Below are 72,089 nucleotides of genomic sequence, written 5' to 3'. Positions count from 1 at the left end.
CTTTATCACCGCTCTTATTCAACATCGTACTTGAAGTCCTAGCCAGGGCAATTAGGCTAGACAAAGAAATAAAGGGTATCCAGATTGGTAAGGAGGAAGTAAAGCTATCACTATTTGCAGATGACATGATCGTATACATGGAAAACCCTAAGAAATCCTCCAGAAAACTACTGAAACTAATAGAAGAGTTTGGCAGAGTCTCAGGATATAAAATAAACATACAAAAATCACTTGGATTCCTCTACATCAACAAAAAGAACACCGAAGAGGAAATAACCAAATCAATACCATTCACAGTAGCCCCCAAGAAGATAAAATACTTAGGAATAAATCTTACCAAGGATGTAAAAGACCTATACAAAGAAAACTATAAAACTCTGCTACAAGAAATTCAAAAGGACACACTTAAATGGAAAAACATACCCTGCTCATGGATAGGAAGACTTAACATAGTAAAAATGTCTATTCTACCAAAAGCCATTTATACGTACAATGCACTTCCAATCCAAATACCAATGTCATACTTTAAGGGAATAGAGAAACAAATCACTAATTTCATATGGAAAGGAAAGAACCCCCGGATAAGCAAAACATTACTGAAAAAGAAGAAGAAAGTGGGAGGCCTCACCCTACCTGATTTCAGAACCTATTATATAGCTACAGTAGTCAAAACAGCCTGGCACTGGTACAACAACAGGCACATAGACCAATGGAACAGAATTGAGAATCCAGATATAAATCCATCCACGTATGAGCAGCTGATATTTGACAAAGGACCAGTGTCAGTCAATTGGGGAAATAATAGTCTTTTTAACAAATGGTGCTGGCATACCTGGATATCCATTTGCAAAAGAATGAAACAGGACCCATACCTCACACCAGGCACAAAAACTAACTCCAAGTGGATCAAAGACCTAAACATAAAGACTAAAACGATAAAAATCATGGAAGAAAAAATAGGATCTACCCTAGGAGCCCTAATACAGGGCATAAACAGAATACAAAACTTTACCAAAAATGATGAAGAGAAACCAGATAACTGGGAGCTCCTAAAAATCAAACACCTATGCTCATCTAAAGACTTCACCAAAAGAGTAAAAAGACCACCTACAGACTGGGAAAGAATATTCAGCTATGACATCTCAGACCAGCGCCTGATCTCTAAAATCTACATGATTCTGTCAAAACTCAACCACAAAAAGACAAACAACCCAATCAAGAAGTGGGCAAAGGATATGAACACACATTTCACTAAGGAAGATATTCAGGCAGCCAACAGATACATGAGAAAATGCTCTCGATCATTAGTCATTAGAGAAATGCAAATTAAAACTACGATGAGATTCCATCTGACACCAACTAGACTGGCATTAATTCAAAAATCACAAAATAATAAATGTTGGAGAGGCTGCGGAGAGACTGGAACTCTCATACACTGCTGGTGGGATTGTAAAATGGTACAACCACTTTGGAAATCCATCTGGCGTTATCTTAAACAGTTAGAAATAGAACTACCATACAACCCAGAAATCCCACTCCTCGGAATATACCCTAAAAATACAAGACCCTTCACACAAACAGATATATGCACACCCATGTTTATTGCAGCTCTGTTTACAATAGCAAAAAGCTGGAAGCAACCAAGATGTCCATCAACGGACGAATGGGTAAATAAATTGTGGTATATTCACACAATGGAATACTACCCATCGATAAAGAACAGTGACGAATCTCTGAAACATTTCATAACATGGAGGAATCTGGAAGGCATTATGCTGAGCGAAATGAGTCAGTTGCAAAAGGACAAATATTGTATAAGACCACTATTATAAGATCTTGAGAAATAGAAAAAACGGAAAAGAACACATACTTTTGTGGTTACAAAGGGGGGAGGGAGGGAGGGAGAGGGCTTTTTATTGATCAATCTGTAGATGGGAACTGCTTTGGGTGAAGGGAAAGACAACACTCAAAACAAGGAAGGTCAGCCTAATTGGACAGGATTAAAAGTAAAGAGGTTTCCGAGATAAAATGAAAGCTTCAAAGGATAGCGAAGCAGAGGCTGGGGTCTGGGGAACTTGGTTTGAGAGGACTTCTAAATCAATGGGCAAAACAATTCTATTATGAAAACACTCTGCATCCCACTTTGAATTGTGGCACCTGGGGTCCTAAATGCCAACAAGCAGCCATCTAAAATACATTAATTGGTCTCAACCCACCTGGAGCAAAGGCAAAGGAAGAACACCAAGGTCACACGACAACTAAGAACCCAAGAGACAGAAAGGGCCACTTGAACCAGAGACCTACAATATCCTGAGACCAGAAGAACTAGTTGGTGCCCGGCCACAATCGATGTCTGCCCTGTCAGGGAACACAACAGACAACTCCTGAGGGAGCGGGAGACCAATGGGATGCAGACCCCAAATTCTCATTAAAAGACCACACCTAATGGTATGATTGCGACTAGAGGAATCCCAGAGACAATGCTCCCCAGAACTTCTGATGGCACAGGACAGGAACCATCCCCGAAGACAAATCATCAGGCATGAAAAGGACTGGTCAGTGGGGGGAAGAGAGATACTGATGAAGAGTGAGCTAATTAAATCAGGTGGACACAGGAGAGTGTGTTGGCAACTCTTGACTGGAGGGGGGATGGGAAGATAGAGAGAGAGGGAAGAAGGTAAAATTGGCACGAAACGAGAGACTGTAAGGGCTGACTCAATAGGGGGAGAGCAAGTGGGAGAAGGGAGTAAGATGTATGTAAACCTACATGTGACAGACTGGAATGGTAAATGTTCACTTGAAGCTTAATAAAAATTAAAAAAAAAAAAAAAAAAACTCAACAAGAAAACAAACAAGCCAATTGGGCACATATTTAAATATTCATAGATATATGTATATACATGGGTTAGTATACACACATATATCTCCTTGCTCTGTCAGCCAAGAGGTCCAAGAAGCAACGTCTCAGTAGAAGTTAGCATGCCTACTGCCCAAATCTTGGTTTCTAATACTACTCTCCTTAAAAAGGAGCCAGGCCTCCTTGGAGAAATGGCTGATTCTAGGACTGGGGCAGTAAATGTACAAGATAAGCCTTGTATTACCAGAAAATAGGAAGTATGCAAAAAAAAAGGGGGGGGCCCCCAAATAAAATAAAATATAAAAATTAAACTGCTTGCATTAATGGGAGTATTCTAAAGGAACACAGGAGCCAATTGAAATATCTCCCAATGTTCAAAGCTGGAATAATTGGAGCAAATAAATAAAGTAGTATCGGATTGTAACCCAAAATGTTAAACAAATACCTATTATCCCATACTGACATAAATAAATGATTGAATTAATAGAGGTATGAGAAGAATAGACAAATCTCCTGCTCAGGAGAATTCTAAATAATTTATGTAGATACTATTCTCTTAAAGAGGCAGGGCATAATTTTTCACTTCTGAAGTGGGTGCTGTGCATACTGACTTTCTTCCAAAGAGTACACATTATGGAAAATGAGAAAAAAAGAGGAACTTTACAGTGGAGAATTTTTACAAACACTCTCAAGATTAACATCAATTGTGATAAGTGATATGCCATATTAATATTATGAAGTGCTGAGAATGGCATTTTATCTCAGTGGTCCTCCTTCCAAAATAATACACATTACCCTATTTTAACCACGAGAAAAACGTCAGACAAATCTCCATTGAGGTACATTCCACAAAGTACCTGACAAGTACTCCTCTGTCAAGGTCTTTCTTCCAAAGCAAGAAAGTTTAAGAAACTGTCACAGCCAAGAGAACCTAAGAAAATGTGATGATTAAATGTAATGTGGTATCCAGGATTTTATTCTAGAACAGAAAAAGAACATCATGTAAAAACAAAGGAAATTTAAATAAACTATGGGCTTTAGTGGAAACCCTGGTGGCTTAGTGGTTAAGCGCTACGGCAGTTCGAATCCGCCAGGCTCTCCTTGGAAACTCTGTGGGGCAGTTCTACTCTGTCTTATAGGGTCACTATGAGTCGGAATCGACTCGACAGCACTAGGTTTGGTTTTTTTTGAATGGGCTTTAGTTAATAATAATGTATCAGTATTGGTTTACTAATTGTGATAAATGTTGTTGTTGTTGTTAGGTGCCATACAGTTGGTTCTGACTCATAGAGACCCTAACTACTATAGAACAAAACACTGCTGGGTTCTACACCATGCTCACAACCCTTGTTATGTTTGAGCCTATTGTTGCAGCCACTATGTCAATCCATCTCGTTAAAGGTCTTCCCCTTCTTCTCTCATCCTCTACTTCACCCAGCATGATGTCCTTCTCCAGGGATTGATCCCTTCTGATAACATGTCCAAACTACTTTACACGAAGTCTTGCCATCCTCACTTCCAAGGAGCACCCCGGCTATAGTTCTTCCAAGGCAGACTTGTTTGTTATTCTGGCAGTCCATGTTATATTCCGTATTCTTCACAGACACCATAATTGAAAGGCGTCAATCCTTCTCGGTCTTCCTTATTCATTGTCCAGCTTTTGCATACATATGTGGCAATTGAGAATATCATAGCTTGGGGGACGTGCACATTAGTCCTCCAAGTGACATCTTTGCTTTTCAGCACTTTAAAGGGGTCTTTTGCAGCAGATTTGCACCATGTGATACGTCTTTTGATTTGCTGACTGCTGCTTCCATGGGTATTGATTGTGGATCCAAATAAAAAGAAATCCTTGACAGCTTCGATATTTTCCCCATTTATCATGATGTTGCTTCTTGGTCCAGTTGTGTTTTCTTTACGATGTGGTGGAATCCATACTGAAGGCTGTAGTCTTTGATCTTCATCAGTAACTGCTTCAAGTCCTCTTAGCTTTCAGCAAGCAACGTTGTGTCGTCTGCATGTATCAGGTTGTTAACTAGTCTTCCACCGATCTATATGCCATGTTCTTCTTCATATAGTCTACCACATAGTCTAGCTTCTTGGATTATTATTTGCTTAGCATACAGACTGAATGACTACGGTGAAAATATACAACACTGACACACACTTTTCCTGATTTTTTAAACCACGCACTATCTCTTTGTTCTGTTTAAACAACTGCCTCTTGATCTATGTACAGGTTCTCCTGGGCACAATTTAGTGTTCTGGAATTCCTATACTTTGCAATGTTATCTATAATTTGTTATGATCCACACAGTTGAATGCCTTCGCATAGTCAATAAAACACAGATAAACATCTTTCTGATATTCCGTGCTTTCAGCAGAGAGCCAACTGACATCACCAATGATATCCCTCCTTTCACATCCTCTCCTGAATTGGCTTGAATTTCTGGCAGTTCCCTGTCAACGTACCGGTGAAACTGTTTTTTGAGTGACCTTCAGCAAAATTTTACTTGTGATATTAATGATGTTTTTCAATAATTTCTGCATTCTGTTGGATCACCTTTCTTTAGAATGGTTAAAAATATGCATCTCTTGCAGTCAGTTGACCAGGCAGCTGTCTTCCCAATTTCTTGGCATAGATGAGTGTTTCCAGCACTTCAACCATTTGATCCTTGAGCTCTAGGTCAGGAATTTCAACAGAGCTGCAGAGAAAACAAAGCAGAGACTATCATTTCCCCTGTCTCCCAGGGTTATACTTTGGTCATGAATTGATCTCACTATCAGATACAACACATTACCCAATAATTTTAGGACATTTTTTCTAGGGAGCATTTTATCGTTTTTGAGGTGGAAGAGGAGAAGAGTTCAGTGACTCTTATAAAAATCAACAAGAACACCAAAATCATCTCCTTCAAGTCCACTTAGAAAAAGAGTAGCCATTGCTGATTCAACTGACCCAAACTGTGAGCAACAAAAGATGAGGTCCTATTCTCTTATCGCTCTATGTCCTAAAACAAAACTGTTTTTTTATATACCCATATTGTGATTTTCTTTTTTTTTTCTTCACTGCTTCAAAGAAAAAATAATTTTTATTTTATCTTTCTTCTCATTTTTGTTATTCTTTTGTTTCATACACTATGTGGATATAGGTAATATCAGTTCTGTTCTGCTATACTATTTCTTTTTTTTTTTATTGTACTTTAGATGAAGGTTTACAGAGGAAACTAGCTTCTCATTAAATAACTAACACACAGGGAGGATAGAGAGAGAGGGAAGCTGGCAAAATTGTCACGAAAGGAGAGACTGAAAGGGCTGACTCATTAGGGGGAGAGCAAGTGGGAGTACGGAGTAAGATGTATGTAAACTTATATGTGACAGACTAATTGGATTTGTAAACGTTCACTTGAAGCTTAATAAAAGTTAATAAAAAATAAATAAATAACTAACGCACATATTGTTTTATGACATTGGTTGCCAACCCCATGACTTCAACAATCTCCACTTCTTGAGCTTGGGTTCCCCATTAACAGCTTTCCTGTCCTCTCCTGCAGTCTTGTCCTTGCCCCTGGATTGGCGTGCCCATTTAGTCTCCTTGTGTTTCATGGGCCTGTCTAATCTTTGGCTGAAGGATGAACCTTAGGAGTGGCTTGATTACTGAACTAAAAAGGTATATATAAAAAAAAAAAGGTATATAGGGGCTATAATCTCAGGTTTCACCAGTCTCCTTTGGATAAATAAGTCTGGTCTTTGTGTGTGTGTGTGTGAGTTAGAATTTTGGTCTGCATTTTTCTCCAGCTGTGTCTGGGACCCTCTGTTGTGATCCCTGTCAGAGCAGTAGGTGGTCATAGCTGGGCATCATCTAGATTTGCTGGAGTCAGATTGGTGGAGGCTGTGGTAGTTGTGGTCCCTTTGTCCTTTGGACTAATCTTTCCCTTGTGCCTTTTGCTTTCTTCATTCTCCCTTGCTCCAGATGGGGTGAGACCAGTAGAAAATCTCAGATGGCCACAAGAAGCTTATAAGACCCCAGACACTACTCACCAAAGTAGAATGCAGAACATTTTCTTTAAAAATTATGCTATGCCAGTTGAGCTAGAAGTTTCCCAAGACCATGGCCCCCACAGCCCTCAGCCTAGTAATCTGGTCCCTCAGAGAGTTTGGATGTGTCTATGGAGCTTCCATGACCTTGCCTTCGACCAGTTGTATTGGCTTCCCCAGTATTGTGTACCGTCTTATCCTTCAGCCAAACTTGTCCTTTTTTTTTCTCCCCACCATCCCCTCCCTTGTTACCATTAAAGATTTTTTTTCTTTTTGTGTGTAAATCTTTTCATAAGTTTTTACAGTAGTGGTCTCATGCAATATTTGTCCTCTTGTGATTGACTTATTTCACTCAGCATAACGCCCTCCAGATTCATTCATGTTGTGAGATGTTTGGAAGATTCATCATTGTTCTTTATTGTTGGGTAGTATTACCTTGTGTGTGTTTATTCATTTGTTTGTTGATGGGCACATAGGATAAGGAGGGGAGCCAACATGGTGCTATAGACAGAAGCACCATGCTGTCCCTCCAAAGCAAAGACCCAAAAAACGAAGTAAAACAGATACAAACGTCAATCTTGAAACCCTAAGGGTCAAATGACAGGATAAAGAACTTATTCAAGCTCCAAATGGAATAAGAAACTGACAGAGAAGAGAAAGTTAGGAGAGCTACAACATGGAGGCCCCTTATCAGGTAACACAGCACAGGTTTGCCATCTTGGGCCCCTTAGTTACCAAGAGCGGTGGACAGGGAGCATGGGAAGGCAGCTTCACAGAGCTTCCAGCAGGAAACACAGATCCCAGTAACCAGGGATGTGTGTTTTCCCACTCTCCACCATTTTTCACCCTGCTCAGCCACAGCCAGCTGCTTTCTGGTGTACCACGGTCACTCTACCAGGGAGTTGCCAGCTCCTTGCTACTTGGATTCTCCCCACCCCCACTGACTGGCTCCTTCAGTGCCATTTTTTGTTTCTGTTGTTGCTTTTTGGGGCTTCTTTTGGTTTCTTGTCTCTCTCACATTCTTCCTTTCCTGTCTCATGAACACCTGGTGCCATTTGCCATCTCTGCTTCTTCTTGATGGGCTGACCGCTTCCCCAGTCCACCCTGCCAAGCCAGTGGGCTCTCTGGGTACATTTTTTTTTCTTTTTTTGGTTTCTTATCTCTTTCTACCTTCCTTCATTTCTTTTCTCCTGAACACCTGGTGCTGTGTGCCATCTCCACTCCTTCTAGATGGGCTGTGCAGTACCACTTGTCTGGGGAGCCCCTTCCCTGGTCTGCACCACAATGCCAATAGGCTCCCTTGGATCATTTTTTCTTCTTCTTTCCTTTTCTCTCTCTATGATCCTTCTTTTCTTTTCTCCCAAACACTTGGTACTGCGTACCAACTATGCTCCTTCTTAATGAGCTGTGCAGCACTGTTGGGCTGGGGAGCCCCTTCCGGTGGGCTTCATTGGGGCATATATTCTTTTTCTTTCCTTTTTTTTTTTAATCTCAGTTGCTTTTGTCTCTCTACCTTCCTTCCTCCCAACCACTTGGCATTTTTTTTCTGTTTCTTATCTATCTCTGCCTTCCTCTCCTTTCTTCTGACCACCTAACATTATTTACTTTTCTCTCTCTCTCTTTTTTTTTTTCCAGTTTCATACCTGTCTCGCCCTTCCTTCCTCTCCTTTCTCCTTCCCACTTTGCCTGTGCCAACTCCACGCCTCTTTAATGGGCAAACCACCCCTCCTTGATGGGCAAACCACCCAGCTAGAAAGCCACTGGTACATGGCTTCCCTGGGTCTGTGCCACTAAAAGGGTAGGCTCCCACAGCATCTTTTGTTTTGTTTTGTTCTGTTCCCCCCACCCACTTTGGCTTTGATTTATTTTCTTTCTCTTCTTCCCCATACCCACTTTCCTCCACATATCACATCCTTCCATTCCCTCCTGCCTACCTGAACCATGTGCTGAGAACTGGACTTCCACAGACCACAGTCATACACCACCAGACTCTGCCAGGTACTGCCCCCTGGCCTCACTCAGTCAGCCACGCTATGTGCTGCAAATGACCCAACCCCACCCCACCCCTTCGCTGAACTTGCACCGCTGCTCCATAGCTGAGCGATTGTCCCTGGCCATTGGAGAAGGTCGTGAGAAGTATCATGTCCACAGATGAGCAAACAGCAAAGAACTCCCAGTCCGCCTGCCCAGACATAGCCAAATAAAACAAAAAAGCAGGATGAAGCAAACAAATCTGCAACCAATAAATGAAAAAAATAATTACTGAATGTCCCAAAGACAGCAGACAATGTCAAAACATATTTTAAAAAACAGTACAGAGTGGTTCCAATACGTGTCCAAAATAAAACACCAGATGACCTTCCAGTACAAGAAAAGGCACTGGAACTACCTGACCAGGAACTCAAAACTCTAATACTCAGGGCTACCCAGGAGAAGATGGGAAAAGCACACAAAAATAAAGAAAAAAATAGATAAAATCATGGAAAAGACAGACAAAAGAGTGGAAGAATTCAAGAAAATAATACAGGAGCAAAATATCAAAATAAACACACAACAAGAAGTCATACAAAAGCAAAAATTAGAAACCCAAATGATAAACAATTAGACTTCAGAAATGGACAATGTCATAGAAGGTTTAAGGAGCAACTTTGAAACAATGGAGGGCAAGATCAGCTAAGTTGAAGACAAATCCTTGGATGCTACTTTGTTTGAGGAAAAGTCAGAGAAAAGAATGAAGAAAAATGAAGAAACCCTGAGAACGATGTGAGATACAATCAAAAGCAAAAATTTACAAGTGACTGGAGTTCCAGAAAAGGGGGAGAAATGGAAAATGCAGAGAGGATCATTGAAGAATTGCTTATAGAAAACTTCGCTAATATCATGAGAGATGAAAAGCCAACTCTCAAAATGCTCCACAAACCCCATAAAAGAGAGACAGCAAAAGAATATCACTAAAACAAAAAAAAGACACTTGCTAAAATCAAAGACAAACAAAGAATCCTGAGAGCAGCTAAAAAAAAAAAAAAAAATGAAGTCACATACAGAGGGGAAACGATAAGACTAAGCTCCAATTACATGGCAAAAACCATGCAGGCAAGAAGGCAATAGGATGACAAATAAAGACTTGAAAGAAAAAAATTGCCAACCAAGTATAATATATCCTGGAAAACTCTCACTCAAATATGATGGTGAAATTAGGACATGTCCAGATAAACAAAAATTAAGGGGATATGTAAAACCAAACCAAAATTACAAGAACTATTAGTCCTTTGGTTAGAGAACCAACGATATCAGACAAGAGCCTGAATCTATGATGTAAGACCACATCAGCCAGATACCAAACTATGTAACAAAGTCTCAAGGATAAACAAAAACGAAAAGATTTACTACAAGGAAGTACAGAGCTCCTAACATCAAAAAAACCTTACCCATCTTATCTAAGCTGAGCCAACTCCTGATCCTCAAGAAGGCTACTCATTGGCCAAAACAAACACTGCTGGGTGTACTTATTTGTCAGCAACCCATCAGTTTTTGTCATCCCTAAACTTCCATCGGAGGTGGATTTTGCTGCATCAGCTGACACTCAACAGTGAGTATCCTTACAGTCTCTTCAAATCTCACCCTCTTTTAAGCAAAACAAGTGTGTTTTGTTTTCTTCTCCTCAATTTTCTATCTTTCCCCCTTTTCCTTTAAAACTTCAATGAAAGAATAAAAGGAAGATATAAGACATCCTCTGTTTCCATGCAACCACTTTTTCCTTTATTCATCAGGGAGATGCAAACAATATATGACTTGCCAAAGCTGAGATCCTACTTGAATCTAGCCCACTTTTTTCCCCTTGCTTCTGGGACACAACAGCTAGTAGAATTCCTTCTCTCTTGAGACTGTGAAAGACAGGCTAGTTGAGCGCCTTAACATATGAAGTAGCAAAAAACACAAGGGAATGATGTTCAGAATGTTTGTATGGGCTGGTTGACTCTGTTTCCCCTTTTCTTAATATTCTGAGTTTCCAGAATCTGGGCTGTTTTTTTGGATTATTTGTAGGTAGTATCGAGGGGTGTTAGGAGCTTGTGATAATGACTCACACTTTCATCCTTCTTTTTAACAAAACCTGTTTTTCCTCCTGTAATTCTTTGTCTTTCTATGTTACACCATGCAAATTCTCCCCTACCTCCTCCAAAGTCTGAGTCCTCCAAGGTGTTTTCTGGAAATTTGTGATGTTAATATAAAATGACTCTCCACCCCTACTGAAACCATTCTTTGTGATTTATCAGCTAGGATGTTCTATGCCCAAGTCTCAATAGTTCAGGTTGCCTGGACTTGAACTATAGCGAGTAGAGCAAAATTTTACTCCTGTAGCCACTTAGTAGGGCTGTGTGTCTCTTAATTGGACATCAAGTGACACCCTACAAAGGTTGAGATAAAACAGCTGTTGAAACCAAGAAAGTACTTTACATTATTTTGCTTCTCATTTTTAAGTGTGAATGATGATATTGTTGAAATGCAAATTCCCTGGTACCACATCCCAGCAATTTTTTTTTTATTGTGCATTTGGTGAAAGTTCACAGCTCAAGTCAGTCTCTCATACAAAAATTTATACTTTCATTGTTATGCGCCCCTAGTTCTATCCCTGTAATGTGACAGCACACTCCTCCCTTTCACCGCAGATTTCCCGTGTCCATTCAAACAACTCCTATCCCTTTCTGCCCTCTCATCTCGCCTCCTGACAGGAGCTGCCCATTTACTGTTGTGTATCTACTTGAACCAAGAAGCGCACTCCTCGTGAATATTATTGTACGTATTATAGCCCAGTCTAATGTTTGTATGAAGAGTTGGCTTCAGGAATGGTTCTAGTTCTAGATTAACAGAGAGTCCGGGAGCCACATCTTCTCGGCTTTCTCCAGTCTCAGTCAGACCATTAAGTCTGGTCTTTTTACATGAACTGAGTTCAGCACCCCACTTTTCTCTTACTCCGTCAGGGACTCTGTTGTGTTCCCTGATAGGGTGGTCTTTGGTGGTACCCAGACACCATCTAGTTTTTCTGATCTCAAGGTGGTGGAGTCTCTGGTTTATGTGGCCCTTTTTGTCTCTTGGGCTAGAATTTTCCCTGTGTCTTTGGTGTTCTTCCTTCTCCTTTGTTCTAGGAAGGTTGGGACCAATTGATGCATCTTAGATGGCCACTTGATAGCTTTTAAAACCCTAGATGCCACTTGTCAAAGTGGGATGCAGAACATTTTCTTAATAAACTTTGATATCAATTGACCTAGATGCCCCTGAAACCATGGTCCCCAGGCCCCTGCCCCTGCTACTCTGTCCCTTGAAGTGTTTGGTTGTGTTCAGGGAACTTTTTAGCTTATGGTTTAGTCCAGTTATGCTGACTTCCACAGTGTCATGTGTTTTCCTTCCCTTTACCTAAGATAAATCTTGTCTACTATCTAGTTAGTGAATTCCCCTTTCTCTCCTATCTCACCCCAATACCATCAAAGAACGTTTTCTCCTGTGTTCAAATATTTTCTTGAGTTCTTATAATAGTGATCTGTCTTAGTTATCTAGTGCTGCTGTAATGAAAACAACACAAGTGGATGGCTTTAAAAAAGAGAAGTTTGTTCTCTCAAAGTCCAGTAGGCTAGAAGTCCGAAATCAGGGAATCAGCTCCAGGGGAAGGCTTTCTCTCTGTCAACTCTGAGGAAGGTCCTTGTCATCAGTCTTCTTTCAGTCTGGGAGCACCTCAGAGCAGGAACCTCAGGTTCAAAGGATGTGCTCTGCTCCTAGTGCTGCTTTCTTGGTGGTATGAGGTCCCCAACTCTCTGCTTGCTTCCCTTTTATCTCTTGAGAGATAAAAGGTGGTGCAGGTCACACCCCAAGGAAATTCCCTTTACATTGCATCGGGGTGTGAACTGGTAAGGGTGTTAAAATCCCACTCTAATCCTTTTAACATAAAATTACAATCACAAAATTGAGGACCACCACAGAATACTGAGAATCATGGCCTAACCAAGTTGATACACACATCTTTTGGAAGATATAATTCAACCCATGGCATTCCACCTTCTGGCCCCCCAAAAACCACATCCTTGCAACATGCAAAACATATTCATCCCGGCATCTCATAGCAAAATTCTTAATTCAATTCCAAGTCTCCAAAATACAAAAATTCCTCTTCATCTGTGAAACTGGAGCACAAGTTATCTGCTTCCAGAGTGCAAGGACAGAACAGACACAAGCTAGACATTTCCCTTACAAATGGGAGAAACTGGAGGGAAAAAAGGCATAACAGGCACCAAGTTAAACAGCAGACCACATTACATTAGCCCTCAAGGCTTTGCAAATAATACTCTGTACTCTGAGACCATTTACACGATGGCCTGCCCTCTGGACTCTAGGTATTGGCCACACTCTCTGGATTCTGAGTGGAGGCCCTCCAGCTCTGGGCTTCAGCTCTGCTTTCCAGGTCCACTGGGATGGCACCTCTGCTCCCTCGGCTTTAGGCACACCATTCCCCCAGTCCATCTGAGTGACAACTCCACCCTTAGGAACACCTGAGGCCTTGGGTCCACCCTTTGAAACCTCAGAGGTCCTGGCCACACCTTTTGAAACCAAGACAGCTTGGCTTCTTGTGTTCCTTGTCTCTTGGCTTCTGCTTCCTGGTTTCTTGGCCTCTCGGCTCCTCAGGCCTCATGGCCGCATCTGCCCTGCTGGTGCAAGTGTTCCAAAGCTCTGTATTTCCACCGATAAGTGCCTGGAAACACATTACTCCACCAGTAAACTTTGCCTGGAAGGTACTCAGCTCTCTTGCTCCATAAGTCAGCAAGCCTAGCTTCACGGATAAGTGCCCAGAGGTACCCCACTCTGCCAGGAAGCCTCCTTCACACAGGCACTCACCTCTCTCGCTCTATAGGTTGGCTTCAGCACCATTTTGCACTAGTCTCCTTACTCTGCTGCTCCTGCTTCTCTGCAGCTGCCAATCCTTTGCTGCTGCTGGTCCTCTACCCAGTCACAGTTTAAAAACTGCTTCCACATTTTAGATATCTCTTAGAGCAGCACCCTACCCTTGGTACCAAATTCTGTCTTATCTATCTAGTACTGCTATAACAGAAATACCATAAGTGGATGGTTTTAAAAAAGAGACGTTTATTCTCTCAAAGTCCAGTAGGCTAAAAGTCCGAAATCAGGGAACCAGCTCCAGAGGAAGGTTTTCTCTCTCTGTCAGCTGTGAGGAAGTCCTTGTCATCACTTTTCTCTTGATCTGGGAACATCTCAGCACAGGAACCTCAGGTCCAAAGGATGTGCTCTGCTCCTAGTGCTGCTTTCTTGGTGTTATGAGGTCCCCAGCTGTCTGCTTGCTTCCCTTTCCTTTTATCTCCTTGAGAGATGAAAGGTGGTGCAGCCACACTCCAGGGAATCTCCCTTTACATTGGATCAGGGATGTGAGCTGGTAAGGGTGTTACGATCCCACTCTAACCCTTTTAACATAAAGTTACAACCACAGAATGGAGGACCACCACAGAATACTGGGAAACATGGCCTAACCAAGTTGATACACACATTTTTTGGAGGATAAAATTCAACTCATGACGTAGTACCATGCAATATTTGTCCTTTTGTGACTAATTTCACTCAGCATAATGCCTTCCAGATTTATCTATGTTATGAGATGTTTCACAGATTCATTGTTGTTCTTTATTGTTGTGTAGTATTCCATTGTGTGAATATGCCATAATTTGTTTATCAATTTGTCTGCTGATAGGCACCTAGGTTGTTTCCATTTCTTGCTTTTGTGAGTAATGCTGCAATGAACATGGATGTGTACATACCTATTCGTGTGATTGCTCTTATTTCTGTAGGATATAGTCTAAGGAGTGGAATTGCTGGATCACATGGTGCTTCTATTTCTAGCTTTTTAAAGAAGCACCAAATCAATTTCCAAAGTGGTTGTACCATTTTACATTCCCACTAACAGTGTATAAGTGTTCCGTTCTCTCCACAACCTGTCCAACATTTATTATTTTGTGTTTTTTGATTAATGCCAGCCTTGTTGGGGTGAGATGGTGTCTCATTGTAGTTTTGATTTGCATTTCTCTAATGGCCAGTGATCATGAGCATTTCCTCATGTATCTGTTAGCCACCTGAATGTCTTCTTTGGTGAAGTGCCTGTTCATATCCTTTGCCCATTTTTAATTGGGTTATTTTGTGGTTGAAGTTTTGTAGTATCTTGTAGATTTTAGAGCTTAGACCCTGACTGGATATCTCATAGCCAAGTCTTTTTTTCCAGTCTATGGGAGGTTGACTTTTTACTCTTTTGGTGAAGTCTTTGGATGAGCATAAGTGTTTGATTTTTAGGAGCTCTCAGTTATCTAGTTTCTCTTCTGGTGTTTGTGCATTGTTAGCAATGTTTCGTATATTGTTTATGCCATGTATTAGGGCTCCTAGCGTTGTCCTTATTTTTTCTTCCATGATCTTATCATTTTAGATTTTATATTTAGGTCTTTGATCCATTTTGAGTTCGTTTTTGTGCATGGTGTGAGGTATGGGTCTTGTTTCATTTTTTTGCAGATGGATATCCAGTTATGCTGGCACCATTTGTTGAAGAGACTGTCTTTTCCCCCATTTAACTGACTTTGGGCCTTTGTCAAATATCAGCTGCTCATATGTGGATGAATTTATGTCTGGATTCTCAATTCTGCTCCATTGGTCTATGTATCTGTTGTTGTACCATTACCAGGCTGTTTTGACTACCATGGTGGTATAGTAGGTTCTAAAATCAGGTAGTGTGAGGCCTCCCACTTTGTTTTTCTTCTTCAATAATGGTTTACTTATCTGGGCCCTCGCCTCTTCTGTATGAAGTTGATGACTTTTTTCTCTATCTCATTAAAAAGATTCATAGGAATTTGGATTGGGATTGCATTGTATCTGTAGATAGCCTTGGGTGGAGTTGACATTTTCACAATGTTGAGTCTTCCTAACCCTGAGCAAAGTATGATTTTCCACTTACGTAGGTCTCTTTTAGTTTCTTGCAGTGGCGTTTGTACTTTTCTTAGTATAGTATAAGTCTAAGTAAGACTCTAGTAAGATTTCCTTCTCAGTATTTTATCTTCTTGGGGACTATTGTAAATGGTATTGATTTGGTGATTTCCTCTTAGATGTTCTTTTTGTTGGTGTAGAGGAATCCCACTGATTTATGTATGTTTATCTTGTATCCTGATATTCTGCTGAACTCTTCTTTTAGTTTCAGTAGTTTTCCTGAGGATTCCTTAGAACTTTCTGTGTATAAGATCATGTCATCTGCAAATAGAGATACGTTTACTTGCCTTGCCAATCTGGATGCCATTTATTTCCTTATGTAGCCTAATTGCTCTGGCTAGGACCTCCAGCACAATGTTGAATAAGAGTGGAGATAAAGGTCGTCCTTTGCTGGTTCCCAATCTCAAGGGGAATGTTTTCAGACTCTCTCCATTTAGGATGATGTTTGCTGTTGGCTTTGTATAAATGCCCTTTATTATGCTGAGGAATTTTCCTTCTATTCCTATTTTGCTGAGAGTTTTTATCATGGATGGGTTTGGACTTTGTCAAATGCCTTTTCTGCATCAAGTGATAAGATCATGTGGTTCTTGTCTTCTGTTTTATTTATGTGATGGATTGCATTGATTGTTTTTCTAATGTTAAAACATCCCTGCATACCTGCTTTGAATCCGACTTGGCTATGGTGAATTTTTTTTTTTTGATATGTTGTTGAATTATATTGGCTAGAATTTTGTTTGGCTAGGATTTTTGCATTTAAGTTCATGAGGGATATTGGTGTGTAAATTTCTTTTTATGTGGTGTCTTTACCTGGTTTTAATATCAGAGTTATCTTCATCATCTAGTGCTGCCGTAACAGAAATACCACAAGTGGATGGCTTTAACCAAGAGAAATTTATTTTCTCACAGTCTCATAGGTTACAAGTCCAAATTCAGGGCTTCGGCTCCAGGGGAAGGCTTTTTCTCTCTGTTAGCTCTGGACGAAGGTCCTTGTCCTCAATCTTCCCCTGGTCGAGGAGGTTCTCAGGCACAGGGACACCATGTCCAAATGATGTGCTCTGCTCCTGGTACTGCTTTCTTGTTGTTATGAGGTCCCCAAGTCTGTGCTTGCTTCCCTTTCCTTTTACTTCTTAAGAGAGAAAAGGTGGTGCAGGCCACACCCCAGGGAAACTCCCTTTACCTTGGATCAGGGAGGTGACCTGAGTAAGGGTGGTGTTACAATCCTACCGTAATCGTCTTAACATAAAATTACAATCACAAAATGGAGGACATCGACGGAATACTGGGAATCATGGTCTAATCAAATTGAACCACACATTTTTTGGGGGACATAATTATATCCATAACAAGAGTTATGCTTGCTTCATAAAATGAGTTTGGGAGTATTCCTTCCTTTTCTATGCTCTGAAATACCTTTAGTAGAAGTGTTGTTAACTTTTCTCTGAAAGTTTGGTAGAAATCTCCAGTGAAGCTGTCAGGGCCAGGGATTTTTCTGTCTGGAGTTTTTAAATTACCATTTCACTCTTTTCTCTTGTTATGGTTTGTTTACTTGTTCTACCTCTGTTTGTGTTAGTTTATATAGACAGTGTGTTTCTAGAAATTTGTCCATTTCCTCTACGTTTTCAAATTTGTTGTTGTTGTTTTCGTTAGGTGCCGTTGAGTCGGTTCCGACCCATAGCGACCCTATGCACAACAGAACGAAACACTGCCCTGTCCTGTGCCATCCTTACAATCGTCGTTATGCTTGAGCTCATTGTTGTAGCCATTGTGTCAGTCCACCTCGTTGAGGGTCTTTCTCTTTTCCGCTGACCCTGTACTCTGCCAAGCATGATGTCCTTCTCCAGGGACTCATCCCTCCTGACAACATGTCCAAAGTATGTAAGACGCAGTCTCGCCATCTTGCTCCTAGGGAGCATTCTGGTTGTACTTCTAAGACAGATTTGTTCATTCTTTTGGCAGTCCATGGTATATTCAATATTCTTCTTCACACCACAATTCAAAGGTGTCAACTCTTCTTCAGTCTTCCTTATTCATTGTCTAGCTTTCACATGCATATGATGCAATTGAAAATACCATGGCTTGGGTCAGGCTCACCTTAGTCTTCAGGGTGACATCTTTGCTCTTCAACACTTTGAAGAGGTCCTTTGCAGCAGATTTGCTCCATGCAATGCATCTTTTGATTTCCTGACTGCTGCTTCCATGGCTGTTGATTGTGCATCCAAGTAAAATGAAATCTTGACAACTTCAATCTTTTCTCCATTTATCATGATGTTGCTCATTGGTCCAGTTTTTGAGGATTTTTGTTTTCTTTATGTTGAGGTGTAATCCATACTGAAGGCTGTGGTCTTTGATCATCATTAGTAAGTGCTTCAAGTCCTCTTCACTTTTAGCAAGCAAGGTTGTGTCATCTGCATAACGTAGGTTGTTAATGAGTCTTCCTCCAATTCTGATGCCCTGTTCTTCATATAGTCTAGCTTCTCGTATTATTTGTTCAGCATACAGATTAAATAGGTATGGTGAAAGAATACAACCTGAATTTAAACCAATCAGTATCCCCTTGTTCTGTCGGAACAACTGCCTCTTGATCTACGGAAAGGTTCCCCATGAGCACAATTAAGTGTTCTGGAATTCCCATTCTTCGCAGTGTTATCCATAGTTTGTTATGATCCACACAGTCAAATGCCTTTGCAAATCAATAAAACACAGGTAAACATCCTTCCAGTATTCTCTGTTTTCAGCCATGATCCATCTGAGATCATGAATGATATCCCTGGTTCCACACCCTCTTCTGAAACAGGCCTGAATTTCTGGCAGTTCCCTGTTAATATACTGCTGCAGTCGTTTTTGAATGATCTTCAGCAGAATTTTGCTTGCATGTGATATTAATGATATTGTTCTATAATTTCCAAATTTGGTTGCATCGCCTTTCTTGGGAGTAGGCATAAATATGGATCTCTTTCAATCAGTTGGCCAGGAAGCTGTCTTCCATATTTCTTGGCATAGAGAAGTGAGCACCTCCAGCGCTGCATCTGTTTGTTGATACATCTCAACTGATATTCCATGAATTCCTGGAGCCTTGTTTTTTGCCAATGCCTTCAAAGCAGCTTGGACTTCTTCCTTCAGTACCATCGGTTCCTGATCATGTGTCACTTCTTAAAATGGTTGAATATCGATTAATTCTTTTTGGTGTAATGACTCTGTGTATTCCTTCCATCTTCTTTTGATGCTTCCTGCATCATTTAATATTTTCCCCATGGAATCCTTCACTATTGCAACTCGAGGCTTGAATTTTTTCTTCAGTTCTTTCAGCTTGAGAAACGCAGAGTGTGTTCTTCCCTTTTAGTTTTCCATTTCCACCTCTTTGCACATGTCATTATAATACTTTATTTTGTCTTCTCAAGACGCCCTTTGAAATCTTCTGTTCAGTTCTTTTACTTCATCAATTCTTCCTTTTGCTTTAGCTGCTCAACGCTCAAAAGCAAGTTTCAGAGTCCCCTCTGACATCCACCTTGGTCTTTTCTTTCTTTCCTGTCTTTTCAGTGACCTCTTGCTTTCTTCATGTATGATGTCCTTGATGTCATTCCACAACTTGTCTGGTCTTTAGTCACTAGTTTTCAATGTGTCAAATATATTCTTCAGATGGTCTCTAAATTAAGGTGGGATATATTCAAGGTCATATTTTGGCTCTCATGGACTTGCTCTGATTTTCTTCAGTTTCAGCTTGAACTTGCATATAGTAATTGATGGTCCGTTCCACAGTCGGCCCCTGGCCTTGTTCTGACTGATGATATTGAGCTTTTCCATCGTCTCTTTCCACAGATGTAGTCAATTTGATTTCTGTGTGTTCCATCTGGTGAGGTCCATGTGTATAGTCACCGTTTATGTTGGTGAAAGAGATATTTCAAATGAAGAAGTCGTTGGTCTTGCAAAATTCTATCATTCGATCTCCGGCATTGTTTCTATCACCAAGACCATATTTTCCAACTACCGATCCTTCTTCTTTGTTTCCAACTTTTGCATTCCAATTGCCAGTAATTATCAATGCATCTTGATTGCATGTTCAATTTCAGACTGTAGCAGCTGATAAAAATCTTCTATTTCTTTATCTTTGGCCCTAGTGGTTGGTGAGCAAATTTGAATAATAGTCTTATTAACTGGTCTTCCTTGTAGTCGTATGGATATTATCCTATCACTGACAGCATTGTACTTCAGGATAGATCTTGAAACGTTCTTTTTGACAATGAATGCAACACCATTCCTCTTTGAGTTGTCATTCCCAGCATAGTAGCCTATATGATTGTCCAATTCAAAACGGCCAATACCCGTCCTTTTCAGCTCACTAATGCCTAGGATATCAATGTTTATGAGTTCCATTTCATTTTTGACGATTTCCAATTTTCCTAGATTCATACTTCGTATATTCCAGGTTCCGATTATTAATGGATGTTTGCAGCTGTTTCTTCTCATTTTGAGTCACGCCACATCAGCAAATGAAGGTCCCGAAAGCTTTACTCCATCCACATCATTAAGGTTGACTCTACTTTGAGGAGGCAGCTCTTCCTCAGTCGTCTTTTGAGTGCCTTCCAACCTGGTGGGCTCATCTTCCAGCACTATATCAGACAATGTTCCGCTGCTATTCGTAAGGTTTTCACAGTCTAATGCTTTTCAGAAGTAGGCTGCTGGGTCCTTCTTCTTAGTCTGTCTTAGTCTGGAAGCTCAGCCAAAACCTGTCCTCCATGAGTGACCCTGCTGGTATCTGAATACCAGTGGCATAGCTTCCAGCATCACAGCAACACACAAGGCCCCACAGTATGACAAACTGACAGACACGTTGGGGTCAAATTTGTTAGAGTGCAATTTTTCATAGTATTCTCTTATGAATCTTTTAATTTCATTTGAATCTGTTGTGATATTGTCCATGACATTTCTTATTCAGATTATTGCTTCCCTCCTTTTTGTCTTTTTTCTGTTTGGCCAATGGTTTAGCGATTTTGTTGATCTTTTTAAGGAACCAGCTTTTGGTCTTGTTAACTTTCAATTGTTTTTCTACTCTCTATTTCATTTCATTCTGCTGTAATTTTTATTATTTGCCTTCTTCTGGTTCCCGAGAGTATCTTTTGCTGTTCTCTCTCTATTTGTTTGGGTTGTAGTGTTAATGTTTTGATTTGGGCCCTTTATTCTTTTTGGATGTGTGCAATTATTGCTATAAATTTACCTCTGAGCACTACTTTTGCTGTGTCCCAAGGATTCTGGTAGGATGTGTTTTAATTCTCAATTGATTCTGTGAACTTCTCTATTTCGTACTTGATATCTTCTATAACCCAGTAGTTTTTGAGCAAGGTGTTGTTCAGTTTCCATGTTTTTGATTTTTTTTTTCTTGCTTTTTCTGTTATTGATTTCTGCTTTTATGCCATTATGGTCAGAAAAGATGCTTGAGTAATATTTCATTGTTTTCCTCAGGTTTTGCTTTGTGGCCTAATACATGGTCTATTCTGAAGAATGTTCCATGTGCATTGGAAAAGAAAGCATATTGTCTGCTGTTGGGTGGAGTGTTCTGTATATGTCTGTGAGGTCAAGTTGGTTGATTGTGGCATTTAGATCTTCCATGTCTCTATTGAGTTTCTTTCTGGATGTTCTGTCCATCACCGAAAGTGGTGTGTTGAAGTCTGCTATATTATTGTGGAGCTATTTCTCTTTTCAATGCTGTTAGAGTTTGTTTTATGTATTTTAGTGCCCTGTTGGTGGTTATGTAAATATTTATTATGGTTACGTCCTCCTGGCATATTGACCTTTTAATCATTATATAGTGTCCTTCCTTGTCATTTGTGGTGGATTTTGCTTTAGTCTATTTTGTCAGAGGTTAGTATTGCCACTCCTGCTTTTTTTTGATTCTTGTTTGCTAGATATTTTTTTTTCCATCTTTTAAGTTTTAGTTTGTTTGTTTCTTTAAGTCTAAGATGTGTCCCTTATAGGCAACCTGTAGATGGACTGTGTTTTTTTAATCCATTCTGCCACTCTCTGTCTTTTAATTGGTGCATTTAGTCCACTTACATTCAGTGTAATTATTGAAAGGCATAAGTTTAGTGCTGTCATTTTGATGTTGTTTTTTGTGTGTTGTTGACAGTTTCTCTGTTCCACTTAATTTTCTGGGCTGAGTCATTTTTCTTTATGTATTTTCTTTTCATCTTTTTCATCGTTGTTGATTTTTTGTTTTCGGAGTCTTTATACAACTTGTACTATCGGGTCGCTGTGAGTTGGAATCGACTCGACGGCACTGGGTTTTTCTGGTTACACAACCATGAATTTTTACTGAGAAACCCAGGCCAGTCTAATAAACGTGATTACGTTAACCCCCGACTTCCCTCTATTATTCACGTGGTTAGGTTGTTTGTAAAGGAGCTAAATGTTGTTTCTTGAGATACAATTTAGACAAAGCCATATTTGAAGCTTTTTAAAAATTTGGTTTCTCCGTGTGTATACAGATCTTTGAAAAATAAATAACAAGCCTAATTTATTTGCGGGTTCTAAACCTGTTGTTAAAACTTCTGAGATTCCTCATCTTTAATATTCCAGAATAGATTTCTCAGGCAAAGCATATTTGTTTTCCATTTTTATTTTGCCTTTCACATTTAGGTTTAATCAGATTTCTACCAGACTGCTTGCATCAAATCTTGGTTCTGCGTTCTGCTAGCAGAGCAACTTTGAGCAATTTGCTTAACCACTCTGGGCCTTAATTTCTTCTTCTGTATGCTTGAAATTATGATAATACCTCATTCAGTGGGTTTTAGAGAAAGCTGTTTAACCTCTTAGAATCTCAGTTTTCCTCATCTTTAAAATAGTGATAATAACAGTATCTACTTCATCAGCTTGCTGTGAAGATTAAGTAAATTAATATTTTTAAGATGTTGATAATGGTAAATGAGTTGATAAGACGTTTCAGTGGTGCCTAGCACATATTAAGCATTCAATAATTATTAGACATTATTATAAAATACTGAGAACTTGATAAGAATTTCATGTTTTCACTTGTAGGTGAATAATTATGGGTGACTCAGGCACATATTTATTGGAATTTAAAGGCTATTATTTTGGTCACCCTTTGGTTGATGTTGACCTACTAGAAAATCTAGATGATTTTGAAATTAGAGATGAAGATGTCTTCCTAATCACATATCTAAAATCTGCTAAGCGTGAGAACCAGGGATCCTGTTATCTGTCTTTACTCTACTTTGCTAATGCGTGTGTACACATGTGCCTTTTTCCCTGACATCGACAACAGCCCAGTCTATATATAGACATCATTGAGGAACAGAAGAAAAAACTTAAATGAAACTTAAGTCTCTATGATATAAGGCCATTTACAATGCATATATTGTTATTTCTGAAGGCAAACATAAAGCAACTGAAAATTAAGTCAAGATTGGATACTTGACAAATGATGACCTGTTGACTTGGGCTTAGAAGGGGAGAAAAAATATTTGAGAAACTACCAGGGTTTTTGTTAGCAATATATACCTGAAAAATTCAGAGCTAATTCCTAATATGTTTTTGATTCATGCTAGTTGCTTTACGTTTGTCTATAGTAATGAAGTAATTTTGAAGTCAAATGATTTACCCTCAAATATTCTATTTCAAAAGCTTAGTTCTTAAATTCTTAGAACACAGGCTATATGGTGCCACTGAAGCAGTGTTGTCCAGAGCGGTTAATGTTATTCAAACTTATACTGGAGTCTAAGTCAGTACAATAGAAACCATTCCTTGTGTTCATAGAAATTCTCCAGTCCTTCCCTTTTACCCTCTACTTTACAATTCATGACCTTATTTAGTTAGAAACGCATTGCTTTATCCCTGGATTCTTTCACTCTGTAAAACTTTTTCTTTTTTTTAATACTTTTTATTGTGCTTTAAGTGAAAGTTTACCCCAAGTCAGTCTGTCACATATAAGCTTATATACACCTTACTCCATACTCCCACTTACTCTCCCTCTAATGAGTCAGCCCGCTCCCTCCTTCCAGTCTCTCCTTTCGTGACAATTTTGCCAGTTTCTAACCCTCTCTACCCTCCTATCTCCCCTCCAGACAGGAGTTGCCAACACAGTCTCAACTGTCCACCTGATACAAGTAGCTCACTCTTCATCAGTATCTCTCTCCAACCCATTGTCCAGTCCCTTCCATGTCTGATGAGTTGTCTTCGGGAATGGTTCCTGTCCTCGGCCAACAGAAGGTTTGGGGACCATGACTGCCAGGATTCCTCTAGTCTCAGTCAGACCATTAAGTCTGGTCTTTTTATGAGAATTTGGGGTCTGCATCCCACTGATCTCCTGCTCCCTCAGGGGTTCTCTGTTGTGCTCCCTGTCAGGGCAGTCATCAGTTGTGGCTGGGCAGCATCTAGTTGTCTGGTCTCAGGATGATGTAAGTCTCTGGTTCATGTGGCCCTTTCTGTCTCTTGGGTTCATAGTTCTTGTGTGACCTTGGTGTTCTTCATTCTCCTTTGATCCAGTTGGGTTGAGGCCAGTTGATACATCTTAGATGGCCACTTGTTAGCATTTAAGACCCCAGATGCTACATTTCAAAGTGGAATGCAGAATGTTTTCATAATAGAATTATTTTGCCAATTGACTTAGAAGTCCCCTTAAGCCATAGTCCCCAAACCCCTGCCCTTGCTCCACTGACCTTTGAAGCATTCAGTTTATCCTGGAAACTTCTTTGATTTTGGTCCAGTCCAGTTGAGCTGACCTTCTGTGTATTGAGTATTGTCCTTCCCTTCACCTAAAGTAGTTCTTATCTACTAACTAATCAGTAAATAACCCTCTCCCACCCTCCCTCCCTCCCCTCCTCGTAACCACAAAAGTATGTGTTCTTCTCAGTTTATACTATTTCTCAAGATCTTATAATAGTGGTCTTATACAATATTTGTCCTTTTGCCTCTGACTAATTTCACTCAGCATAATGCCTTCCAGGTTCCTCCATGTTATGAAATGTTTCACAGATTCGTCACTGTTCTTTATCGATGCATACTATTCCATTGTGTGGATATAGCAGAATTTATTTAACCATTCATCCGTTGATGGACACCTTAGTTGCTTCCAGCTTTTTGCTATTGTAAACAGAGCTGCAATAAACATGGGTGTGCGTATATCTGTTTGTGTAAAGGCTCTTATTTCTCTAGGGTATATTCCCAGGAGTGGGATTTCCAGGTTGTATGGTAGTTCTATTTCTAACTTTTTAAGAAAACGCCAGATAGATTTCCAAATTGGTTTTACCTTTTCACATTCCCATCAGCAGTGTATAAGAGTACCAATCTCTCTGCAGCCACTCCAACATTTATTATTTTGTGTTTTTTGGATTAATTCCAGCCTTGTTGGAGTGAGATGCAATCTCCTAGTAGTTTTAATTTGCATTTTCTCTAATGGCTAATGATCGAGAGCATTTTCTCATGTATCTGTTAGCTGCCTGAATATCTTCTTTAGTGAAGTGCGTGTTCATATTCTTTGCCCACTTCTTGATTTGGTTGTGTGTCTTTTTGTGGTTGAGTTTTAACAGAATCATATAGATTTTAGAGATCAGGCACTGGTTGGAGATGTCATAGCTGAAAATTCTTTCCCAATCTGTAGGAGGTCTTTTTACTCTTTTGGTGAAGCCTTTAGATGAGCATAGGTGTTTGATTTTTGGGGGATCCCAGTTATCTGGTTTCTCTCTGTCATTTTTGGTACTGTTTTGTATTCTGTTTATGCCTTGTGTTAGGGCTCCTAACATTGTCCCTATTTTTTCTTCCATGATCTTTATCGTTTTAGTCTTTATGTTTAGGTCTTTGATACACTTGGAGTTAGTTTTTGTGCATGGTGTGAGGTATGGGTCCTGCTTCATTTTTTTGCAAATGGATATCCAGTTATGCCAGCACCATTTATTAAAAAAACTATCTTTTCCCCAATTAACTGACACTGGTCCTTTGTCAAATATCAGCTGTTCACATGTGGATGGATTTATATCTGGGTTCTCAGTTCTGTTCCATTGGTCTATGTGCCTGTTGTTGTACCAGAACCAGGCTGTTTTGACTACTGTGGCTGTATAATAGGTTCTAAAATCAGGTAGAGTGAGGCCTCCCACTTTCTTCTTCTTTTTCAGTAAAGCTTTACTTATCCGGGGCTTCTTTCCCTTGCACATGAACTTGGTGATTTGTTTCTCCATCACATTAAAAAATGTCATTGGAATTTGGATCGGAAGTGCATTGTGTGTGTAGATGGCTTTTGGTAGAATAGACATTTTTACTATGTTAAGTCTTCTTATCCATGAGCAAGGTCTGTTTTTCCACTTATGTAGGTCCTTTTTAGTTACTTGCACTAGTACTTTGTAGTTTTCTTTGTATAGGGTTGCTCTCAGTTGTAATCAACTACACAGTGGTGGGTTTGGTTTTGGGATATTATTTGAATTTAGAAGGATAGCTCATTTTCATTCATCCATGAAATCAACATTTTTGGCCTTCTATGTTTCAGAAACTGTGCTAGATGCTGGAGAACAATAAAATATTATCAGTGCCTGTTCACAGTTCACAGTTTCATGAAGAAATTAGTAGAGAAAGTAATTGCATTGGGAGAAAAAAAAAAACTACCAGAAATAAACACACTGTGCAATGATAGTTCATAGGAAAGAAAGATTAATTTTACCTTGGAGGAGTTACTACAATTTTCAAGAAGAAGAAACATTTCTCCCAATTTAAGAAGTAAGGCTAAGAAATGAGAATCCATTTCTGATTGTAAAAGTAAGTCCCGAATTATGGAAGCTTATAATGCCTTCATATACAATGAAAATTAAAGCTTAGTGTGCTTGGTTCTTGAGGGACTCAAGAGAAGTGAAACTGGAGAGGTTTGTTGAAGAGAGGAGAAAAAGGGCTTTGGTAAGCCGGCTGAGTATCTTGGTCTATATAATTGTAGGTAATAGCCAGTGGAGGTATGTTGAGTGTGGGGGTGAGTAAAATAATAGGACTCTAGTTATCAAATAGGATCTCTGTGTGATGTAAATGGTTAAGTGCTCAGGTAGGAGCTAAAAGGCTGGCAGTTCAAACCCAGCTAGAGGTGCCTCAGAAGACAGGCCTAGTGATCTCCTTCTAAAAGGTCACAAACTTGAAAACCCTATGGAATAGTTCTACTCTACACATATGGGGTCCTCATGAGTTGGAATTGACTGTGTTCTCTCTAGGAACAAGGACACCACTGTAATCCAAGGCACTATTGTTTTCCATTGAATTAATGCTCTGGTCTTTACCTGGTCTGCCTAAATGTACTATTATCACTGTCAACACACTAATGAAAATGTTATTCTAAAACTATCAGTTTTATCACATTTTAATCCTTGTTTATAACTCTTAAAGTTCTCCTTACCGTTTTAAGATTTAAAACAAACACTATTACTAATACAACCTATAGGCCTTGCACAATCTGGCTCCTACACACCTCTGTATCTTCATCTTTCACCATTTCCATCAAGTTCTCTTAAGTTCGTCCTTCAGTTCCTCAAAGGAGCTGTTTTAGTTATCTAGTGCTGCCATGACAGAAATACCACAAGTGGATGGCTTTAACAAAGAGAAATTTATTTTTTCACAGTTTAATAGGTTAAAATCCAAATTCAGGGTGTCAGCTCCAGGGGAAGTCTTTCTCTTTCTGTCAGCTCTGGAGGAAGGTCCTTGTCCTCAAACTTCCCCTGGCTGAGGAGCTTCTCAAGTGCAGAGACCCCATGTCCAAAGGGCACACTCTGCTCCTGGTGCTACTTTCTTGGTTGTATGAGATCCCCAACTCTCTGCTTGCTTCCCTTTCCTTTTATCTCTTGAGAGACAAAAGGTAGTGCAGGCCACACGACAGGGAAACTCCCTTTACCTTGGATCAGGGAGGTGACCTGAAACTGCCCCATAGAGTTTCCAAGGAGCGCCTGGCGGATTTGAACTGCCTACCCTCTTGGGAAATGCAAATTAAGGTCAACTTCACATAGCATTTGTTTTATAGCTATCACACTGACAAAAATTAAAAAGTGTGACAAGACAAACTTTTAGGGCATGAGGATCAGTATGAACTCATAGAATTGCCTCGTTAAGAAAAGATAGCACCATCTTGTAAAATTGAGTATTCCTATATTTGTGGCTTTACCATTCTATTCTTGGGTGGATATCTTTGGGAAACTCAGGCAAATGTGTGCCAGGGGACATGTTCATGAATGTTGATAGCAATGTGCACCATAATACAGAGTACTACAATAACCTAATTATTTAATGAAGGAAAGTATAGTGATATAATCACACAACTGGTGAAATAAAAAAAAAAAAAAACAGCAGTGAAAATCATATTGAAAATCAAGGACAAACAAAGGCATACAACCAAGCTTCAGGCCAAAAGAAGACAATTGACAATAGAAACATAAAGTTAAGAAAAATTTAAGACCAACTGATGACAATTTGTTGGCAATGACCAGTAATACAATAGAGAAATTTAAATGATACAAATTCTGTTAAGTTCTGAAGATTCATCACTGTTCTTTATTGCTGGGCAGTATTGAGTTTAGTATTCCATTGTGTGTATAAACCACAGACATTCATTCCATTCATCTGTTGATGGCACTTAGGATGAGGAGGCAAGCCAACATTGTGCTGTAGAGAGAAGCACCATACTGTCCGTCCATAGCAAAGATCCCAAAAACTAAGTAAAACAGATACAAATGTCAATCCTCAAACCCTAAGTGTCAAATGATTGACCCTTTCAAAGAACCAACTGTCTTAGTCATCTAGTGCTGCCGTAACAGAAATACCACAAGTGGATGGCTTTAACAAAGAGAAATTTATTTTCTCACAGTCTAGTAGGTTACAAGTCCAAATTCAAGGTGTTGGCTCCAGGAGAAGGCTTTCTCTCTCTCTGTCAGCTCTGGAGGAAGGCTTGCCTGGTCGAGGATCTTCTCAGGCACAAGGACCCCATGTCGAAAGGACTCACTCTGCTCCTGGTGCTGCTTTCTTGGTGGTATGAGGTCCCCAGCTCTCTTCTTGCTTACCTTTCTTTGTATCTCTTGAGAGATAAAAGGTGGTGCAGGCCACATCCTAGGAAAACTCCCTTTTGGATCAGGGAGGTGATTTGAGTAATCCTTTTGACCACAGGCAGAGATTATGATTTATAACACATAGGAAAATCACAAAATGGAGGACAACTACACATGGCCTAACCAAGTTGACACATATTTTGGGGGGACACAATTCAATCCATTACATAAACCTACTCATCAAAACAAAGATGTAAAACAGAAAGTCTCAGTAAAAGCAAAATCTACAAAAACAGAAGAAACAAAACAAAAAAATACACAAACAAAAGGAATTAAGCACAGAAGAGTAAGAGGAATAACGAAAACATTAACACCACACACACACAAAAAAAAGCACTACAAAATGGCAGCAATAAACTCACCTGTCAATAATCACACTGAACGTATATGACTTAATTGCACCCCTAAAGAGACAGAGAGTGACAGAATGGATTAAAAAACAGGACCCATCAATATGCTGTCCAGAAGAGACACACCTTAGAAACAAAGACATAAATTTATTAAAAATCAAAGAATGGAAAAAATATATCAAGCAAATAGCTACCAAAAAAGAGCAGGAGTGGCAATACTAATCTCAGATAAAATGGACTTTAAAACAAAATCCACCACAAAGGACAAAGAAGGGTATTATATAATGATTAAAGGGACAATCCTTCAGGAAGACATAACCATAATAAATATCCATGCACACAATGAGAGGACTTGAAAATAGATTAAAAAAAAACAACTCTAACAGCACTGGAAAGAGAAACTGACAGTTCCACAATAATAGTAGGAGGTAAAGGAAACTCAACAAATTGCTATTTCTTTTTAGACAGAAGTACTGAGTCATTCCTAGGCTTCCAAATTTCTGCTTTAAAATAAACCCTAACTATAGAACTAAATCCTAGTTGATTCAAAGCTTCCTTTGAAGTTCTGTGTTTCCTTGGTTCAAACATTCAAGAGTTGATTTTATGAAGCCCAAATAACTTGAAAATATTTACATATAATAAGCCTCCAAAACAAAAATAAAAATTTTTGTGCCTATTCTATGCCAGACAGTTCAATAAGAATTTATATACATTATTGCCTTTATTTCTTTTTTTGGTAACAGCTTTATTCAGATATAAATCACATACTATATAATTCAGAGTCCTGGTGGTGCAGTGGTTAAGAGCTCAGGCTGCTAACTACAAGGGGGGCTGTTCGAATCCACCAGCTGCTCCTTGGAAACTCTATGGGGCAGTTCTACTCTGTCCTATAGGGTCGCTATGAGTCGAAATCGACTCGACAGCAACGGGTTTGGCTTGGTTTTGGTTTATATAATTCACACTGCTCACCCATTTAACGTGTACAACTCCATGGTTTTTAGTATATTCAGAGTTGTACAACCATCTCTACAATCAATTTTAGAACATTTTCATGACTTTAAAAATAAACCCTTTAGCTATCACTCCACAGTCTCCTCCTGAAACCCAATAATCAATCAATTAATAGCAATCAATAATCTAGTTTTAGTCTTTATAGATTTGCCTAAACCAGAAACTTCATAAAATGAAACCATACAATATGTGGTATTTTGTGAATGACTTCTGTGACTCAGTATAATGTGTTTTTTAAATATTTTTAATATTTACTTACTTTGTTGTTGTTGAGAATGTACACATTGAAACATACACCAAGTCAAAGGTTTCTACATGTACAATTCAGTAACATTGATTACATTCTTCAAATTTTGCAGCTATTCTCTCCCTTGTTTCTGAGTTTTTCCTCCCTCATTGACATAAACTCACTTCCCTATCTAATCTTTTGAGTTGCAGTTGTCAATTTGATCCCATATAGATAGTTCTTAAAAGAACATAATGTTCAAGGCAGGTGTTCTTTACTAGTTAAACTAAACTATTGTTTGGTTTAAAGGACTTCAGGGATATTTTTGTTTATAGTATAAAGATTATCTCAGGGCAATAGTTTCAGGGGTTCATTCATCCTTCATGGCTCCAGAAAGTCTGGAGTCCAGAACGTTCTGTACTGCACTTTCCCCCTTTTGACCAGGATTCTTCTGTAGAATCCTTCATCAAAATATTCAGTAATGGTAGCCAGGCACTATCCATTACTTCTGGTCTCATGGCAAAGGAGGCAATTGTTCATGGAGGCAATTAGCCATACACAATCCACTTCCTCCTTGTATTCCTGACTCTTCTTCTTCCTCTGATGCTCCAGTTAAACAGTGGAAAAAAGTTTTGTTTTTTTTTTAATTATTGTGCCTTGGATGGCCACTTGCAAGCTTTTAAGACCCCAGGCAGTATGCAACAAACTAGGAGATATAGCAGAACACTGATCAGGTTATTAGGCCATTTAACTGGGATGTCCCGTGAAACCATGACCCTAAACCTCTAAACCAAGGAACCAAATCCCATGAGGTGTTTTACTACTCTTTTTTTTTTTCTGTCGTTGCTGTAGATATACCTACAATACCACTTTTGCCAATTCAGCTTTTTACAGGTATACAATTTATTGGCTGGAATTACAAATGCAGCTGTACAACCCTACCCCTTAATCAATGCAATTTTTTCCATCACTGTTAACTCCCCCTGGCCCCCTCCCTGTTGCCTCTGGTAACCACTAATATACTTTGGTCTCTATACTTTCACCTTTTCTTCTCTTTTTACATGAATCCAAACCAAACCCATTGCCATTGGGTCATTTCTGACTCGTAGAGACCCTATAGGACAGAGTAGAACTGCCACATAGAGTTTCCAAGCAGCGCCTGGTGGATTCGAACTGACAACTCTTTGGTTAGCAGCCATAGCACTTAGCCACTACGCCACTAGGGTTTATATAAGTGAAGTCATACAATATTTATCGTTTTGTGATTGCCTTATTTTACACAGCATAATGGCTTCCAGCTCCACCCGTATTGTAGCTTGTATCAAGAATTCATTTCTCGTACTGGCTGAGGAATATCCCATTGTGTGTATGTACCACATTTTGTTTGTCTATTTATCTGTTGATGGGCTTTTAAGCTATTTCCACTTTTTGGCTATTGCGAATAGTGCTGTAATGAACATTGGTGTACAAGTCTCTGTTTGAGTCTCTCCTTTCAACTATTTTGGATATGTGTACCTAGGAGTAGAATTGCAGGATCATACGGTTTTTTTTTTTTTTTTTTACGGTAGTTCTAGTTTTAGTTTTTTGAGGAACCACCATGCTGTTTTCCACAACGGCTGTACCATTTTGCATTCCCACCAGCAATGGATAAGGGTTCCAATTTCCCCATATCCTCAGTGCATTTGTTATTTTCTCTTTTTATCTTAGCCATCCTAATGGGAGTGAACTGGTGTCTCATTGTGGTTCTGATTTGCCTCTCTCTGATGGCTAATGACATTGAGCACCTGGAATCCACCAACTGCTCTGCAGGAGTAAGATGTGGCAGTCTGCTTACATAAAGATTTACAGCCTTGGAAGCCCCATGGAGCAGTTCTACTCGATCTATAGGATTGCTATGAGTTGGAATCGACTCCTCGGCAGCAAGTTTACTTATTACATGTACTATTACACCTACTGCCACTGTTTTCTGCTCTTCCAGCTATACCACCCTAAGAATAGATTATTTTCTTAGTTTACAAATGCTGTGAGAAACAAGAGACAGGCTGAGCATTTACAAGCTTAAATCACCCTCAGATTAAACCTATTTTCTTACCAATGAGGATCCTTTGTTGTTCAATGTTTAACCACTTGGTTGCTAACTGAAAGTTGATGGCTTGAAACCAACAGTCACTTTGCAGGAGAGAGATGTGGCAGTTAGCTTCTGCAAAGCTTACAGCCTGGGAAACCCTATGGGGCAGTTCTATTCAGTCCTATAGGGCCTCTATGAGTCAGAATTGACTTGACAGCAACAGGTCTGTTTTTTGGTTTCCCTTACCAGTGAAGATTTGTACATTGCAAGGGTTAAAAAAAATCTCTCCTTAGACCAAATTCTGTGTTTAGTGTAAAGCTGACTATCATCAGCAAAGAGCAGTTTTGGCAGGGACCAAAAACCAAACCAAACTCACTGCCATCGAGTCAATTTCGACTCATAGCAACCCGATAGGACAGAGTAGAACTGCCCCATAGAGTTTCCAAGGAGCGCCTGGCAGATTTGAACTACCAACCTCTTGGTTAGCAGCTGTAGCACTTAACCACTAGGCCACCAGCATTTCCATCTGCAGGGACAGATGACTGAAAAATGACTAAGGAGTTTGGGGGAGGTGTGAAACAAATGCTAGTTAGTGTAGCACAAAAAAACGCATGCGGAATTTTCTGCGAAGTCTGCCTTTCAAGAAAGCAATAGCACGGGCAAAGCATCACTTAGAAAAGAAAACTAGGGCACTGGAAAATTAATTTAAATGCTCAGTAAGTTTGTAAGGTTCCTGGAACCTTCATTACCCATAGCCAGTTTTACAATGGAAGCAAGTGAGAGTGATGGTAGAATAGGAAAATAAGATGATGCAAATAAAGACCTAGAGAATGAACACCAGCCCTTTGAGACAGGTCTACAAGATTTTGCTAACCATCTTTCATGCCCAAGGAAGGACCACCCTCTAAATTGTAACTATACCTTGAAATGCATCTTGTTGGTTTTATAATTGCCCAAGTTAAGTAAATATGACTGTTGTTCAGCCACAGTTCTCTTTAATATCTCTAACAAATTTGACTCCTCGGTACATTTGGAGTAAGATGATATCTTTTTCCTAATATGAACAAAACCTTATCCATCTTATCTAAGCTGAGCCAACTGCTGATTCTCAAAAAGGTTACTCATTGGCCAAAACAAACCCTGCTGGGTATATTTATTTCTCAGCAACCCATCAGTTTTTGTCATCCCTAAACTTTCATCAGAGGTGGATTTTGCTGCATCAGCTGACACTCAACAGTGAGTACCCTTATAAAAAAAAAATTATAGCCTCTTCAAATCTCACCCTCTTTTAAGCATAACAAGTGTGTTTTGCTTTCTTCTCCCCAATTTTCTATCTTTCCCCCTTTTTCTTTAGAACTTCAATGAAAGAATAAAAGGAAAATATAAGACATCCTTTCACTTTTTCCTTTATTCATCAGGGAGATGCAAACAATATATGACTTGCCAAAGCTGAGATCCTACTTGAATCTAGCCCACTTTTTTCCCCTTGCTTCTGGGACACAACAGCTAGTAGAATTCCTTCTCTCTTGAGACTGTGAAAGACAGGCTAGTTGAGCGCCTTAATATATGAAGTAGCAAAAAAAAAAAAGGAACAATGTTCAGAATATTTGTACGGGCTGGCTGACTCTCTTTTCCCTTCTCTTAATATTCTGAGTTTCCAGAATCTGGGCTGTTTTTTTGGATTATGTGTAGGTGATATCGAGGGGTGTTAGGAGTTTATGATAGTGACTCACACTTTCATCTTTGCTTTTCCCCTCAACTCTTTTTCCTTACGGAGTTCTCTGTTTTTCTGTGTTACACAGTGCAAATTCTCCCCTACCTCTTCCAAAGCCTAAGTTCTCCAAGGTCTCAGAGGTGTCTTCTGGAAAATTTGGGATGTTAATTTAAAATGACTCTCCATATACCCCTATTGAAACAATTTTTGTGATTTATCAGTCAGGGTGTTCTATGCCCATGTCTCAATAGTTCCGGCTGCCTGGACTTGAACTTGTAGTGAGTAGAGCAAAATTCTACTCCTGTAGCAGGTTAGTAAGGCCATGTGTCTCTTAACTGGGCATCAAGTGACACCCTACAAAGGTTGAGATAAATCGTTTGTTGAAACCAAGACAGTTCTTTACGTTATTTTGCTTCTCATTTTTAAGTCCAATTGGTGGTGGTGTTAAAATGCAGATTTCTTGCTACCACACCCCAGCAATTCTGTTTCTGCCAGTGTGGAAAAGGGCCTGGAACCATGAATTTTTAATCAGAAATCCAGGCTATTCTAATAAAAGTGATAACACTAACCCTTGACTTTCCTCTATCGTTCAGGTGAGTTAGGTTGTTTGTAAAGGAGTTAAGTGTTGTTTCTTGGGATGCAATTTAGACAAAGCCATATTTGCAGATTTTCTTAAAAACTGGTTTTTCTCTGTGTGTGGAAACCCTGGTGGCATAGTGGTTAAGTGCTACGGCTGCTAACCTAAAGGCTGGCATTTCAAATCCTCCAGGCACTCCTTGGAAACTCTACAGGGCAGTTCTACTCTGTCCTATAGGGTCGCTATGAGTCGGAATTGACTCGACGACAATGGGTTTGGTTTTTTGGTCTGTGAGTACAGAGATTTTCGAAAAATAAATAACTAGTCTAATTTATTTGCTGGTTCTAAACCCGATGTTATTAAAACTTCTGGGATGCCTCATCTTTACCATTCTACGATAGATTTCTGAGGCAAAGCTAGTAATAAAATGCTTGGCTGGTAAGGTTTTGGACAGGTATGTCTTTAGCATGTTTGTTTCCTATTTTTATTTTACCTTTCACATTTAGATTTAATCAGATTTCTGATTAAAAAAAGTCTATTGGAAATTATTATAATAATTAGGATACAATATCTCAAAACCATCTGAGGGCAACATTTACAAAGTAAAACCAATTGCCATTACCCATGTAGAGCATTTCCACAAAGCATTTGACACGATGTAACAAATTCCAAAGCCTAGAAGCTTCTTTCAGGGACTGCAGATTATTCATGCTCTTCAGAAAACAACAAATGAAAAGTACATTCACAAAGAACTTCCTACGGCTACAACAATGAAACAATGCAAAATATAAAATACTAAAAAGCTCTTTACTGGTGTGGTTAAAGGCATGGACTCTATAACCAACTGCTTGCATCAAATCTTGGTTCTGTGTTCTGCTAGCTGGGCAACTTCCAACAATTTGCTTTACCACTCTGGGCCTTAATTTCTTCATCTGTGTGTTTGAAATTATGATAATACCTCATTCAGTGGGTTTTAGGGAAGGCTGTTTAACCTCGTAGAATACCTACTTTATTGGGTTGCTACGCAGATTAAATGATTTAATATTTTTAAGATGCTTACAATGGTAAATTAGTTGATAAGACATTTAAATAGTGCCCGGCACATATTAAGCATTCAATAAGTATTAGTCATTATTATAAAACTGAGAACTTGATAAGAATTTCATGTTTTTACTTGTAGGTGAATAATTATGGATAACTCAGACACATATTTATTGAATTTTAAAGGCTATTATTTTGGACGTTCTTTCGTTGATACTGACCTACTAGAAAATCTAGAAGATTTTGAAGTTAGAGATGAAGATGTGTTCCTAATTACATACCCAAAATCTGGTAAGTTTGGGGTCTAGACCTCCTGTTATCTGTCTTTACTCTGGTTTGTCAATACAAGTGTACAAATGTGCCATTTCCCTGACATTGACAGCAGCCCAGTCTATATATAGACATCCATGAGGACTGAAGAAAAAACTTAAATGAAGCTCAGATCTCTATGATGTAAGTCCATTTACAGTGCATATATTGTCATTTCTGAAGGCAAATGTAAAGCAATAACATATTGAGTCAAGATTAAATACTTGGTAAATGATGACCTGTTGACTTGGGCTTAGAAGGGGAGAAAAAATATTTGAGAAACTAGCAGGGTTTTTGTAAGTAATATATATCTGAGTCAGAACTAATTCCTAGAATATTTCTGATTTATGCTAGTTGCTTGACATTTATCTATAGTAATGAAATAATTTTGAAGTCAAATGAATTGCCCTCGAATATTCTATTCCAAAAGATCTGTTTTTAAATTGTGCTTCTTAGAGCACAGGTTATGTGGTGCCACTGAAGCAATGCTCTATGAAATGGCTGATGTTACTCAATACGTGTTATTCAATACATAGTGTTACGTAGCACAATAGAAGCTATTCCTCTACTTTACAGTTCATGACCTTGTTTACTCAGAAACACATTGCTTTATCCCTGGATCCTTTCACGCTGTAAAACTTTTTGGGTTGATAATTTAATCCCATAAAACTAAAATTGATTGTTTCTTTCTTTTTTTTTTTTTTCCTGCTTTAGGTGTTTGTGGCACCTCAGGTTGCTTAGTTTCAGGTCAAGCACTGCAGTACATAGAAGAGTCTGTCCCTTTCCCTAAACCAGGCTGAAGCCTCTGGGACACCACACATCAGTCCTCAGCCCATTGCACAGGGTTCTTCCCCATCGTGGAGGGGATATCAGTGACTCTCCCAGGATTCACCATAAATTCTGTCAAATCTATCATGTAAATAAGTCAGTTGAGTAGTGACATTAGCAAGATTTTGGTACCTCAAATCCTTTTAGAACACTGATGGTATATTTATGAACATAGATGCAAAAATGCTAAACCTAATATAAAGCAAACCAAATCTAGCAATAAAATATTTATCTATATATATCACTTTAAAGGATACATATCATTTTAGAACATATATATATATCATTTTAGAAAGCCGATGATATATTCATGAACATAGATGCAAAAGTCTGCAACCTACTACAAAGCAAACCAAACTTAGCAATTATCTTATTATCTCTCTCTCTCTATCATCTATCTATCTATCTATCTATCTATCTATCTATCTATCTATCTATCTATCTATCTATCTATCTATCTATCATCTATCTATCTATTATCTATCATCTATCTATCTATCTAATCTGTCTGTCTACCTGTCTACCTACCTACCTACCTATCATCTACCCATCTACCTACCTATCTACCTACCTGTCTACCTACCTGTCTACCTACCTATCTACCTACCTATCTATCTATCATCTATCTATCTACCTACCTATCTATCTATCATCTATCTATCTACCTACCTATCTATCTATCATCTATCTATCTGTCATCTATCTATCCATCATCTATCTATCAATCTATCATCTATCTATCTATCTATCATCTATCTATCTATCATCTCTCTCTATCTGTAAATATAATGACCAAGTTGGATTTATTTCTGGAGTCAAGACTGGTTAAAAACTTTTTAATCTATTAATATAGTTCACCTGCTTTACTAGCCTGTGGAAGAAAACCCACATTATCATCTCAATAGATACAGAACAAGCATTCAATAACATTCAGCATCCATTCATAATGGAAACTAGTAGCAATCAAGAGAGAAAAGGGAACATCCTTAACCTGATAAAGGGAATCTACCAAAAGACTACAGCAAGTATCAAATTCAACAGAGAAACATATAAAATATTACATTTAAAATCAGGAACAACACAGAAAAAAAAAGTGATAAAAGCAAAGCCAACATAAAGGTAAACAAATAATTAAAATAAGGTCGTTACAACACGACGTTTCACTTTAAAGAAGACGAGGTATGGTTAGAGAGCCCTTGGAGCACATGTCATTGGTGTCTCATCTGAACTGACCCATCCCGCCTGTTGCCAGCAGCTCTTTGTCCAGGGCAGCTGCAAAAGCTCCATGTGCTCTTTCTGTCACTTTTCTTTGAGGCTGAATCAGAGCTTCCTGTGGCAGCAGGGGTGGGACTCTGTACAGAATACAGGGTCATCATCCTGGTAACTATTTCTTACTTTAGTGCGTCTCACAGTATATGGGATACTGGATGATTCCTTAGCATGGGTGTATGGACTCTGCACGTGCATCACATCAAGCCCTTGCTTAAACTATTGATGTTGTCGGGTAGAGATGTTAGGTAGAGGAATGTATTATGGCCTTAGAGCGATCAACGCATCCTAAAGTATACCTTATGGCTGGAAGTATCTTCAGGAAGAAGAATATTGTATCGACCACAGGACAAAATAATGAGTTGCCCTAGTTAACCTGTCTGTAGTTCCTTGGTAAGTATAGAGATTATTATGTGTACTGACAAGGAAGGATCTCCCTGTTACGTGGTTGGTTTTTAAAAAAACAAGTTATACAATAGTAGGAATAACAGGAGCCTATTTTGTTATAAAAAATACTATTTACATATTATTTACGTATGCATTTAAAAGTCTGGAAGGCTACACTTTAGCCTATTAATAACAGTTATGCATGGGAGTAGAGTAGCTCTAAAGTGAGTAGGAGAAATTTCCTTTTTTAAAAAATTTATATATTTAACTGGTTCTTGAAATTTGTTTAGCAAGAAAATACGTTGTTTGTAATTTCAAATAAAAACAACAACAAGGTATTTTTAAGTGTGTGAAAGAGAAGCAATAGGCAGAGAATCTGTGCTTCCTAAACAGTGAATCTATACTTGCTGAACATTGCTGTTAGGTGCCATCAAGTAGGTTCTGACTCATAGTGACCCTATGTACCACAGAATGAAACACTTCCTGGCCCTGTGCCATGCTCACAATCATTGTTATGCTTGAGCCCATTTTTGCAGCCACTGTGTCAATTCATCTCATTGAGGGTCTTCATCTTTTTCGTTGACTTTACCAAGCATGATGTACTCAATGTACTTTACCAAGCACGATGTCCTTCTCCAGGGATTGATCCCTTCTGACAACATGTCCAAAGTATGTAAGACTCAGTCTTGCCATCCTTGCTGCTAAGGAGCATTCTGTTTGTACTTCTTCTAAGACAGATTTTTTTCATTCTTTTGGCAGTCCATGGTATATTCAGTATTCTTCGCCAACACCACAATTCAAGGCATCAATTCTTCTTCAGTCTTCCTTATTCATTGTCCAGCTTTCACATGCACGTGATAGGATTGAAAATACCATGGATGGGCCAGGCATACCTTAATCTTCAAGGTGACATCTTTGCTTTTCAACACTCTAAAGAGGTACTTTGCAGCAGATTTGCCCAATGCAATATGCCTTTTGATTTCTTAACTGCTGCTTCCATGGGTGTTGACTGTAGATCCAAGTAAAAGGAAATCCTTGACAATTTTTTAATGCTAAACATTAACAGGAGTTATATTGGTACATCATATTTGGCAATTTGGGATCATATTCACCTGGATAGGCAGAACCTGGACAAGAAACCTACCTCCAGTAATGGGGGATAACCTGCATCCTGAGATAATGGGACAAGAATGCTGTGACTGTAGAGGTATTATGCAAAAAGAGTTATATAAATAGTCAGGGAGATTAAATACTTCTTAGTAATGGTACCCTTGGTGTTAGAGTTACATTATGGCTTAGGAATGTGCCAGGTCTGTAATAAAATCTATGAACATAATCCAGTAAACTCAATCATTTGATATGTAAGCATGATATTTTGGATTTACCAGGTTGGTCTTTTGTTCCAGCTCAGAAAAACATATTGTTTTTCTCATGAGAGGTCCAAATGGAGACGCCTACTTCAGCATAGTGTGAAACTTGGAAAGCTTAGTTGGTGTAGGCTAAAAAATAAAGCTGAAATTGTTAAACTCTCGCATACAATTTTACATTTGTTTATGGTGTGGGTGTCCAAGAATACCATGAACAAGTTGGTCATATGTGGTTCAGTCATGAGAGTAAATAAATATTTTTCAAATATATCATTTTGCTGACTTTACCTCCTGCTTTGCCCTTTCATCTTTGGAATGCATAAACATAGAATTTAAGAGCAACTTAAGGAAGTCATTTTGTCTTATTGTAGATTTGGAACCCAGGGTTCTGATTGTCAAGTTCTGTGAAGGGTCTTAGATTTGTCCTGCATGCAAGTTAACAGGAAACTGTCACAGTTTCATAGATGCTGGCAGATATGAGATGAGACTTTTGGGTCAGTGACAAAGGACTTTACAACTCAGGCACAACCATGAGCATTAAGTTCATATTTGTATTGATTCCCTTTGAAGAATTGTCTGCCAATACTGATTATCATCTTCCTGAATCCCTAACACATTGAAAGCTCCTCTTGTATTATTTTGATGAGTCAAAATGGTTTGTCTGAAATAAATTGTAGTAGACCTAAAGTGTGATCACAGGTCACTGCAACAATACCTGAGGTCATTGTTTATTTCATTGAGATGAAGAATCAATTGAGAATCTTAATATATTTCCATTGACTTTCCAACTCCAGTTCTGATAGCCCAGCTGTGGTGAGATTAATTACTTTTGTGTGTGGCCTTTCTAGACATAGTCTTGTAACTCCCACCTGGGTGATTGGGTAGTACTGCGTGATAGGTTAATTGTGGCCTACCAAAGGAATTGCTCAGTTTTACCTTAAAAGAGAGCCAATTCCAGAGCAGAGAGGAGGATCCTGTACCACCAAGGAAGAACAGCCAGGAGGAGAGAGTGCATCATTTGCACCTAGGATCCCTGAGCTGGGAAGATTCTGGAAGGAGGAGACGGGGATGGGGGGTGGGGAGCAGCCTGGTGGGCTTCCCAGCTACAGAGCCAGAAAGCTGAGTGCCTTTGGGGAGAGGGTTAGGGCCAGGGAGAGCCATGCTTGCGAGCATGGTTGGGAAGCTGTCCTGATGAAAGAATTGTATTCTGAGTGTTCCTGAGCCTGAACTATAACCGTTACTTCCCTTATAATAAACCCCATCATCGTGAGTACGGTCTTTGAGCTCTGTGTGGCCATTGCAATGAATTATCGAACCCAGCAGAGTAGACAGTGCTGTGTGAGGGACAGTTGGTGTCAGAATTAGTAACGATGGTAGAGATAGGAGGCTTGTGTGGCCTCCACCTAATGGCAGTCAGCCTTGTGCTGTTAATCTTGGTTCCTCTTCACCCTTGTGGGGTTGGAGGAGGTCACTCACCTCCCATGCTATTTTCACACTGGCCAAAATCCATTCTCCCAAGCAAGATTAAGACTTGGCAATGAGAGAAAAGTGCAAAGCAAGTATCTTTACGTGGTCACCCGCCTGGTATGGCTACCAAAGGGCTCAATAGTCACCATTAAAATTAGGTGCTCTTGGAGGTCCTGATGCAAGATCTGAGTGGGTGATGGGTATTTACAGAGGAGCAGAAAAGATACCAGGAACTTTCATTGTTAACAGCCCTGGAGGCTGTGATTAAATAGCCTAACCAGTTCTTTCAAAGTGCCAGGTTCAATGCCAGCCTCAGCTTCATAAAAGCACTACTGGCTGTTTCCTGGAATAGTTGAAATAGTGTCTTCAACTCCTCATATTATCACTAATAAACAATTCCCAATTATCACTACTAAATATGACCAAACATTAGTACCGTTACATTTTATCACACCTGTGTCCATTCTAAATGGAAATGGAATTATTCAAAACATTTCCATGATTCCCCAAAGCCCTTGACCAAAGCTAATGACCACGGTTGATTCATCCAGGAACCAAGAATCTATAAGTACACTGAATTTTTTTTCGCTCCTTCCCCCATAAAGTGTGTATGGAAAGTCAAGGACTATCCTTGAACATTTGGTATTAAAAAAAAAAAAATCCATGATGTGAAGCCAAAAATGATGGGAAACAAAAGGAGGGTGAGAAATAGGACGAACTTTTGAGGATGCATTTGGTCCTTGAGCTCTGAATTTGTCTAGACTTCTAAGGATAAGCATGGAGACTTTTGAGAGTGAGACTAAGGAAGTAAAAACAGATATAGCCAAAGAAGATAGTAAAAAGGCACCTTACATTAAGTAGAGGAAACAGAGAGAAGGAGCTGAAGCATTAATCTGAATCAGCACTACCATGAAATTTGAAAAAGTGACTCTTCGAAGTGAAAAAGGAACTAACAGTCCTTGATTTTAGCTTAAATATTTTAATGTAAAATAGAAAACTAACAAAAACAAAACAACTGGACAAATTCATGGACATACTTAAAGAGGTTGTTGTTGTTAGGTGCCGTACAGTACATCCAGAATTATAGTGACCCTATGTACAACAGCACTAAACACTGCTCGGTCTTTTGCCACCCTCACAATCATTGTTATGCTTGAGCCCATTGTTGCAGCCACTGTGTAAGTTCATCACTGTTGAGTGTCTTCCTCTTTTCCGCTGTCCCTTAGAGAGGTTAAAAGGGGGGATGGAAAGATGGATGGCATGACTCTCTACATTTACTATTGGAAATCAATTCAGAATTGAAAACAAAGTTATTTATTTTTACAGGTACAATCTGGACTCAGCAGATATTAAGCTTGATTTATTTCGAGGAACATCGTAACAGAACTACGCATGTGGAAACTATCAACAGGATGCCTTTCCTTGAGTATAATGTACACAAAGCGGACTTTCTGAACCGACCATCTCCTCGTCTCTTCTCTTCCCACCTTCCATATTATTTAGCACCAAAGGGCCTCAAGAACAAAAAAGCCAAAGTATGTTATAGAGATATCTTATGGACTTTTTCCCCAGACATGTGTTGTTCTTTGGCTCTACTCATCCACATTCTTTCAAGTGTTTTGATTATTACATCACGATGAGATTGTCTTACAGATTAAAAAATATATATGGAATTATAAGTAAATAAATACACGTTTTCTCAGTGTAATTATATAGAAAAATATCTTTCATGTCAGCAGATAAAACTTCATTCTTCTAATGATTTGATTGCATTTCAATGTAAGCTATATATAATCCTGAAGAACAGTTAGGTTGTAGCAAAGGTATATGCTATATTGAAATAAGCAAACAAGCATTCTTATAGACCTTAGGACATTTCTATTCTGGTGAAATATTTCCCTAAAAGTGGAGTTTTCAGGTTAAAGTATCCAAATACTTTAAATGTTGATAGTATTACCTACTTGCTTTCTATAATGTATCAACTTATATTTCTTCAGATAGCATATAAGAATTCTTCTTTCCTCACATGCTTCCCAGTGATTGGAATGATCAATTTTGCTAATATGCTAGGCTAAAGAAAAACCTCATTCTTGAATGATTTGCATTCCTTTTAATTTTCAATAAAATTGAGTATCTCTTTTATATGTTCCTAGGCATTTATAGGGTCAATATGAGTCAGAATCGACTCGATGGCACTCTTTTTTTTTTTTTAAGCTTTTATATACCCTTTGTAGTCTTTGCCCATTTTTCTTTAGTTTGTCTTTTATTTGCTACTTTCTAGAAGCACTTGTGGTCCTTGGGTGACACAAATAGTTTGTGCTCAACTACTGACCTAAAGGTTGGCTACTAACCTGAAGGTTGTGATTCTAACCCGCCCATCTGCACCAAGGAAGAAAGGCCTGGTAATTTGCTTCTGTAAAGATTACAGCCAAGAAAACCCTCTGGAGCAGTTCTGTTATCTAACACATGGAGTCATCATGAGTCTGAATCAACTCTATGGCAATAAGTAGAAGCATTTATATGAAGCAAATATTTTCCCAACTAATACTTTACCTTTAAAGGTGGTTGAAAGCTTTTAATTTTATAAAAACAGTCTGTTAATCTGTCCTTCATGGCTTCTGCCTCTGGTGTGTTGCTAAGAAAACACTGCCCCACCACAAAAATTATGCAAATATTCTCCAGTTTTTTTTCTAATTAGCTTTTATTTTTTACATTTAGGTATAGATTATATCTGACATTGCACATGATATGAGGCATGAATAGTGCATCATATTTGCCCAGCGGGTTAGCCCATTGCCCCAACATGATTTATTAAAGCATCTACTCTTTCCCCAGTGTTTCAGGTCTACATTTTGATATGCTGAATTTCCATAGTTCCCTCTCTTCTGATTCTGCACACTTTATCCCAAATATTGACCTATTTAATCTGTGCCAATTCTTTACCATTTTAAATATTGTAAATATGTAAAGCTTTTCCAGTATGATAAGGCCAATCCTCCCTCATCTTTAGTTTTTAATATTTTAATCTCTTAATGATTTTGTAGATGCTAAATGGAATTTATTAAATATATGAATTAATTCTGGGACAGTTGTCAGCATTGCAGTATTCTAACATTCCATCTAGTGTCATTCTATGGCTCTTTATTATCAGGTCTACTTTTATGTCCTACAAATGTTTTTTATATTGTTCTTTATATATATCTTACATACTTTTTTACTGAACTAATTCCCAGCTTTTTTTGTTTGTTTGTTTAGTCTTTTTATTTCTATTATGAATTTTATTTTATTATGAATTTCTATTGATTTTCTATTTAATTGTTTCTTTTATGAGGAAAAAAATCACTAGATGATTATATCTGTCCTCTTTGATCTCTTTTATTGTCTTCAATAATTTTTCCTTTATTCTCTCAAATATATTTATTGCATCATCTTGAATAATAATAAATCTTTTTTTTTTACTTTCCAATGTTTAATTTTTTTCTGTTTCATTATCTAAAATCTGCAGGAAAAAAAAGAATAATAAAGGTAAAGGCAGATATTCTCTAGTCATTGATCATCTAAATTTCTACTTAAATTTTTTGTTTTGTTTTTCTATGGATTTCTGAGGAACATAACCTTGACAAGTGTTTTTATTCTTAAATTACTTCACATTTTTCTTTTATTTTTATTTTATTCACAGAAGGGCTGATATCAAATGCCTTTTTTGGGCTACTGTGAAGATGCCTTTTTTTCCCTTTAATCTACTGTGCAATGAAATCCATTATTTAATAACCTCCCATTTCTGTAGTAAAGCCTACTTGCTTATTGTATAATATTTCTTTTAATATCCTGATGGACGGCTTTTGTTAATGTTTACTCAGGTTTTCTTTGTTAATAGTTATTTAAAACATTGATTTTCTATAGCTCTTTATTTGGTTTCAGTAAAACAAATTTCAAAGTTTTTTGTATTTTTACAAAGTTCTAGAGTAGTTAAGATAAACTAAAGAATTTTTTTGTGAAAATTTTATCGAAATATATCTGATTTTTTATATATCTGATCCTGCTAGGGTTTTCGTGAACATTTTTAGCATTTTTACTTTTCCTTATCAGTTTTTTAATTTCCTTTCCTTAAAACAATATTATAATTTATTTTCAAAATAAATCATCCACATTTCATCTAGATTTCAAAATTTATTTAAATAAATTACAAGATATTCTCTCATGATCTAATTAATTTTCTCTAATTATATGATTTTATCCTTTTCATTCATTTGTAATGATGAAAAATTTTTTATCTCTTTGTCACTTTTTTGAGAATTACAAAGAATCTTTATTGTATTGATGTTTTCCAAAATTTAATGTTTTCTATTTTATTAATTTCTGCTTTCATTTTAATTAATTACTTGCTCATAACTTGTTTATATTACTTTTTATCATTTTTAGCCAGATAGCTGAGCTTCCAAACTAAGAGGGGCTAGGAAGAAGGACCTGGCAGTCTACTTCTGAAAAGAATTAGCCAGTGAAAATCTTAAGAATAGCAGTGGAGCATTGTCTGATATAGTGCTGGATAATGAGACTCAGGTTGAAAGACACTCCAAATATGAATGGGATGGAGCTGCCTCCTCAAAGTAGAGTCAACCTCAACGACTTGGATGGAGTCAAGCTTCCAGGACCTTCTTTGCTGATGTGGCATGATTCAAAATAAGAAGAAACTGCTGCAAATATCCGTTAACAATCAGAATGTGGAATGTACAAAGTATGAATCTAGAAAAATTGGAAATCACCAAAACTGAAATGGAATGCACACACATTGATACCCTAGACATTGGTGAGCTGAAATGGACTGAAACTAGTCATTTCAAATGGGACAATCATATGGTCTGCTATGCCAAGAAAGACAATTTGAGAAGAACTGCTTGCTTTCATCATTCAAAGACCATTTCAAGATCTATCCTGAAGTACAATGCTGTCAGTGATAGGACAATAATCATATACCTACAAGGAAGGCCAGTTAATATTATTCAAATTTTTTACTATTATTCAAATTTATGCACCAACCACTAAGACCAAAGATGAAGAAATTGAAGATTTTTATCAAATTCTGTAGTTTGAAATTGATCAAATGTACCATCAGGATGCATTGATAATTAGTGATGATTGCAATGCAAAAGTTGGAAACAAAGAAGAAGAACTGGTATTTGGAAATCATGGCCTTGGGGATAATAGAAACAATGTAAACCAATGAAGTATTTATTGCCAATACTTTTCTTCACCAACATAAACAGCGACTGTACATATGGACCTAACCAACTGGAATACAAGGAAATCAAATTGACTACATCTGTGGAAAGAGACGATGGAAAATCTCAATATCATCAGTCAGAACAAGGTCAGGGGCCAACTGTGAAACACCCATCAAATCCTCTTATGCAAGTTCAACTTGAAACTGAAAAAAAATTAGAACAGGTCGTGAAAGCAAAAGTATGACTTTGAGTATATCCCACCTGAATTTAGAGACCATTGGAAGACTGGATTTCACGTGTTGAACACCAATGACTGAAGACCAGACGAGTTGTGGAATGACATCAAGGACATCATACATGAAGAAAGGAAGAGGTCATTAAAAGACAGAAAAGAAAGAAAAGACCAAATTGGATGTCAGAAGACATTCTGAAACTTACTCTTGAATGTCAAATAGCTAAATTGGAAGGAAAAAATGATGACATAAAAGGGATGAACAGAAGATTTTAAAGGGTGGCTCAAGAAGACAAAGTAAAATATTACAATGACATGTGCAAAGACTTGGAGACAGAAAACCAAAAGGGAAGAACCCGCTCGGCATTTCTCAAGCTGAAAGAACTGAAGAAAAAATTCAAGCCTCAAGTTGCAATAGTGAAGGATTCTATGGGGAAAATATTAAATGACCAGGAAACATCAAAAGAAGATGGAAGGAATACACAGAATCACTATACCAAAAAGGATTGGTCTATGTTCAACCATTGTAGGAGGTAGCATATGATCAGGAACTGATAGTGCTGAAAGAAGAGTTCCAAGCTGTGCTGAAGGCACTGGCAAAAACAAGCCTCCAGGAATTGACGGAATACCAATTGAGATGTTTCAACAAACTGATGTAGCGCTGAAAGTGCTCAATCATCTATGCCAAGGAATTTGGAAGACAGCTACCTGGCCAGCGGACTGGGAGAGATTCATATTTATGCCTCTTTCCAAAAAAGATGATCCAACTGAATGCAGAAATTATTGAACAATATCATTAATACCACACACAAGTAAAATTTTCCTGGAGATCATTCAAAAGTGACTGCAGCAGTATATTGACCGAGAACTGCCAGAAATTCAAGCTGAATTCAAAAGAGGGTGTGGAACCAGGGATATCATTGCTGATGTGCAATGAATCCTGACTGAAAGCAAGGAATACCAGAAAGATGGTGGGGATGTTTCCTTAGGAAGGAAAGATGTTTGCCTGTGCTTTATTGACTATTCAAAAGTATTTGACTGTGTAGATCATAACAAATTATGGATAACGTTGCCAAGAATGAGAATTCCAAAAACACTTATTTGGCTCATGAGGTAACTGTATGTAAATCAAGAGACAGTCATTCGAACAGACAAAAGGGGCACTTCGTGGTTTAAAGTCAGGAAAGGTGTGTGTCAGGGTTCTATTCTTTCACCATACCTATTCAATCTGTATGCTGAGAAAATAATCCAAGATTCTGCACTATATGAACCAGAACAGGTCATCAGGATTGGAGGAAGACTCATTAACAACCTGCATTATGCAGATGATACAACCTTGCTTCCTGAAAATGAAGAGGACTTGAAGCACTTACTGATGAAGATCAAAGACCATAGCCTTCAGTATGGATTACACCTCAACATAAAGAAAACAAAAACCCTCACAACTCGACCAATAAGCAACATTATGGTAAACAGAGAAAAGATTGAAGTTGTCAAGGATTTCATTTTACTTGGATCCACAATCAACATGCAAGCAGCACTCAAGAAATCAAAAGACACAATGCTTTGGGTAAACCTGCTGCAAAAGACCTCTTAAGGTGTTAAAAAGCAAAAAAATCACCTTGAAGACTGAGGTGTGCCTGACCCAAGCCATGGTATTTTCAATCACTTCATATGCATGTGAAAGCTGGATGATGAATAAGGAAGACAAAAGAAGAATTGATGCCATTGAATTGTGTTGGTGAAGAATATTGAATATACCATGGACTGCCAAAAGAATGAACAAATCTGCTTGGGAAGAAGCACGACCAGAATACTCCTGAGAAGCAAGGATGGTGAGACTACGTCTCACATACTTTGGACATGTTATCAGGAGGGATCAGTCCCTGCAGAAGGACATCATGCTTGGTAAAGTAGAGGGTCGGCGAAACAGGGAAGAACCCTCAATGAGATGGATCGATACGTTGGTGCAACAATGGGCTCAAGCATAGCAACAACTATGGGGATGGCGCAGGACCGGGTAGTGTTTTGTTCCATTGTACATGGGTTGCTATGAGTTGGAACCAACTCGACGTTATCTAACAACAACAGTGTATTTATTTCCAAATTTATCATCTTAAGCCTATGAACCTGCAACAATGCTATCAACATAGCAATGATTGTGAGGATGGCACAGAGCTGGTCATTGTTTTGTTCTGTTGTACATAGGGTCACTACGAGTTGGTTCCAACTGGACTGGCACCTAACGTAACAAGGCTATGAATATTTTTTTCAGTATAGTGTTTGACATAATTTTGTTAATATCTGAATAATCTATAATTTCAGTTTTAATTGGTCCAAGTTATTTTTATAATTTTCTATTTCCAACCTTTTGTGCTATTTTTGGTATCATCTTCTTTGCTGCTAACTAGTACTATGGCACTCTCATCAGGTAATGATGCTGTAAGAATTCTCATCCTTGAAATTGATGAAGAATTTTTATGGCCAATTATATGATCAATTTTTCTGCATAAGTATGTATATTCTCTTCGTGAGACATTAATATACATGTTAATTCTGCTAATTGAGTTATTCACATCTTCTTTTCCTTATGTCTGAAGAAAGTATGTGTAAATTTGTCTATATGGACTATTGCTAAATCAAAATCTTTATACACTTACCAGAATTTGTGCCATTTAAATTTCTCTATTGTGTTATTCAGTATACAAAGATTCCTGTTCTATGGACCATTGCAAAAAATTATCATTTGGTCTTAAATGTTTTCTTAATGTTATGTCTATATTGTCAATTGTCTTCCTTTTGCTTGAAGTTTGGTCGTATGCCTTTGTTGGTTCTTGATTTTCACAGCTGTATTTTACCAGCTGTATGATTATATCATTGTCTGTCTATGCTTTCCTTCACTAAATAACTAGATTGTTCTAGTATTCAGTATTATGGCACACATTGCTATCAACATTCACGAACGTTTCCCTGGGCACACATCTGCATGAGTTTCTCTTGGATATCCACCTAAGAATAGAATGGTAAAGCCACAAATACAGGAATACGCAACTTTACAAGATGGTGCTATCTTTTCTTAACAAGGCAATTCCATGAGTTCATACTGATCCTTATGCCCTAGCGCTTTGTCCTGTCAGGCTTCTTAATTTTTGTCAGTCTGATAGCTATAAAACAAATGGTATCTCAAACTGATCTTAATTTGTGTTTCCCTAGTCAGTAATACAATTAAGAGCTTTTTCTTTGTTTATTTGCCTTAATCATTTTTTCTTCTGTGAAATGACTATTTTGACTTTTGCCCAATTTTCTATTAAGTTTTCTTATTGCTTTGTTTTATATATATTCTGGGTACTAATCTATTCTACGTTATATGTATTGCTTCCATCACATTTTGGTGTTTTTTGTAACTTTATTTATGGTACATTTTAATGAACAAGATTCTTAATTTCAATGTAGTCAAATTGGTCAATTTTTATTTAAAATAAATTTTTTTGTGTTTAAGAAATTTGGTTCTGTTCCAAGACCAGAAATATATCCTTTATTATATATTTTCAATAACAAAGTTTTGTCTTCATATTTAAATCCTTAACCTGTTTGTTATTCACTTTGTAGTAAGGTATGAGATATTCATTTTCATTTATTTCCCTATATAAGTAATCATTTGCTCTAACGTCATCCATTGGATAGTTTTCTCTTTTCTTGTTTATCTCCAATGCTATCTTGGCTGTGTATCAAATATCACATATTGCTGGTGGAGGTTAAATTGTAACAGCTTCTATGAAACCAGTTTTCAGAATTTGCCAACCTTACAAGTAATCAATTAAAATCTAGGAATTTATTTCATATGCCTGTATAGATGTGAAATGTCCTGTGAATAAAGCCATTTATTGCAACACATTTTGTAATAGAAAAAAAATGAGGACAACCTGAATATTCATAAATAGTAGACAGGGTAAATAAATTATTGTACATTCATGTAATAAAATATTAAGCAGATGTAAAAAAACAATCTGGAAAGCTAACCGAGGAATTGTTAAAATTATTTCTTTATTCTCTCTGCAGATTGTTTACATGTACAGAAACCCTAAGGATGTTTTGGTTTCATATTTCCATTTTTCGAAGTTTGTGGCTACATTCGAAACTGCAGATACTATAGAACAATTCATGAAAAAGTTTCTAGATGGAAAAGGTAACTATGAATTTATTAATCAAACAGTGTGCTTGTGAGGTAATGTTGATATTTAGCAAGATTCTCAAAGTTAGGTAATATATTTGGGGGATAGAGAAGGGAGATGATTGAAGGTGGAACGCACGTGAGTAGTTACTATTGTATATGATTTTATTCTGTCACTCACTGGCCTTTCAATCTTTGCAAGGACCACTTTGAAGGATGCCAAGGTTTCAAAGGCATATATTTAGGAAATATTTTGACCAAACTATGAAAGAATCACAAACATTCTAGCAATTTATATTAATTTATATTAACTAGACTCATAGTAGACTTCCTAGCTGGTGCAAATGGTTAACACACTCAGCTGCTAACGTAAATGTTGGAAGTTCAAGTCCACCCAGAGGCACACAGGAATAAAGGCTTGGCATCTACTTCTGAAAAACTAGACATCGAAAACCCTATGGAGTAGAATTCTACTCCTCTGCTGTGCATGGAGCTGCCATGAGTCAGAATCAACTCCACAACAACTGGTTAAACCCATAGCTCTACACGCTCCAAGATAGCTACTGTTCAGGGTGAGTAGTTTGTGTGCCTTGTCATGGATCCATGGTAGGTCTTATATGACAGCTGTGAAATTTCATTACACCACTGAAGAATGTAGATTGGGGCAATAAGCTTGTGGAATGTAGAATCAGGACTCTCACTCATTTAGAAGATTATATGCAGGTCTGCCCCGTTGTAGATAGCTAAAATTACTGTCTAGGGATCTTATAATAGAGAACAGGAGCATAAATAGAAATGTGCTTTCATGTACAAGAAGTAGGAAAATGAAGGATCTTATCTTTAAAAACAATCTTCAAAATTAGATATTTGGCCATCTTACCTCTGCATTGCCACTTCCCTACATGCATAGAGTACTTTTCAAAAAGGAAAATTCCTGTTAAAATCATGTGGTTGCTTCCCAAGGCACTGACCATTTTAAAAGAAGGTAATCTGGATATCTAGCAGTGGGAGGTTAATTTTTTCCCTAAGGACTACAAAACAGAAAAAAAAAAGTACAGTTTATTGTTCATAAAAAGTGCAACATCTTTACCTTGTCACTTATTAATTTTTCCACAGTGTTAGGAAGTCTTTGGTTTAATCACATCAGAGGCTGGTATGAGCACAAACATGATTTCAATATACTGTTCCTGATGTATGAAGAGATGAAGAAGGTAAGATGCAGTGGTTATTTTATTATTATTATTATTACTCTTTCCTTAAAATCTTTTTATCTCCTGGTTTCAATGCACAACATTCTCCTAGTTTTCTTTGGATCTAACTATGTACCCCTCAGGCTTCTTCTGGGGCTTAAATTTTCCACTCGTCCCTTTATTAGTAGTCTTCCTCAGCACTCACTCCCAGGTCTCTTCTCACTGTACTCAGTCTTTTATAGTGATGCCTTGTCATGTAACCACTTGTCACAATAAATGCAAACCAAAATGTCTGGAGCAGCAGGACATAAATAAAGAGGGAGGACAGTGTGGAGCACTGGGATGAGAAGCCACTCCTAAGACATGGCTAATTATTGCCACAGGTGAACATGTACCCTATAATGCACATACTTCCTGTTTTATAAGAGAAACTTGAAATGTAGATTTCATGTGAAATCACACAAGATTTATATGTTATCAACCAATGCAAAGATATTTTAAGCATTGTGTAAACCAGACAAAACACATTGGAAATTCACTATTTTATGATCTCTGATTCATATGTTACCTCATTTATACACTATTTATTAAAAAATTATTGCAAGGGTACTACAGGGAAGTACTTACTCATGGGAAAAAAGGATTGTACTCTTTATTCATGGAGCTCATAAATCTAACAGAGAAGACACGTATCCATCAAGAAAGTATACGTAATTAAAAACTTTGATAACTGTTATTAAAGGGAAGTACAGGTATGCTGTCAGTTTATGTAACAAGGGGAACTCATATAGTCAAGGGTGATAGGAGGTGTTTTCTGGAAGAAGTAACACGGGAACTGCAAGCTAGACGAATATAAATTAGCAAAGGGAGGAGTGGTGGAGTGAGTATTCCAAGCCAAGGAAACAGAATGTGCAAATTTTCTGAAGCTGTAAAGTGTGTGGCTCCTTTGAGGAACTGAAAACCAAAAACCAAACCCGTTGCCATCAAGTCAATTCTAACTCATAGCGACCCTAAGGACAGAGTAGAACTACCCCACAGGGTTTCCAAGGAGTGGTTGGTGAATTTGATCTGCTAAACTTTTGGTTATCAACCATAGCTCTTAACCACTGCATCGCCAGGGTCCCTTGAGGAGCTAAGAAGGAACTTCAGAGAACTTCGTGGAAGCAGTGAAAGATGAAGATACAGAGGTGTGTAGGAGCCAGATTGTGCCCATAGGTTGTGTTAGTAAAAGTGTTTGTTTTAAACCTTAAAACAGTAAGGAGACCTTTAAGGGTTATAAACAAGGACTAAAATGTGAAAAAATTAATAGCTTTAGAATAGCATTTCCATTAGTGCATTGAAAAGTAATAATAGTAAACTTAGGCAGAACATATAAAGACCAGTGCATTACTTCAATGAAAAACAGTGGTGCCTTATATTACAGTCGTGTCCTTGGGACTAGAGAGAACGCAGTTTTAAGACATATTTAAAAGGTAAAAGGGCAGGGGATTACATATAGGAATAATGAGAAAAAGAGAGCTGTCACGGTTTCTGGTTGATACATCTATGTAGACAGTGGTGCCATTCATGAAAATGAACCCTGAAGCAGAATCGGGTTAGAGAGAAAAGATTGTGAGGTTATTCTGACCTGTGCAGTTTAAGGTGGTTTAGAAGCATCCAAATGGACATATTACTGAGAAATAAGTAGAAAATACAAGCCTAAAGCACAAAGAAGAGGCCTGAGCTGAATATATTAATTTGATCCCTGTCACTTTATAGAATATAACTGAAACCATGAACGTGAATGAAATGATGAAATCAAAACAGAGAGAGAGAAAGCAAGCAGGCAGAGAATGAGAAGTATAGAGGAACTAGAAAAAATTACTGACAGACTTAACATGTAAAGTCTGGGTACAGAAGGATGAGCCCTGGAAGGGAGCAGAAAAGGAGCAATTACAGAGGTAGAATGAAAGCAAGGAGTGTGTGGTGACACAAAAACCAAGAGTATGTCAAGGAAAAGGTAATGGAAACAGTCATTAAGGCTCCAGAGAAATAAAGTAAAAATGAGAGTTAAAAATGTCCATTGAATTTAGTGACTTGAAGTGTAGTGTGAGGCACAGTAGTCAGACTGGAGTGGCTGGGAAATAACTGGGTGAATCCCAAATCTGTATCACCAGCCTATATCCTTGACCAGAGATTCAGAAACGATTCTTTTACCAGTTCCACCACTGATGAGAAGAAAGAATGTTTCAAGTTTTGGCCCATTATGAACAATCTGACAATTTTTGTACATATCCCCTGCCTAGCTCCTGATGTACACATGTATATCTTTCTACGTATATTTGATATGAATTGCTGCATCTTGGAATATGTGTATCTTTAAATTGAGTGAATAATAGCATTAGTTTCTGACTCTCATCCAAAGTCATTGGAATTAAATATCAGCTTCCAGCTACACAGTCAACTCACTTCAGAAACACCCAAAGCCCATAAAACTTAGAAGATTTTGCATGTTTCCCACTGACTGGAAGTGATATCCCCAGGACCATGGTGACCACACTGAATCAATCTCTACGTCTGTATCTCAAGTGTTCAGCAATATATAGTTTAGTAGAGGTAAACTGATGATTCTCCTTTATGTGAGTTTACCCTATAATGTGAAACATGGCTCAGAATTATGGGCAGTGATTGAGGAATGACTCTTATGCTGAATAACCATTCTAGATGAAGAAATTTAGAGAGACATGAAAAAAGAGTCTTACAAGCTATCTTATAAACAGGAATGTTTTTTAGAGGAAGCTGATCTCTGTTTTATCTCTCCATGATGTTTCATTATGGATTTTTCCTTCTGTGCCTGGCTCCCAGTTCACTGTTTCTCTGTTCTAACCTGCTATTAAAATAACTCACCAAGATCTTAATTTCTGTTCATGAAATGAGACTTTACTTTAAATCTGCTGTCTTTTTTTATAATTGTCAGTTTTTTGCCAATTTTTTGTCTTTTATTACCTTTAATATAATAAACATAGTTATTAAAAATTATTTCTGATAAATACAGTAACTGTAGCATGTATGGTTCTGTTTCTACTATTTTTCACTTCTGATTCTTGGCTATATTGTTTTGTCTTTTTATGTTTGTGGTTCTCTGATCCTGTGTTAGTCACTGTATATAAATAATTTGATGACCTGTTGTTGTTGTTAGTAGCCATAGAGTCAATTCCAACTCATGAAGACCCCATATGTGTAGAGCAGAACTGCTCCATAGGGTTTTCAAGACTGTGACCTTTGGGAAGGAGATCACTAGGCCTTCTGAGGCACCTCTAGCTGGGTTTGAACTGCCAGCCTTTTAGCTCCTGCTAGAGCACTTAACTATTTACATCACACAGAGACTACTATTTGATAACTAGAGTCCCATTATTTTACTCACCTCCTCACTCAACATACCTCCACTGGCTATTACCTGAAAGTATTTAGACCAAGATACTCAACCAGCTTACCAAAGCCCTTTTTCTCCTCTCTTCAACAAAGTTCTTCAGTTTCATTCCTCTTGAGTCCATCAAGAACCAATCACACTAAGCTTCAACTTTCATTCATTATAAGCTTCTGTAATTTGGGACTTACTCTTAGAATCAGAAATGGATTCTCATTTCTTATCCTTCCTTTTTAAATTGGAAGAAATGTTTCTTCCTCTTAAAAATTGTAGTAACTCCCTCAAGGTAAAATTAACGTTTCTTTTCTATGAACTGTCATTGCACAGTGTGTTTCTGTTTCCGGTTTTTTTCCCCCCAATGTAATTACTTTCTCTACTAATTTCTTCATGAAACTGTGAACTCTTAACAAGCACTGATAATATTTTGTAGTTCTCTTTAATCATCCAGCATCCAGCACAGTTTCTGAAACATAAAATTCCAAAAATGTTCATTTAATGAATTAATGAAAATAAGCTATCCTTCTAAATTCAAACAATATCCAAAAACCAAACCCACCACTGTGTAGTTGATTGCAACTGATAGCAACCCTGTACAATCCCGTAGGGTTTCCAAGACTGTAAATCTTCACAGAAGCAGACTAGCACATCTTTCACCAGCGAGGCAGGTGGTGGGTACGAACCATAGACCTTTCAGTTGGCAGGCGAGCACTTTAATCACTGCCCCACCTTTTGGTAGCAGCCAAATGCTTAACCACTGTACCACCAGGGTGCCAATTCAAACAACAGGAAGCTCTAAAAAAGCTGATAACCAAAGCACCCATTTTCAAAGAAGGGGTAAGGAAGTGATATATCGTTGTCGAATTTGTGACTTAAAATGAGACCAAGCACCATCACTTTCTCAAAATGTGGTAAAATTATTATTCTGTAACTCATCTGTCAGCTGACTAATTTCTCATATTCACAATTCCTTTAGGATCTCAGAAGTTCTGTGCTTAAAATCTGCAGTTTTCTTGAGAAGGAGCTGAGTGACGAGGCCGTGGATGCTGTTGTGAGGCAGGCTACTTTTCAGAATATGAAGTCCGATCCGCGAGCAAACTATGATCGAATTCTAAAATGTGATGTTGGAATAAGGACAGATGAGGGACATTTCCTACGCAAAGGTGATTCCCAGGGTTTATAGCTGCAAAAGCGTTGAGAGTTTTTTTGAGTCCGTGGCCCATAGGGGAAGTACAGGATATTTCCAACATGCCTCTCCAAGCGATACTGGCATTTGGGCTCCGGAGACATTCTAAAGTCCTAAGTAAAAATGCCCTTGAAGAGTGTCTCAGAAACCCTGCTGCTTTAGTACAGAGTCTAACGCTTGAGCCTGTCTAATAAATATTGGGTCCCTTCCTTCTAGGCCATATGATTGCCACTCTTTTAAATTCAATAGCAGAGTTTTGTCTGAAGGTAATGGGTATACATGCCCATGACAACTCCAATTTTTGTTTTCTTATATGTCCCCTAGAACATTCCAAAAGATAAAGGTAATATTTATTTTGTCTCTCAGTGAGGGGGTGTCGATTACTGTTATTTCTCATGTGTTAGATTTCTTCATCAAAAAAAGTAGAGCGATACCCCATTAACCCAAATCCTGTGAATTCAATTATTTAATAGCATGCAATCAATTTTTATTGTGCATCTATTATGTATTGGGAGGTGTTGTTAAGGATGAATGTATTTTCCTACTAACTGATGCCCCTTAAGTTCCAACACTTTATTTTAATCATTTTAATGTATGTCACTTGAAAACATAATTTTATTTCTTTGTTTCATTCTTATTTTATTCACTAGTAGTTTTTTTTATAGCTTAGAATAATGAAAATGGACGTTAATTTATACTTAATTATATAAGTTTCTTAATTGAAATTGTTCCAGATATCGATATTTTAAAATGTTTTTTGATTCTTCATCCTCCCCATGTATCTTCAAGTCACTTCTCATCACCCAACTTAATCTGATATAACTTTCATACCCACAAGAGTTTTCTATTTACTGTAAATGCCAATAAGAATGTGTACAAAGGAAAATCTGATAGCTGAAGATGCTAACTCACTACTCGTTGTTTATACAAATTGGGTTAAAGGTGGCTTCAAACTTCTACTGAGTAAAGCTGCAACAATAACAGCTCTGGGTACCCTCTGACTGTGACGTTAACTTCATTATTTGAAAATCCTTAAGTTTCATTTTTTTTTAATTTTAAGGATAAAGAAATATCTACATTGTATTGTCTTAAGAATTATATGATCTACGTAGTCTGGCTAGTATGGTGCTTGATACATAGTAAAATTTTTAAAAATCCATTCATATGTTTTAGAGTTTTTTTTTTCTTCCTTTTCTAAAGAAAGATATGATTCAATGGTAATCATCGGTAGAAGTCTAACAGACAGGGCAGTGCACTATTAACTATATTTACTGTGTTATTGCATTCCCAAGTTAGCTCTTTAACTAATTCCTGCATAAGGAAAGATGAGGTGTCAAACCCCACGGGGAACTAACACAGATATTTAGCTTGGCTTAGAGAAGAGATTCAAGTGGGTTGGGAGTGCCTTTGCCTTTATAAGGCTACTTCCTCGTGTAGTTGATGTTCATGTGTGTATCCTACTAGGTACAGTTGGAGACTGGAAGCATCACTTGACCGTGGAGCAGAGTGAAATGTTTGACAAGGTCTTCCAAAGAAAGATGAAAGATTTCCCCTTGAAGTTCATCTGGGATATAAATGAGGAGGAGAATTCTAATCACAGTCCAAAATAATCATATACTAACCAGAAACATATTTTAATACACATATTAATTTGTGCTTCTCATAATTGTTAATTATAAAACTTCTTTAATTTATTAACTTAATAACTTTATTAATGACTAGTATGAGAAAATTTAGATTAATTGGGTGGCTTTGATTCAGTCTTTAAATTTCAAAGCATTAAAATGTTTTGGGAGATAGCTGCGTTGGCAGCCTGCATGATAATGGGAAAAACCGAAAATATGCAGCATGAATTGTAAGTGTTTTGAGAAATTTTTCTGTAGTGTGCATTTACTTCTTTACCTGCAATTAAACTTAGGATCAGTTAGACATTAAAAATTACTTTGTTCTTTAGTTAAGCTTTAATTCTTTGGTTTCAAAATTTATGTGAATGTAGAAATATGATAGTGAGTAAAACAAAAAACAACCTAAATATAAATACCTGCATCTTTTTTTTGTCTATAACAAAGAGAAATGTATTTTCTCACAGTCTAGTAGGTTACAAGTCCAAATTCAGGGCATCGGCTCTAGGGGAAGCCTTTGTCTCTCTATTGGCCCTGGAGAAAGATCCTTGTCCTCAGTCTTCCCCTGGACGAGAAGATTCTCAGGCGCAAGGACCCCAGATACGAAGAACAAGCTCTGCTCCTAGTGCTGCTTTCTTGCTAGTATGAGGTCCCCCAATACAGGCGTCTTTATGATAATACCAGTTCACGAAGTTTTCACTAAAGGTCAGTGGTTGAAGAAAGGGTTAATAGCTTAATGGTTCAGTCATTTGAATATTTGGATATAAAACAGATCATTCGCAAAAAAAAAAAAATTTGTATATATATATATATCATTTACCAAAAGCATCCTATATTTATTAAATATTTATGATAGAATGATAGAATAGTAAGTATAAAAGAATATATGTGAGTCTGTTTATAATTCTCAAATGAAGAAAAACTTTTAAATCATAGGAACAGTAGGAGAAACTAAAAAGGCAAAGTTTAATAAATTAACATTCATAATATTTCAGGGCAACACCATTCATGTGTCAACAAACAGAAACAACACGATGTCTATCAGTATCAAAATGAATAAGTGAATTGTGGAATTTCTTGTAAGGGAACACTATACATCAGTAAGAATGAATAAACTCCAACTGTGTGAAAACATGTATAAATCTCAGAAACAATATTAAGTAGAAAAATCCAGAAATATGTAGGCACTTATTGTATGAGTCATTGTTTAAGATTTGAAACCAGGCAAAACTCATCTATGATTGTAGAAGTCAAGAGAGTGGTTTCCTTTGAGGGATGGGGTAGTAACTGGACATGCAAATGAGACAGTTACTGAAGTGTTGGTAATTTTTTGTTTCTTGGTCTCAGTGTTTACTTCATAGGTGGGGTCACTTTGTGAATATTCACTGAGCTGTACATGTAAGATTTGTCCATTTTCTGTATTTTTTCATACTTCAATAACATTTACAAAAAAATTCATAAACATGAAAACTTTCTTAAAAATAGTCAAACAAAAGCCTGCAGATTGTTAGACAACAGATTAATTCACAGTGAGCCATATTCGAAAAACTGGGGAATGCCTAATGTTACAAAGAGTAAGGTGAAATCAAAATTCTTTTATATTGTGGTGGAAATATAAATCAGTTCAAAACTTCTTTATAGAAATTTTGGAACAAAACAAAAATCTTACAAATATTCATACCTTTTGATTTTGTAATTTTATTTCTCGGAAACTTTTAAACTGCTATTGAATTAACTCAGTGTTCTGCAATATTCCCTTTACCTTCACTACTGTTATGTATTATGTTTGCTTTCTGTACCCTCTCAAATCAAATTTCATCCTGTAATGTTCTTAAAACACATATGTGCAAGTCACTATTATACATACTTCTGTAGTGGTTTTTACACTGTTATGATGTTTTTATAATGCTTTTTAACACCTATGAATGTCAATTATAATGTAAAGTTCTAAGTAGAGAATTTCTGACCCTAGTATTACAAACATGTGTATTTCTATAATGCCTTCTAACCATTAACTGTAATTGTTAGAAAATTGTTCTAACCCTGAAAATACCTAACAGAAGTATGTGATGTAGGTCGTAAATAACTTTCTGAAAATTGTGCTGTGTACCTGCAGCCTGTGATAACAGAAGCTAACATTAATCAAATCTCTATAAATTAAAAAAAAAGTCACTGAACAACCCCCATAATTTTTGCTTAATTAACTTGACTGTGAAGCATGTAGTGAATAAGTGCATAAGTATGTCGTACAATAATGCCCTTAGCTGGCAATAAAACATATCAATTATAGTTGAACATGACAGCTCACAGAGTATATAAACCGATGGATTTCTGCTCGTTTTTGGAGAAGACAGAAACAAAAGTCTCTCTGTCTGAAGATTGAGAAGCCTATTGGGATATCTCTTGCCACAACTATCCTGGGACCCTAGATACAGGGGACCTCCTCTGAGTTTGACTGGTGGTCAAGTCTCTTCCCCAAGACCACTAGTTTAAGGTAACAGCCTGAAGTCTAATAATTTGGACTCTAACATTTAAAATAACGTTGTAATGTTAATTCTGATTCTCCAGTGCTAAATGAATGTCTTGAGGTCTCACTCATGCACCTTGCCATGACTACCTTGCAATAAACTAAATGAGTTCATGCATGACAAACCTGAGATTGTCTTTATTTATTGTTAAGATGAAATCTGCTGGGACAATTACATTTCTAATTCAAATAGCATACTTCTCCATGGCCATGCAATTGGATTGTTTTTATTACATAGATATGTTTTGTTGTTGTTAGGTGCTGTCCAGTCGGTTCTAACTCATAGCAACCCTATGTACCACAGAATGAAACACTGCCTAGTCCTGTGCCATGCTCACGATCATTGTTATGCTTGAGCCCATTGTTGCAGCCACTGTGTCAATCCATCTCATTGAGGTTCTTCCTCTCTTTCGCTGACCCTCTACCAAGCATGATATCCTTTTCCAGAGATTCATCCTTCCTGACAACGTGTCCAAAGTATGTAAGATGCAGCCTCCCCATCCTTGCTTCTAAGGAGCATTCTGGTTGTACTTCTACCAAGACTGATTTGTTAGTCCTTATGGCAGTCCATGTTATATTCAATATTCTTCACCAACACCACAACTCAAAGGCGACCATTTGCATTCATATGATGCGACTGAAAATACCAAGGCTTGGATCAGGTGCATCTTAGTACTTCAAGGTGACATCTTTGCTTTTTGACACTTTAAAGGGGTCTTTTGTAGCAGATTTACCCAATGCAATGTGTCTTTTCATTTCTTGACCCCTGCTTCCATGGGTGTTGATTGTGGGTCGAAGTAAAATGAAATCCTTGATAACTTCAAACTTTTCCTCATTTATCATGATGTTGCTTCTTGGTCCAATTGTGAAGATTTTTGTTTTCCTCATGCTGAGGTGTCATCAACACTGAAGGCTGTGGTCTTTGATCTTCATCAGTAAGTGTTTCAAGTCCTTTCCACTTTCAGCAAGCAAGGTTGTGTCATCTGCATAACGCAGATTGTTAATAAGTCTTCCTCCAATCCTGATGCCCTGTTCTTCTTTATATAGTTCAGCTTCTCAGGATTATTTGCTCAGCACACAGATTGAATAGGTATGGTGGAAGGATATGGCCCTGACACACCTTCCCTGACTAAACCACGCAGTATCTCCTTGTTGTATCTGAACAACTGCCTCTTGATCTGTGTAAAGGTTCCTCAAGAGCACAATTAAGTGTTCTGGAATTTCCATTCTTCACAATGTTATCCATAATTTGTTATGATCGCCACAGTCGAATGCCTTTGCATAGTCAGTAAAAGACAGGTAAACATCCTTCTGGTATTCTCTGCTTTCAGTCAGGATCCATCTGACATCAGCAATGATATCCCTGGTTCCACATCCTCTTCTGAATCCGGCCTGAATTTCTTGCAGTTCCCTGTCTATATACTGCTGTAGACACTTTTGAATGATCCTCTGGAAAATTTTACTTGTGTGTGATGTTAATAATATTGTTCAATAATTTCCACATTCTGTTGGATCACCTTTCTTGGGAATAGGCATAAATACGAACTCTTTCAGTTGGTTGGCCAGGTATCTGTCTTCCAAATTTCTTGGCATAGAAAAGTGAGCACTTCCAGCACAGGATCCATTTGTTGAAACATCTCAGTTGGTATCCCATCAATTCCTGGATCCTTGTTTTTCACCAATGCCTTCAGTGCAGCTTGGACTTCTTCCTTCAGTGCCTTCGGTTCCTGATCATATGCTACCTCTTGGAATGGTTGAACATAGACCAATTCTTTTCGGTGTAACAACTCTGTGTATTCCTTCCACCTTCTTTTGATGCTTCCTGCATCGTTTAATATTTTCCCCATAGAATCCAACACTGTTGCAACTCGAAGCTTGAATTTTTTCTTCAGCTCTTTCAGCTTGAGAAAGGCCAAATATATTCTTCTCTTTTGGTTTTCTATCTCCAGTTCTTTGCATGTGTCGTTATAATACTTAATTTTGTCTGCTCGAGCTGCCCTTTGAAATCTTCTGTTTAGCTCTTTTACTTCATCGTTTCTTCCTTTTGCTTTAGCTGCTCAACCTTCAAGAGCAAGTTTCAGAGTGTCTTCTGACATCCATTTTGGTCTTTTCTTTCTTTCTTGTCATTTTAATGACCTCTTCCTTTCTTCATGTATGATGACCTTGATGTCATTCCACAACTCGTCTGGTCTTTGGTCATTAGTATTCAACGGGTTGAATCTATTCTTGTTATGGTCTCTAAATTCAGGCAGGATATACTAAAGGTTGCACTTTGGCTCTCGTGGACTTGTTCTAATTTTCTTCAGTTTCAACTTGAACTTGCATACGGGTAATTAATGGTCTGTTCCGCAGTCAGCCCCAGCCTTGTTCTGACTGATAATATTGAGCTTTTCCATCATCTCTTTCCACAGATATTCGATTTGATTCCTGTGTATTCTGTCTGGCGAGGTCCATACGTATACAAAACCCATACTTATAGTCGCCATTGATGTTGGTGAAAGAAGGTATTTGCAATGAAGAAGCTGTTGGTCTTCCAAAATTCTATCACTCAATCTCTGGCATTGTTTCTATCACCAAAGCCATATTTTCCAACTACCGATCCTTCTTCTTTGTTTCCAACTTTCACATTCCAATCACCAGTAATTATCAATGCATCCTGATTGCATGTTCGATCAATTTCAGGCTGTGGCAGCTGATAAAAATCTTCTATTTCTTCATCTTTGGCCTTAGCATTTGGTTTGTAAATTTGAATAATAGTCATATTAACTGCTTCCTTGTAAGCATATGGATATTATCCTATCATTGACAGTGTTGTTCTTCAGGATATATCTTGAAACGTTCCTTTTGATGATGAATGCAATGCCATTCCTCTTCAAGCTGTCATTCCTGACATAGTAGACCTTATGATTTTCTGATTCAAAATGGCCAATACCAGTCCATTTCAGCTCACTAATGCCTAGGATGTCAATCTTTATGCATTCCATTTCATTTTTGAAGATTTCCAATTTTCCTAGATTCATACTTTGTATGTTCCACATTCTGATTTCTAATGGATGTGTGCAGCTGTTTCTTCTCATTTTCAGTTATGCCACATTAGCAAATGAAGGTCCCGAAAGTTTGACTCCATGCCCATCATTAAGGTCGACTCTACTTTGAGGAAGCAGCTCTTCCCCAGTTGTCTTTTGAGTGCCTTCCAACCTGGAGGGTTCATCTTCAGGCACTCTATCAGACAGTGTTCCACTGCTATTCATAAGGTTTTCACTGGCTAATGCTTTTCAGAAGTAGGCTACTGGGTCCTTCTTCCTACTCTGTCTTAGTCTGGAAGCTCAGCTGAAACTTGTCCACCATGGGTGACCCTGCTGTTATTTGAATACTGGTGGCACAGCTTCCAGCATCACAGCAACAGGCAAGCCCTCACAGTATGACAAACTGACAGACACATGAGAGTTTCATATATAACATCTACTTATTCTTTGTGAAGAACCAAAATCTAAGGTTTTATCCCATTTAAAAAACTCTTTGTCCTGGCATATTTATCAAGTACTTTATTGTAAATTAAAATGTCTATCTCTAAGTAGTTTAAAAACCCAATGCCGTCGAGTCGATTCTGACTCATAGCGATCCTATAGGACAGAGTAGAACTGCCTCATAGAGTTTCCAAGTAGTTTAGGACAATGAATAAAGAAGATTGAAGAATTGATGCCTTCGAATTATGGTGTTGGAGAAGAATATTGACTATACCACGGACTGCCAGAAGAATGAAAAAATCTGACTTGGAAGCTTGGAAGAAGTACAGCCAGAATGCTCCTTAGAAGCTATGATGAAGAAGCTTCTTCTCAAATACTTTGGACATGTTATCAAGAGGGACCAGTCCGTGGAGAAGGACATCACGCTTTATAAGGTACAGCGTTAGTGAAAAAGAGGAAGATCCTCAATGAGATGGATTGACACAGTGGCTGCAACAATGTGTTCAACCCTAGCAACAATTGTGAGGATAGCACAGGACTGGGCAGTGTTTCATTCTGTTGTATGTAGGGTCACTATCAATGGCACCTATCAACAACAAGCAGCTTATGCAAAAACTACAGTTCATTAAAATGACTCATGTAACAAGAGAAAGTGAATTGTCTTGGGCTTTATGAAGAACTGGAACAGAGAACTACAAAGCAGTCATAGACCCATATATCTTCTCAAATTTTATTTTTCTCTCACTTTTCATAGGACTTCATGGCCTCTCTGTGTTCTCCATGTGAAGTTACATCCTCCTCTCCCTCTGTTTCGTGCAATAAATTTTGTTATGTGGCCTCTTACCTTGGTTCTTTGGAACAACAGCTTGGGAGATTTTTCTCCTAACCCCTGAGGAGCTGTTACCTTTGACCTATTTCTATTGAGAAGCAACTTGAGGGACCTCCCTGGGTGCTTTCTACCACAGGAGTTTTATTTCTTTTGTCCTAGGGAGGAGCTGGTCTCTGTCAGCAGAAGATGTTACTCTTCTACAGGGTGTGAGTTGATGGACATCCTATGGGTAATTGAGAATTGGTTGAACTCTTGTCTGGTGAGGGAGGCCCTGCCTTATAACTGATGAGAACTGTGATATACAAACAACTGAAATGTAGAGGTTTTCAGAGGCCTTCTAGACAGGAACCAGGACGGGGATATGTCCTTTGGGACACAGAGTTCCTTCCAGGCCAGGTAAAAAACAGCCAGAGAAACTGTGAACTGTAGAAGAAGATATCCAAAGGCTTAGAGAGATTGGAGTTTTGGAGTGGATTTATCACGTAAGACCTGCTCAACTATCCAATGCGTGTCCAAAGGACACACCTTTCCCTACTACTATAAAGAATAAATTTGTGAAGGTAAGTCCCAGCAACACTGAAGAGCTCTGTGGTTGTTCTGTGTATGTGAGATATTACCGTGGGAGCTATTATAACTGAATTGGGAAACCTAAATCCAACGGGGATAGTTGGATCCTGGGTGGCAAGTGACAAGTGGCAGCACTTAATCACCAAAGACAAGTAGATGTGGTTACCATAGAAGACTGAAGAGTCAAAGCAATAATCACAATAGTCTGACTCAGAGACTTATGACACTGGTTAGTTGACCATGGTGTTCCTATGAGTAAAATAGATGAAAAGTAATAAATTCTTACTTGATCCATACAAGTTGAAAAGTTCTCTGTCAAGTGACCATAATTCTAACTTGTATCACCATAAAAGAGAGTGATGATCCCTCAATGAATTCCCAAGCTTGAGCCATTTAAACCCAGAACTCCTTAAAAGAAGGTGGGCAGGGAGCAAGTACACTTAAGGAAAGGCAACATTGCACTGTCAAATATTTATACTGTTAATCTTTTTATCCTAAAGCTTTCCCAAAGCTACTTACAATGTTTTAGAGGATGATTGTTATTATTGGTTGAGTTATGTCCCCCAAATATATGCGTTGTAAATCCTACCACTATAACTGTGGCTATAATCTCATTTAGGAAGTATTTTTCTTTGCTATGTTAATGAGGCAGTATTAATAAGTGAAGAGAGTATTTTTTTTGAGGAAGAATAACTTATTTTTTTTTACTAACTTTTATTGAGCTTCAAGTGAACGTTTACAAATCAAGTCAAACTGTCACATATAAGTTTATATACACCTTACTCCGTACTCCCACTTGCTCTCCCCCTAACGAGTCAGCCCTTCCAGTCTCTCCTTTAGTGACAATTTTGCCAGCTTCCAACTCTCTCTATCCTCCCATCCCCTCCCCCAGACAGGAGATGCTAACACAGTCTCAAGTGTCCACCTGATACAAATAGCTCACTCTTCATCAGCATCTCTCTCCTACCCACTGTCCAGTCCCTTCCATGTCTGATGAGTTGTCTTCGGGAATGGTTCCTGTCCTGGCCCAACAGAAGGTTTGGGGACCATGACCGCTGGGATTCCTCTAGTCACAGTCAGACCATTAAGTCTGGTCTTTTTATGAGAACTTGGGGTCTGCATCCCACTGATCTCCTGCTCCCTCAGGGGTTCTCTCTTGTGCTCCCTGTCAAGGCAGTTGTCGGTTGTGGCCGGGCGCCATCTAGTTCTTCTGGTCTCAGGATGATGTAAGTCTCTGGTTCATGTGGCCCTTTCTGTCTCTTGGGCTCTTAGTTACCCTGTGACCTTGGTGTTCTTCATTCTCCTTTGATCCAGGTGGGTTGAGACCAATTGATGCATCTTAGATGGCCCCTTGTTAACATTTAAGACCCCAGATGCCACATTTCAAAGTGGGATGCAGAATGTTTTCATAATAGAATTATTTTGCCAATTGACTTAGAAGTCCCCTTAAACCATGGTCCCCAAACCCCCGCCCTTGCTCCGTGGACCTTTGAAGCGTTCAGTTTATCCCGGAAACTTCTTTGCTTTTGGTCCAGTCCAGTTGAGCTGACCTTCCATGTATTGATTACTGTCCTTCCCGTCACCTAAAGCAGTTCTTATCTACTAACTAATCAGAAAAAACCCTCTCCCACCCTCCCTCCCTCCCCACCTCGTAACCACAAAAGTATGTGTTCTTCTCAGTTTATACTATTTCTCAAGATCTTATAATAGTGGTCTTATACAATATTTGTCCTTTTGCCTCTGACTAATTTCGCTCAGCATAATGCCTTCCAGCTTCCTCCATGTTATGAAATGTTTCACAGATTCGTCACTGTTCTTTATCGATGTGTAGTATTCCATTCTGTGAACATACCACAATTTATTTATCCATTCATCTGTTGATGGACACCTTGGTTGCTTCCATCTTTTTGCTATTGTAAACAGAGCTGCAATAAACATGGGTGTGCATATATCTGTTTGTGTGAAGGCTCTTGTTTCTCTAGGGTATATTCCGAGGAGTGGGATTTCTGGGTTGTATGGTAGTTCTATTTCTAATTGTTTAAGATAACACCAGATAGATTTCCAAAGTGGTTGTACCATTTTACATTCCCACCAGCAGTGTATAAGAGTTCCAATCTCTCCACAGCCTCTCCAACATTTATTATTTTGTGTTTTTTGGATTAATGCCAGCCTTGTTGGAGTGAGATGGAATCTCATCATAGTTTTAATTTGCATTTCTCTAATGGCTAATGATCGAGAGCATTTTCTCATGTATCTGTCAGCTGCCTGAATATCTTCTTTAGTGAAGTGCGTGCTCATAGCCTTTGCTCACTTCTTGATTGGGTTGTGTGTCTTTTTGTGGTTGAGTTTTAACAGAATCATATAGATTTTAGAGATCAGGCACTGGTCGGAGATGTCATAGCTGGAAATTCTTTCCCAGTCTGTAGGTGGCTTTTTTACTCTTTTGGTGAAGTCTTTAGATGAGCATAGGTGTTTGATTTTTAGGAGCTCCCAGTTATCTGGTTTCTCTCTGTCATTTTTGGTAATGTTTTGTATTGTGTTTATGCCTTGTATTAGAGCTCCTAAGGTTGTCCCTATTTTTTCTTCCATGATCTTTATCGTTTTAGTCTTTGTGTTTAGGTCTTTGATCCACTTGGAGTTAGTTTTTGTGCATGGTGTGAGGTATGGGTCCTGTTTCATTTTTTTGCAAATGGATATCCAGTTATGCCAGCACCATTTGTTAAAAAGACTATCTTTTCCCCAATTAACTGACACTGGACCTTCGTCAAATATCAGCTGCTCATATGTGGATGGATTTATATCTGGGTTCTCAATTCTGTTCCATTGGTCTATGTGCCTGTTGTTGTACCAGTACCAGGCTGTTTTGACTACTGTGGCTGTATAATAGGTTCTGAAATCAGGTAGAGTGAGGCCTCCCACTTTCTTCTTCTTTTTCAGTAATGCTTTACTTATCCGAGGCTTCTTTCCCTTCCATATGAAGTTGGTGATTTGTTTCTCCAACACATTAAAAAATGACATTGGAATTTGGATCAGAAGTGCATTGTATGTATAGATGGCTTTTGGTAGAACAGACATTTTTACTATGTTAAGTCTTCCTATCCATGAACAAGGTTTTTTTTTCCACTTAAGTAGGTCCTTTTTAGTTTCTTGTAGTAGTACTTTGTAGTTTTCTTTGTATAGGTCTTTTACATCCTTGGTAAGATTTATTCCTAAGTATTTTATCTTCTTGGTGGCTACTCTGAATGGTATTGATTTGGTGATTTCCTCTTCGATGTTCTTTTTGTTGATGTAGAGGAATCCATGTGATTTTTTTATGTTTATCTTATAACCTGAGACTCTGCCAAACTCTTCTATTAGTTTCAGTAGTTTTCTGGAGGATTCCTTAGGGTTTTCTGTGTATAAGATCATGTCATCTGCAAATAGAGATAATTCTACTTCCTCCTTGCCAATCCGGATGCCCTTTATTTCTTTGTCTAGCCTAATTGCTCTGGCTAGGACCTCTAGCACAATGTTGAATAAGAGCGGTGATAAAGGGCATCCTTGTCTGGTTCCCGTTCTCAAGGGCAATGCTTTCAGGCTCTCTCCATTTAGAGTGATGCTGGCTGTTGGCTTTCTATAGATGCCCTTTATCATGTTGAGCAATTTTCCTTCAATTCCTATTTCAGTGAGAGTTTTTATCATAAATGGGTGTTGGACTTTGTCAAAAGCCTTTTCCGCATCAATTTATAAGATCATGTGGTTTTTGTCTTTTGTTTTATTTATATGGTGGATTACATTAATGGTTTTTCTAATATTAAACCAGCCTTGCATACCTGGTATAAGTCCCACTTGGTCATGGTGGATTAATTTTTTGATATGTTGTGGAATTCTATTGGCTAGAATTTTGTTGAGGATTTTTGCATCTATGTTCATGAGGGATATAGGTCTGTAATTTTCTTTTTTTGTGATGTCTTTACCTGGTTTTGGTATCAGGGAAATGGTGACTTCATAGAATTAGTTAGGTAGTATTCAGTCATTTTCTATGCTTTGAAATACCTTTAGTTGTAGTGGTGTTAACTCCTCTCTGAAAGTTTGGTAGAACTCTGCAGTAAAGCCATCCGGGCCAGGGCTTTTTTTTTGTTGGGAGTTTTTTGATTACCGTTTCATTCTCTTTTTTTTGTTATGGGTCTATTTAATTGTTCTACTTCTGATTGTGTTAGTTTAGGTAGGTCGTGTTTTTCCAGGAATTCATCCATTTCTTTTAGGTTTGCAAATTTGTTAGAGTACAATTTTTCGTAATAATCTGATATGATTCTTTTAATTTCAGTTGGGTCTGTTGTGATATGGCCCATGCCGCTTCTTATTCCGGTTATTTGTTTCCTTTCCTGTATTTCTTTAGTCAGTCTGGCCAATGGTTTATCAATTTTTTAATTTTTTTCAAAGAATCAGCTTTTGGCTTTGTTAATTCTTTCAATTGTTTTCCTGTTCTCTAATTCATTTAGTTCAGCTCTAATTTTTATGATTTGTTTTCTTCTGGTGCCTGATGGATTATTTTGTTGCTCACTTTCTATTTGTTCAAGTTGTAGGGACAGTTCTCTGATTTTGGCTCTTTCTTCTTTTTGTATGTGTGCATTCATCGATACAAATTGGCCTCTGAGCAGTGCTTTTGCTGTGTCCCTGAGGTTTTGATAGGAAATGTTTTCATTCTCGTTGCATTCTATGAATTTCTTTATTCCCTCCTTAATGTCTTCTATAACCCAGTCTTTTTTGAGCAGGGTCTTGTTCATTTTCCAAGTATTTGATTTCTTTTCCCTAATTTTTCTGTTATTGATTTCTACTTTTATGGCCTTGTGGTCTGAGAAGATGCTTTGTAATATTTCGATGTTCTGGATTCTGCAAAGGTTTGTTTTATGACCTAATATGTGGTCTATTCTAGAGAATGTTCCACATGCGCTAGAAAAAAAAAGTATACTTTGCAGCAGTTGGGTGGAGAGTTCTGTATAAGTCAATGAAGTCAAGTTGGTTGATTGTTGTAATTAGGTCTTCTGTGTCTCTGTTGAGCTTCTTACTGGATGTCCTGTCCTTCTCCTAAAGTGGTGTGTTGAAGTCTCCTACTATAATTGTGGAGGTGTCTATCTCACTTTTCAGTTCTGTTAAAATTTGATTTATCTATCTGGCAGCCCTGTCACTGGGTGCATAAATATTTAATATGGTTATGTCTTCCTGATCAATTGTCCCTTTAATCATTATGTAGTGTCCTTCTTTATTCTTTGTGGTGGATCTAACTTTAAAGTCTGTCAGAAATTAATATTGCTACTCCTGCTTTTTTTTGCTTATTGTTTGCATGATATATTTTTTTCCATGCTTTGAGTTTTAGTTTGTTTGTGTCTCTAAGTCTAAGGTGTGTCTCTTGTAGGCGCATATAGACAGATCGTGTTTCTTTATCCAGTCTGTGACTCTCTGTCTCTTTATTGGTGCATTTAGTCCATTTACATTCAGCGTAATTATAGATAAGTATGTGTTTAGTGCTGTCATTTTGAAGCCTTTTTATGTGTGTTGTTGACAATTTCATTTTTCCACTTACTTTTTTGTGCTGAGACGTTTTTCTTTGTAAATTGTGTGTTCCTCATTCTCATAGTAGTTGACTTTATGTTTGCTGAGTTGTTACGTTTTTCTTGGTTTTTATTTTGAGTTATGGAGTTGTTATACCTCTTTGTGGTTACCTTAATATTTACCCCTATTTTTCTAAGTAAAAACCTAACTTGTATTTGTCCTATATCGCCTTGTATCCCTCTTCATATGGCAGTTCTATGCCACCTGTCTTTATTCCCTCTTTTTGATTATTATGATCTTTTACATATTGACTTCAGTGATTCCCTGTTTTGAGCATTTTTTTTTTAATTAATCTTAATTTGTTTTTGTGATTCCCCTATTTGAGTTGCTATCAGGATGTTTTGTTCTGTGACCTTATGTTGTGCTGGTATCTGATATTATTGGTTTTCTGACCAAACAATTTCCTTTAATATTTCTTGTAGCTTTGGTTTGGTTTTTGCAAATTCTCTAAACTTGTGTTTATCTGTAAATATCTTAATTT

The 72,089-nt window shown here is 38.0% G+C and overlaps 1 protein-coding gene across 1 annotated transcript; it reads left to right on the top strand.

Moving 5' to 3' along the window:
* Window positions 1–36,122: 36,122 nt before the first annotated feature.
* On the top strand, window positions 36,123–58,706 carry LOC104845733 (amine sulfotransferase-like). The gene is made up of 6 exons (XM_010588522.2): window positions 36,123–36,264; window positions 42,927–43,135; window positions 51,114–51,240; window positions 52,342–52,436; window positions 56,795–56,981; window positions 58,469–58,706. Exons 1-6 carry the CDS (start codon window positions 36,123–36,125, stop codon window positions 58,612–58,614), a joined length of 906 nt encoding a protein of 301 aa, XP_010586824.1. The 3' UTR covers window positions 58,615–58,706.
* The last annotated feature ends 13,383 nt before the right edge of the window (window positions 58,707–72,089 follow it).

Source organism: Loxodonta africana, chromosome 1, assembly GCF_030014295.1.
Source record: "Loxodonta africana isolate mLoxAfr1 chromosome 1, mLoxAfr1.hap2, whole genome shotgun sequence".
NCBI classification, from domain to species: domain Eukaryota; kingdom Metazoa; phylum Chordata; class Mammalia; order Proboscidea; family Elephantidae; genus Loxodonta; species Loxodonta africana.
This window is presented reverse-complemented; position numbering and strand designations above follow the sequence as displayed.

What these genes read in the sequence shown, in the direction of transcription:
- LOC104845733 (XM_010588522.2), top strand. Translation starts at nt 36,123, where the DNA reads ATGGATAACTCAGACACATATTTATTGAATTTTAAAGGCTATTATTTT. An exon ending in AAAGTTTCTAGATGGAAAAG is followed by an intron (nt 51,241 to 52,341) that starts GTAACTATGAAT and finishes ATTTTTCCACAG; the next exon opens with TGTTAGGAAGTCTTTGGTTT. An exon ending in TGTATGAAGAGATGAAGAAG is followed by an intron (nt 52,437 to 56,794) that starts GTAAGATGCAGT and finishes CAATTCCTTTAG; the next exon opens with GATCTCAGAAGTTCTGTGCT.